The 60,948-nt window shown below is 35.5% G+C and overlaps 1 protein-coding gene across 1 annotated transcript; it reads left to right on the top strand.

Annotated features, from left to right (window-relative positions):
• Positions 1 to 12,424: 12,424 nt before the first annotated feature.
• Positions 12,425 to 34,385, top strand: LOC148939680 (uncharacterized). The gene is made up of 3 exons (XM_089106781.1): positions 12,425 to 12,523; positions 19,639 to 19,884; positions 31,785 to 34,385. Exons 1-3 carry the CDS (start codon positions 12,433 to 12,435, stop codon positions 32,051 to 32,053), a joined length of 606 nt encoding a protein of 201 aa, XP_088962907.1. The 5' UTR covers positions 12,425 to 12,432; the 3' UTR covers positions 32,054 to 34,385.
• Positions 34,386 to 60,948: the final 26,563 nt, after the last annotated feature.

The following is a 60,948-nucleotide window of genomic DNA, read 5'->3' as shown; positions in this document are numbered from 1 at the left end:
CTAGGCGCACGAGGTATATCGAGGTATTGCAACCTTTGAGGCCGCCATACTGGTAACGGTCTATGTTTTCCCGCGTGTGTTTGAGCAATTCACGCAGGATGAATGACTCGGTGACTTTTGCAAAGGTAGATGTGATTGATATCGGTCGTAACTCGTTGCAAGATTTGGGTGTTTTAGTTTTCGATATAACACGCACAAATGCGCGTTTCCAGCACGACGGGAAAGTTGACTGGGCGAAACATTCGCTGATGATGTGTCCAAGTGGCTTGGCGAGGATAAGAGAGAACTCTCGTATTAATCTTATAGGTAGCTCTTCAGGAAAAGAGCTACTGGATGGACACAACTTGTTCAGCTCATTGAAAACTTGATACTCAACTATTTCGATTTCACCTTCGTCAGGGCATATTGACAGTAGATTCTCTATTTCAGTGTTAGTTGGGGCAGGAAAGGATGTACAAATGTCAGTAAAGTAATTGTTGACGTCATTTGCACTCACGAGTGACCCATCATCGTTCAGAATACGGATACTGGATGATATTGATTTTCCAGCAATCTGCCTGACTAGACGGTGCCATTTACGGGGATCCTTTTTTATTTCAGGGTCCAAAAGGGATTTTCCGAAGGACTTTCTTGCCTCGCGACAAAGGCTAACGATTTTTTTCTTAATAATCGTAACGACGTTGCGTCACCACTTGACTGCCTTACAGAGGTTTTTTTGCGACTCAGCTGTTTTATTTTTGGAGTGATCCAGGGCTTGTCAGATTCGCTCACGACAAATTGCTTTTCCGGGAAAACTTCTAAGTATTTCTCATAGAGTAGGGACTGAAATATTTCTGCTTTCCTGTTGACATCGCTTTCGTTGTATACTTCGCTGAAGCAGTGAGTACCGACCCACATTCCGTACGTATTAATAGCAGACTTTGTGATAGGTCTCCGGAGTACTTTTACTTTCTTAAGCTTCCTGATTTCACTTTTTGCCTTCATCAGCAGAGTGTGATGGTCCGATTTGCCCAATGGCCCGTTCGAAGACACGTCTTTGTAATATGGAGCAAGGTTTGTAAGAATAAGGTCAAGGGTACTCCCGGTCACATGGGTGGGTATCTTGACCACTTGTGACATACCCAGCGTATTAGCAAGCCATTGTTTCTTTGTTTGGTTGAAGTCACCAGCTAATATGAAGCCCGGGCGGCTATACCGCTGACGTAATGTGTCTAACGTAGACTGAAGGTAGGATACCAACAGCCGTCTGTTCTTGGCGCTTTCAGGATAGTAGATACTTGCAATAATGATGCAAGAGACATCTCGTGGTAAATGTTTTGGCTTGCATAATGCCCAGATCGCTTCATGGTCAGGGTCATTGAAGTTATCTAAATATTTGCAGGGGATATCATCGCGTACATACAGGGCAACACCTCCGCCAATCCTGTCTGTTCTAGTGTTCAAGAAAACCTTGTAACCAGCCATCCTTCTACTTGTTTCGTCGAGCTGCCATGTTTCGGTAATTGCGGCGATATGGATATTATTCTGACGTAGAATGACATCTAACTCATCTACTTTATTCGTTAGTGAGCGGACATTGCTCAGAAGGAAGTTGGGAAGTTGGTGTTTACAAGAGAGAACCTGCGGCGATAATACTGGAGGACAATCAGACCCGAAATCATTGGTAGGATCATTGTTGTCAGGGATCATTGTTGTCAACTCCTCGAAAAATGGCTGGTGACGTCCTAGAGAAAGACTTTGTACCATGTGGGCTGATGTCGTAACCCAATTAGCCGTAATATCAACCCAAATGAGGTCCTATAACTAGACCAAGACAGGACCACCTGGAGAAGACTGGCAACGCTGTCAACTAGTTCCATCTACGTTGGTGATACTGATGAGCAAGACCGTTAAGTTTAGTGAGTCAAGTCTTGTGGTAGAGGAGAAGCTAACAAGCTTGGCCCAAATAATCTTCATAGAACTTGTTGAATTTACCCTTGAAAACAGTTTATTATTATTTTTTTTTTCATTTTACAGTTACAGACTACTATACTAAATCATTTTGAGTTCTTTGGAGGATTCTTCAGGAAAAATAAGAAATCGCCTCATTTTAATTAAGACGCAGATAATTTAGTGCAAAACACTTCCCGTTCAATTACTATGAGTAGGATGTATAGAACTGGCATAGAGAAGGTTTATACCTAATCTTTCTTTCTTCCTTACAAAACAAGTCTTCCTTCACATCCAAAGTGCATAGGAGAACATGAGTCTCTGACAGTGTTGCCAGTCTAAGAGAAGAGGAACTAAGATTATTCAACTGAATTTGTACTAACTTTACATGATAAGATAAGATAAGATAAGATTTATTCTTCATTAAATACACATATAATATTACATGTTATTAATCCCTCAAAGGCTCATTGGCCTGTACAAAGAGGGACGACATATGAATTACATACTCAGAGATAAAAAACAAAAGAAAATTTAAAATGATCACTTACTCACATATGAAGGAGAAGAAAAGAAAATATAGATAAAATGGAAACTATAGAAAAAATTAGAATAAATAACCTAAATTTATTAATTATATTAAATAGACTCAAAAAAAAAAAAAAAATTATATTATTATTACTATAAGCGAATCCCTATCGTCGAAACAAATTATGTGTATTGTCAGGTAGAACAAACATCATAATAGCTGTTACGATATTATTCATAACTCTTATCCAAAATATTAAAAAATCAAAACTTAAGCCATGTACAGCCCTTTTAGCTTGTATTTAAAACTATATAAATTCCAATTCAATCAGCTCTGCTTATTTCTTAGGCTAGGTAGCAAAATTGACGTTTATGGGTTAATTCAGTCATAAGGCTTTTAATTATTGGACTGTAATAAAATGGTGCGAAAGCAATAAAATTTAAACCGTCTTCATGAATGCTACTCCTTAGTGAACTATACAAGTTTCAGCAATAAATATTGATAGTCATACCTGAGGTCAGGGAGTAATAGCGCAGAGAAGACCACCATAAAACAAAACTAAACATTCAAGGGACATCAACTCCACAAAAAAAAAAAAAAAAAAAAAAAAAAAAAAAAAAAAAATTATTCAGTTTGATTCTTAACTAAATGGTCCTTAAGAATCCTCTTGAAAGTGCCAAACGAGTGGCATTTCTTTACTGAAGAAGGCAGGGAGTTCCAAACCTGATGACAAGCGATGAGCGGATTGAAATCTGACCGCACAGTGGGAGTAGGAGGAATGCATATTTTATGTGACGAACGAAGGTTATATGGAGCTGAGTCATAAATAAACTGATGAATTTTTTGAAGGGATTTTCGAACATTACCATGAAGCTGATGATAAACAAAAGAAGCACAATAAAGAATGTAGATAGACTGTATATTTAGAAGCGGTGTTGGTGAATAACAGTGGGTGTCAATAACCTGACGCCGTGTTTTATCATACATGACATAAAGCGACCGCAGTGTAGAAGGAAAAGTAGACATCCATACTATGGGTCAATAAGAGACATATGACTTGAAAAGGCAGAAAAAAAGAAGCTTCAGAATAGATCAAGTATAGGTGTGTTTGAGTTTTCGAATGACACCCAAACTCCGTGGTACCTTAACCCTAATCATGGCTATATTGTGTCTAATCGAAAGGTTCTCATCAAGCAGGATACCAAGATACCGGACCAACCGATTCTTTGGTCTACACAAGGGGCCTTGTGACACCTGAAGCTGTGTCAGTTGAGGGAAAGCTACACCAATTCGAGACAAAATAAGAAAATGTGACTTGGTAACATTCAAGGCCAAGCAATTCGCCTCAAACCATGAAACTACTCTCTCAAATATTGCCACCAGATTAGATCTGACATCACATTCCGTCCTCCCTAAAGTCCTAAAAGTGCTGTCGTCAGCAAAAGCAACGAGGCAATCTTCATTAGAAGTAGCATTGGGAAACAAAGGAACATCCGGATGACAAAGATTGCAGCATACTAGAGGACTGGTGTTCTTGACTGCTGAAACCAGATCATTGACATAAATCAGAAATAAAACAGGGCCAAGAACAAATCCCTGGGGGACACCATATTCTACTTCAGAAGGGCTCTGGAAAAGCGGATCAATTGAAATAAGTCTACCAGAAAGATATGATTCAAACCAAGAGAAAACATTTGATCTTATACTAATATGCGATAATTTCCAAAGAAGAATCTGATGAGTCAAAGAATCAAAAGCTTTACGAACATCCAAAAATAAAGCTGCCGGCACAAGACTAAAATCTATTGCCGAAGGAATGAAATTCAAGAGAGATGCGCAAGCATACTCTGTAGAGTGATTCACTCGGAATCCGAACTGTAAATCATGGAAAATTTTTTTGACATCCAAAAACTAAGAAGCCTGGATAGCATAGCCTTCTCAAAAATTTTGCTGAAAACAGATAGAAGAGAAATAGGCCTATAATTAGCAGGATCACTCCGGAACCCACCTTTATACAGTACTATAACCTTAGCTCGCTTGAGTGATTCAGGGAAAATTCCATTCACGAAAGACAGATTGACAAGCTTATTCAATGGTGACAGAATAGCAGGAAGAACGGCACGGATAACCCTTGTAGGAATTCTGTCTGGCCCTGAAGACGATGAACCTTTAAGTGCATTTACGATCCGAGCTACCTCGAACTCAGAAACAGGGTTCAAGACCATTGACTTTAAACATGGGGGTCCAAGATAGGCTCTGAAATCGTAACGAGGAGTTCTAGAGCTCACAGATGAAGCAGTCATTTTTCCTATATTAGCAAAATAAGACGTAAGCTCTAGCTGAACATTTTCCTCTCCTTGGACAATTTTACCGTCAACTATCAGCGTTGTTGGAACTGAAGGCGGAGGGGGAGTAGGTTTAAGTACAGAATTAATAATTTTCCATGTCTTCCCAACATCCTTTTCACATTCAGAAAATTTCCTGTGATAATACTGAGACTTGACCTTCCGACACAGAGAATTAAATATATTCCTATAAGTCTTGAACCGCTGATGATGAGAAGCAGATGACGAAGCCTTGTATAGTTTCCACAGATAATTTTTCCTTTTCCAGCTTTTATGGAGACCTGGAGTCATCCGCGGATTCAGCAGTACTCTCCTTTTCGAGGTATGAGGCTTTGGATTCTGGTGGCAAACTTCTAGGATACCATCTTTTACTGAATCATAAAAGAAATCAAAAGAGCGGTTAAAATCAGATTCAGAATCCAAACTATCCCAAGGCTGATCAGTCAAACGAGATTTAAGTAGGCTGATCTCACTGACACCAAAACAAAAAAATGGGAGATTAGATGGCGAAGCTTTACACTGCGATCGATTAGCAGTCCTATATCGTGAAATAGCAGTAAAATGATCAGAAATATCACTAACCATCATCGAATTACCTAAGACATCTAGTGACGAAAAAACATTATCAATAAGTAATGCATGCATCTCAGTAGCTGGGATTGGTATACAAACTGAGGGTAGAGTTCCCGCGGAAAGCATCATTGACAAAAATCTGCAGCCGAAGCAGAATTTTGATCCAGCAGGTTAAGGTTGAAATCCCCCATAAGGATTAGCTCGCAAGGATGCTATTGGACTAAGTCCAAAACCTCTTCCAGAATTTTCATAAACGAAGGAATAGATCCACTAGGGGATCTGTAAACCAAACCGACAACTAAATCCTTACACCCTGACTTAATCTCAATAAAAAGGGATTCAAAGAGTCCTTCCTCATTTCTAATTAAATCACTTAGGAAATTATATACAAGATGATCGGCAATATACAGGGCAAGGCCACCTTTCGCCATCTGTTTTCAGTTCATCCTCTCCATCCTAAATCTTTGGATATCTAAAAGCATATCCTTTTTTTGAATCCAGGAAAGTTTCACATAAACCAATAACATCCGGAGTTCCCCCACTGACGATCCATTTCAGCTCATCAAAAGAGGAACAAAGTCCCTGAATGTTTAGGTGAAGCACAGAGAAAATACCATCTTGTTTAGAAGAGGCAGAACCACTTAATTGCGAAACATAATTACTTTCAATAACTGACTTATTGTCATTATAATTACTATGTCTCCTTACAACTTAATTATTAATTTTACTTTCTGTATCTATAGTTTTGTTTTGTAACTCAACGAACCGGTCACATAACGAGTTGACATCACCCTGGTCACCAAAAGAATTAATAATTTTACATACTGCGGACGGTAGATCAGCTCTGCGACAAAACTCCCCCGAGCAAAGGTTAACGAAATAAATAAATAAATAAAATCACAATAATCATACCAATAAGTAAGATACATAAACATTTTATATTATTGAACAAATTAATAATAATAATTTCAGATAAATTTAGTAACTTTCTTAAATCATTAATCATACTACTCAGTTCCTGAAATAAAAAATAAATAACGCAAAAGCTCCACTGCATTAATGTACCATGAGACCAATACAAGTAAAATTATTTTCAAGATAACAAAGGATTAAACTCCCAAACTGACGCAATGACTTGTGAGAACAGGCATGTAACAAAAAAGAATAATTATTGAAATCCATAAATTTCATTGAAGTTAATTGGAACGAAAGTAAATCATTAGACAGATACGCACAGAGAAAAAAAATAAGCAAAAGATAAATAAAATACGCTGAATATATGAATGGCAAGATAATAAACATATCTAAAAAAAAAAAAAAAAAAAAAAAAAAAAAAAAAAAAAAAAAAAAAAAAAAAAAATCTTAAGCACCGTCGGCTAGAGTATGAATTTTTTTTTTAGTGACACTTTCACCGTTATGCCTTGCCAAAATTTGCCCACGATCAGTCCAAACATTTCTATGACCAAATCTGTCCTTAGCGGTATATAGGATCTCACGTCGCCTCTTTGTTAATGCTTCCGATAGGAAAATTTCACTTGAAGCTAACCTAGCTTTTGCTTTGAAGACTTTCTTCGCTATATCACTATTCACAAATTTAACTAAAACAGGATGGACTTTGTCATTTAGGGAGGCATCGGTTAAAGCAGGTGATATTTTGAATCTGTAGATATTCCTAATTTGGGCAACATTAATTTCAGTCAGGTTCATTTTGGTTATGAAAACTTGCAGGATTGTTGAGTGGAGGTCAGATCCGGACTGTTGCTTAACACCATGTAAAATTAGCGAATCAAGCATCACTTCTTGTTCAAATGAATCTAGTTTCATCTCAATTTTCTCTTCTTGATTTATAATTTGGTTGCGAAGAGTTTTCAGCGATTGTTCAATTTTTTCAAATTTGGGTTGATAATCAAGAGTAATCGCATCATATATTTGACAAATAATGTCGTGGGATGACTGGCGGAAGGAATTAGCATCCGAAAACCTTTCATTAACCTTCTTAATTATATTTTGCAGTAACTCTCGCTTAGTTTTTTCCAGATCAAGGTCCGTAGAAGTGATTTTATCCATCAACGAAGCACATTCTCCTGTATTAGATTCCTTAACTGTTAATGCATTAAATGTCTTTGAAAGGGATTTATAAATATCGGGTGAATTTTTCAATTCCTCAAATGCAGCCTTTACATCTGCAGTCTGTTTTGTTGAAGTTCGGCTAACGCTTGGATTATATTCTGCCAAGTTGGCTTCAACAAGTCTGTATTCGTCATGTGTCCCATAGCAAAATACCAAATATGATGGCTTTCCTTTGCTATCCTTGGACACTTTTAGTATCTTTACTGGCCAATGAGGATAATTTTTGAAGTTAGCTAACGCGATATCAAACTCTATAAATGCAGGCATTTCCTATTAAGGAGAGGACAAAAGTAAAAGCAACTTATCTTTATCTAAGTAAAGAACCTTAAGGAAAAATTTAGTTGGAAAAATGCTCCATAGATTCAACAATATATATCCAAAATAATCTATAAAATCCACTAATATCAGTCTATTTCAATACCAAATAGTTTGGCACCAAAGGTGAACACAGATCAATTAGCTTGCAGTAGGTTTACTCAAGAAAAGTCAATGGCACAATAAATTTCAACTGTGTCTTAATCCGTTTAGTTGAACAAACCAGTTCTTTATTGTTCAGAGACTATAAAATATCCGTTTTAAGCTAGGTGTTCACTGAATGAAAGCGAGTTTGCCGTGGAAAATTCCTCGTAAATTACAGGATTTATGCATGAATATGGATTTAGAGGGTTGGCGGGGTAAACTAGAGAAATAATTGTTTTCCATACTTTTATGTGTAAAAAAATGTCATTATAATGATAGTTTATCATTACATAAATGTTAGCAGGTTAAATATTATCAGGTAAAAAAAAAAAAAAATCAAAAATGGAGCCCCCCCCCACCCTTATCATTGCTATTTTCAACCACCGCGCTTGCCTCCTGTCAAGTGTGAACATATACTTTCAGGGTAGTTTCATATTTTTAGGGGGAAAAAAACCCTAAAAAAATAACATTTATTTTACCATAGACCTTAGATCCGCCTGTGCCTCCAGAGGCACCCAGGGCATCAAGAAGGAGCCGCCAATTTTCCCGCAGGTTTGCTGCTGCAAGTATGTCCTCCCACTGAGGTTGGACTGATGTGTGCAGGTTACGGGGATCTGCCTGGTACGTTCGACGTAGGGTGTTTCTGGGTCTGTCCCTGCAGCGTGGACCCGATGGCTGCCAATGGAGCGCTGCATTTCGTAGTCGGAGATTGTCCATACGTAGTACGTGGCCAGGTATCTCCATCGGCGGAATTTTATGATATATATCACAAGAGGCTGGCCACGGATGGATTGGTTTGTTATTCTCTGCTGCCAACGGATGTTGAGAATTCTTCTGAGACATGTTTTTTCGAACGCAAGTATTCTTCTCTCTTGTTCCTGGCTCAGGTGCCAGGTTTCGGCTGCGTAAAGCAGCACTGGTATAACATTGCTATTGAAGATTTTCAGCTTTAGCCGTATAGAGAAGCTTTGGGACCGCCATACCTTCCGTAATGTATTGAAGGCCTCATTGGCTTGGCCGATTCTTGTGAGCACTTCTTTTGTGGTCGATCCGGTGCTTTCTATTATGCTTCCCAAGTATTTGAAATGGACGACGTGCTCAATGAGTTGGTCTCCGCAAGTGATGCTCAGGGGTGAATCTGTGGTAGCCATGCATTTTATTTTCTCGTTATTGATTTTCAGGCCGACCTGGCCACCACATTTATTTTAAAAACCATTTTATCTTTAAATAAAGGTTATCAGATATATTATCATCATATTAAAAGGACGGCCATTTTAAAATCGTACCCCCCCCCCCCCCCAGTATTGCCATGTTGGACCAACTTGCTTGCTCACTGTCCAGTGTGGGTGTATCTACGGTGGGTATTAATTACTTTACCATCTGCATCAAATTTGAAAAACCAACTGCGTACAATGTCTTTTAATTTGATGAAAGTGATCACGTAACATTACCTTCAGATCGAACTGTGTTAAATGCCTGTAGTCACTGAAAGCTGATGAAAACAGCTCTTTCTTGAGTATTTCTAGTATTTCACGCTACGGTTGGTTCGAATTTGAGACTGATGATCTCTAATTTGAAACAAATGGTTCAAATTTCAGATAGATGACAAAATTAGCGATACTAGGGGGCTACGCAAGTGAACCTAGTGGACCACATTCGCATCCTTGGCAGAGGAAATATAAGCTCTAAGAAATAGCTCTGGATTAGTTTTGTTGGTATCGTTTGACTGTACACTATTGGGAATTATTGTTCTAAGGCGGGTGAAATCAATCATGTACTGGGTGATTGTGCATTTGAGAAGAGAACATAAGCAATACGAAATTTTAATGAAAATTCATTGGCATCAGGACGAAATTCAGTAGGTAAAGAGGCCGAAAGTCATTCAGCCGAAGAAGAAATACGTGAAAAGTAAATCTACTTGACTAATCTCTTCTTTGGTAGTTTCCTTTAAAAAAAGAAATAATAATTTCATTTTATATCTTATAATTGCTCCGAAGGTAAAATTTTAAGCTACATTTCTTTTAAATGTATCTTAAGTTGTGACGTTTTGTAATTTTGAACCTAAAAAGTGCATGTAACGCCTAGGAATCAAACAGTTCGTGGTAATGAACTGTAAGTAAGGAACGAAGCGGCTCAATTGTAACCGAAACTTTAAGGAACAGAGTTATTGTAATAGTAGGTACGTCAAAAGAATTAATTTTTTATGCTTGTTTAAAATATGTAAAATTCATCAAATTTAATGGTACCCATCAAAAGTTACGAGCTTGAGAAAACTTGCTCAATTTTTAAAAACGGGAGGAAGCACCCCAAAAAATCAAGTAATCTTAATAAATATCTCTCCATCAGATTCAACTTACCAGAGAACCCAACTGTAGAGGTTTCAAGCTCCTATGTACAAAAATGTGGAATTTTGCATTTTTTTTTGCCAGAAGAAATTTCACGGATGCGTGTTAATTTTTTTTCTCAGGGGTGATCATTTCGAACCAGTGATCGTAGAATATCGGGAAAGGGCTCATTTAATCAGAAATCAAAAGTTCTAGCGCCCCTTTCAAGTGACCAAAAATATTGGAGGGCTCCCCTCTCACGCTCATTTTTTCCCCAAAGTCACTCGATCAAAATTTTGAAATAATCATTTTGTTCAGCAAAGTCGAAAAATGTAATAATTATATCTTTGAGGATGACTTAATCCACCACAGTCCCCGGGGGAAGGGATGCAAGGTATGAACTTTGCCCATTGTTTACGTATAGTATTTGTTATTGGGAAGTATATGGACGTTTTCAAGGGGGATTTGTCTGGTGGGGGGGCTATGTGGGAGGTTCATTCCATGGGGGGGGATTTCCCAGCATTATTTAAAAAACGACCTGGAATTGAATAAAAAAAAAACAATTTTTTTCAACTGAAAGTAAGGAGCAACATTAAAATTTAAAACGAACAGAAATTGTTACGCATATGAGGGGGGTCACCCCTTCGTCAATACCTCCCTCTTTACGCTAAAGTTTTTTTTTTAGTACTTTTAAAAAAGCTATTTATTCTAGTGAAACAGCCTTTGAGATTCGGGAGTCATTCTTAAAGAATTAGGACAACATTGGATCTTTAACGTAAAGAGTGAGGTATTGAGAGGGGGCAACCCCCCTTGTATACATAATAAAATCTTTTCTTTTTAAGTTGTAATGTTGTTCCTTACTTTCAGTTAAAAAAAACTTGTCTTTTTTATTTAATTTTCAATAGACAGCAGTTAAAAATTGAGTGCAAATCAATAGAGGGAGCAGTATCGCCAGGGAGGATCAAATACACTTATGCTTAACATTACTAAATTACTAGAGATGGTAACCCTACTTAACAACCTTAAGCTTGTTTTTCATGTGGCTTTTTATGGACAAAACGCCAAAAATTAGCAAATAAATCATGGTGTTTTGAAAAAGCAGTTTTCCTCCACTTCATTTGTTGAGTAAATTACCGCTATGTCCGTAAAACTCCAAATGAAAAAGAGCCTTATTTCAGAGCCTGAAGATTATTTAGTTGACTTTCTGGGTTGTCTGTTTTCATTGTTTTAGCTATGATGCTTGATCTAGATCGGTCCTAACAGTTATTCGGTTCATGGTTGGTATTTTACTTTTGCATTTCGGATGCTTTTTCACTTTGAACCACCCCAGTCAAGCTATCACAATCACTAGCACTTATCGTTTCTAATCTCCCTTAAGTATGATTTCTCTAAAATGTTATGTCTGTAACAATTCTCTTTTTTTCTTCTTTTTTAATTAAACATCTACAGAAAGCGTTGAAACCTAATATTATTGGTATATATTTTTCGCCTTTCATTTTTTCTTCCGTTTTTTTTTGTTTTGTTTGTCCCTCGGCCTTTTCTCTCGTATTGGTGAGGGTCTTCTGAAAAGATGCTAGCACCAGCCGACTAAAACCAAAACACTTGCGGTGCATATTCAAGGTCTACTTATGGTGCACGATGAATTTTCGTCAACTCTGTTGTATTGATGGGTAATGTATGAAAAATTACTCGTTTTCGGTTTCATGGTTCAGAACAAAATACGCAAGATAGTATTTTGTCTTCAACACTTCGCAGCCTATGCAGCTTACCTAGCAGCTTGGTTTTCCTCAAATCATTTTAGCATATATACTATTTTGGTTTTGGATCGCGCGGAAAAGACGCAGGAGTTAATTAGAAATCTTAATTAGAAAAAAATACTCGGGACAATCTTTTACCTCACCTAATAGCTTGTTTTCCTCAAATCTTTTTAGCACATATTCTGTGTCGGTTTTTAATCGCGCAGAAAAGAGGCGAGAGTTAATTAGAAATCTTGTATGAAGGTTACTTCTTGTCAGGAAGTTTGGACGACCTTCTGTTTTGTTTTACCGGAAGGGTGGAAAGCAGAGCAAATATTTATTTTTTGTTTTACCTTTGACTTAAGTTAAACTAAATTTCTTGGTAGACTTTAACTTTAGTACTGTATATGTGGGCAAGAATGGTTGTCATCTCTTGGACCTTTATTTCTTTTATTCTGACTCTTGGTGAATGTCTTGTCCCTACCAATTTTACTCAAGGTATGTCTAGTTTAAAATGTGTATTCCAGATGAGGACGAAAATATACATCTTCACTTTTCGCTTTTCAGAGAAAATATGGCTCAATAGCAGGGGTGAATCTCCAGCATTTTTATTGGGGGGGGGGGAGGGAGTCGGGGTCCATATCCGAATAGTCGAAGGGCATGGGATATATAATAATTTTTTCTTCACATTATTGGGGGGGGGAACTGCCCCCCTTGCCACCCCCAAACGATGCCCCTGCTCAATAGTCATCTCAGTTTGTGGTTTAAATTCAAGTTACATACGTTTATGTAGCCCCTAATCTTATTTTTTACCTTTTTTTTTATTTAACTCCTTTCAAAACCGAGCAATGGATATATGTGTATGTACGTATGCGCGTAGGTGCCTGAGCTTGACGCAGACTGATTCAGGGAATTTGTGTAATGAATAAATGAGAGTCTTGGCCTCAGCATTCTAGTCATTGCTTTTAAACATCACTTACAACACCACCACTTTCTTCTTGATATGCTGCTAGTTTCGGCTTTTGCTGGGGATCATTGTGTCTATGACCTTCTATTACCTGTTTACAAGGAAAAGTTGGGCGATCCCCTCAAAAATTGATCTGAAGAGTCTGCCTTCTCAAAAAACTACCTTGAAAATAATTAACTAAAACTTGGTATTTGGCATTTCAAATCCTGAACTTGGAAAACAGAAAACTGTGATACTTCTTTTAAGATTTGGCAGTGTATACCGAAGGACGTATCTTTTGAAAAGCTAGGGGTAATTCGGGAAATAAACCGTATCCGATGCCTTCTGTCGCCTACTGTTCTTAGGTCTTGTTGTCAGGGACCTAACAAGACCTAAGCTCTGTGTAGCTGATCAGAGACAAACGACATGGCAGTAGGGTAAATAATCGCTTTTCGGAAAGTACTGCATTTTTATGTATAGCCAAACATATGACAATCTAAAGCAGAGGAATAGAAAAAGAAAGACCCATCTCTCCGTGCTTTAGACTCTAATGCTAATGTACACTGTGGCACAATTGTCATCCCTGGTATTTTCAATAAATTAAATCTGTATTTAATCCTACGATGCCGCCAAATAATTTACTGCCCACGTCGAAATGAATTGCCATAAATCGTAGCACTGTCCGAACTATAGTCACTTCATTTTTACTTATGCTACTTTAAAACCAATTTCAGCCCCAGTCGAAGTGGTCATACTAATGTCTTTAATATGGTCATACCCAGGATTATATTATTTACTCTACTCAAAGTACTTTTATTTTCTTTGTGTGTACTTCTCCTTTTTGAAGGCCTAGAAAAGTCATCATGTCAACTTTTAAACAGAAAGTTTTTTTTTGTTAATGGTTTGCCTAGAAGCTGATTTTTTTTCAAAATTAAATTAAAAAAGCTATTTTTTCAACTGAAAGTAAGAAGCAGCATTAAAACCTTAAAAACGACCATAAATTATTATGTATATGAGTTTGGTTGCCACTTCCTGAACCCTCGCTCTTTACACTAAATTTTACATTTTTGTCACAATTTATAAGAGATATTGCTCAAACACAAGGGCCTTTGAATTTGAATGATAAGTATTTAAAAGAAAAACTTCATGAATTTAGCGTAAAGAACAAGGGTTGGGAACGGGCAGCCCCTCTCAAATACGGAATAATTTCTGTTAGTTTTAAGTTTTATGTTGCTCTTTACTTTCAGTTGAAAACAATTAGTTTTGAACGTTTTTAATTCATGCTATGAAATCCCTCCCGTGTAAAAATATCCCCTGGAAAATTCCTCCCAGAAACGTTCTCTCTAATGGACCCCTCCCTCGCGAAAATGAATCCCCCTACAAAAAAAGTCATATTTCTAAACAACATAATATTTGTGAATAGTGTACAAACTGCGTAACTTAAAGCCCTTTCCTCAGAGATTGAAAGGAGGAGTTTTTTGTATCCCCGAAGACATAGTTGTTGAACCTTTCAAATATGCTAAATCAAATGGCTATATCAAAATTTCATCCAACTTTTTGGTCTTTGAATGTGTCCCATGAGCATCTCAAGAATGTTTCATTTTTAGGTAAAATATGGATCTTGAAATCTTAAAACTAGAAGTTATTTTCTTACTAGTTATATGATTGACGAAAAGACGCTTTGTAATGTCTTCCAAAGCGGCCAGTTAGCATGAACTATAAAGAAAACGAAAAAATCCATATAAAGCATTCATATAAGATGGCTTATGTGAAAGCACGAAACTCATATAAACATGTAAATCCCTTACTTTGGAGAAAATCCTTTACTGACGACATCCCGGGCAAAACATAGATGCTAAAAAAACGAGAAAAATCACTGCTTTGGTGAAAAGTAACATTTTTATATGCAGTTTGGATATTTTGCATTTTAAGTTATAAATTGTGTCCCTTTTTTGTCCCAGATTTATGAAATGTATCGCTTTTCTGCCCTTTTATGTCATTGTCAAGGAGGCACACTTGTGCCTCTATAAAGAGGCGACCCACCGCAATGTTAAGCGATTTCCGGTCCTAGCGGTTGCAGAGAGACAGAAGTGATCGCATTTTGTAGCCCAATCTCCAACTAAGAAACGTGCAAAATTTCACCCCCCTCCGACTCTATCTTCATGGGTAAAAGTGGGCAGGAAGTTTCGACCCTCCGACCACAGCCCCCCTTTAACGTTGTCCGATTGGGCTGAAATTTAGAGGTTAAGCTTTCCTAGGGCCCGGGAGCTTATCCTCAATCCTTAAAACGTACAGGGATTAGAAGGTGCAAACCCCCCGCTTTCGCAGCCTTTAAATAAAAAAAAAGTTTTAAACTGAAAGTAAGGAGCGACATTAAAACTTAAAACGAACAGAAATTATTCCGTATAGGAAAGGGGCTGTGCCCTCCTCAACGCCTCGCTCTTTACGCTAAAGTTTTTATTGTTTTAAAAAAAGAGTTGTGAGAAAGTCAAAATTTAGCGTAAAGAGCGAGGCGTTGAGGAGGGCGCAGCCCCTTTCATATACGGAATAATTTCTGTTCGTTTTAAGTTTTAATGTCGCTCTTTACTTTCAGTTAAATTTTTTTATTTATTTAAAGGCTGCGAAAGCGGGGGGTTTGGGGGGCGGCAGCCCCCAACTGCGCCTCCTAATCCCTGTACGTTTTAAGGTTCGAACTTGTGACTCAGCCTCTTTAACTCTTTAGATAACGTAGTTTTTTTCAAATAATCTAGTATAGGGAGATGCGTCATAAACTGTTTCCAGTTGCTATCTCTGAGTAGTACGAATAGTTGATTTTCTGTCATAGATAATATCTAACTTAATTTATTTTCTATAAACTAGAAACATGCTAATGGGAGGGGGGGGGGGAATGAGAGATAATGGGTCAACTTTTGATTAAATTAACAATAGTTGTCTATACATTTTTTATGTGTCTGAAATCTTTCTTTATGCTAATAGATATATTTTAAACGATTTTTAAACCGATATATTTTAAACAGTTACTAGCGGAAGCAAAATAACTGGAACGAAATTACAACATAAAATAACAAATGTTGTAAAAGAATTCAGCAGATCAAACGTCCGATTACTGACGATTATATTGACGAAAAGTTGTCAATAACAGTCATTTAGTTTTTGAAGATAATTTGATATCAGGCACGTACAGAGTGAGAGCCGGTGTTAACCCTATTCCCCCCCCCCCAAAAAAAACCACGGAAAATATACCCGCGTAAAATACCCCCCCACCTCCCAGAAAATACCCCGCCCTGTCGACCCCCCCCCACGAAAATTTCCCTCCGGATAATCCCCCTAGATAATTGCGGATGTTCATTAGAAAGGAAATTGAAAGTTCTGCTCATCTGTTTATGTCAGAGGCAATCCTATAGCATTGCCTATAGTAAAGAGCCTTTACGGTTCAATGCATTATTTTTTTTTTCTGAGAGACGCTTTATATGGAAGAGTTGGTCTGATAAACTTTGGAGGGGACTCGTTTGGTTGTAAATTAAAAGTTTTAGTTCCCTTTTTAAGAGTCTAAAGTGATTGGAGAGCAACAAACCATCCTCCACACTGTTATTTCCTCAAACGCATCCATTCAATTTTTTGAGAAAGCCATTTTATTCAAAATAGTCCACAAAGGTCAAATAACCATCGCTTCAAGTTTGAGAACACCCCTTCCAACCCCTGGGTAAGGGCAGGAATTTAGTCAGGTTTTCAACCAATTGCTACACGAATGAGTTGTTACCGACTACAGTGTATGTAAAAAATTCTAAAAAAATTTTGACAAAAAATCCAACTTTAGCATAAAGAGTAAAGTTTTGAGGAGAGGGTAGCCCCTCATATATAGAATACTTTCTGTTTGTTTTAAGGTTTAATGTTGCTTCTTACTTTCCGTTTAAAAAAATTGTTATTTTAATTTATTGTTTTTCAAATCATGTCCATACGTAACAAGATATGAAGTGGGCTACCAGACCAATAGGCATACGGTTTATTGCTGTGAAGGTGTATGTAGCCTACTGATAATTCTATGTTGGTTGGTAGCTTTCCGCTCTTTCAGTTTTCTGCTTGATAACTCAAATATTGCATTGTAATTATTGGGCTGTAATTACCCACCATGGGTCATTACTTCCTCTGCAACTGGAAGCTGCAGAGGAAGTAATGTCAATTTTAATTGATAGTAACTTGGCTCTCTTTGTGGCTAAATCGCGAATTTTAGGGATTTTGAACCTCTAAAATGCGGTTCTCTGATTGTTTTGTTGTTAGGGAGGGAGGTAGATGACTCGAAGGGTGCGTTTTAATGCAAAAAAAAAATCCCAACTCTCATTGAGCTTTCATATAAATATAGAATTAGTTCTAAGAGAGAGACGAAGGAAGGGCGGATTTAGAAATTGATATATAATCCCCAGGGCCATATCAAGGCTTTTGTTTGGGGGGAGGTATTTTTTCGAGGAGGGGGGGTATAAAAAAGTATCATAATGTGTTTTATGCATTTTTGTTACGTTTTTACCAGTCAGACAAATGTTCCCTCCCCTCATAGAGCCTTCAGGTAAGTACAGAATTAGTTCTAAGGAAGGATCGGGGGGGGGGAGAGTGGGAGGTAGGAATCGATATTTAATCCTTCTTGATTTCTGGTCTATGCTGTTATTATGAAAGTAAAGAGTAATATTAAACCCCAAAATGAGCAGAATTTATTCCGTATAGGAGGGAGACTGTCCCTTCTTCATCCCCAACTCCACCTCATGGTCGCAAACACTTCGGGGGATGCTCGTTCAATCAGAAATTAAAAGTTCTAGTCCTTTTTTATAAGTCGAAAGTTATTGGAGGCAGTGGAGACGGACCAGCCTATGTTTTAAAACTATTTTTGATATCTCGTCCTTCTGTTACCCCTTAGGGAATCTGATCGACATTTTTAGATACCTATTAAGTACTGTCTCTTTGACTCCTCAAGTTTGTGTTTGGGGAAATTTTCCTCAGGGGGGAATTATTGAGGTTAATTTTCAGTGGCGGGTATTTTCCGTGGAAATTTTTCCAGGGGAGAGGGAGAATTTTCTGCAGGTGGAGTATGTTTTGGGGATATTTTCCATGGGTAGGGGTACATTCTTGGGGGGGGGGAGAGGGGGGGTAATTAGTCAAAAATGTTTGGAGACCGGCCAGGCTATGTTTTAAAACTATTTTTGATATCTCGTCCTTCTGTTACCCTTAGGGTATCTGATCGACATTTTTAGATACCTATTTTGTAATGCCTCTTTGACTCCTCAATTTTGCGTTTGGGAAGATTTTCCACGGAGGGAATTATTGGTGTTAATTTTCAGTGGGAGGTATTTTCCGTGGGGAATTTTCCGGGGGGGTATTTTCCAGGGGAAATTTTCTACAGGTGAAGTATGTTCTCGGGGATATTTTTTGGGGAAGAGTACATTCTGGGGGGAGGGGGTAAACACTTCAAACCTATAAAGCAAGAGGAAGAGGTTTCAGGAGGCTTCAAACCCATGCCTTAGCCCTTCATAAGTGCGATGCTTTTGTGATCATTCTGCAATTAGTATGCAGGGCCGGTGTTTTAATCTGAGCTTTCATTTGCAACTTCGGTTCCAAATCCGGTTATAAGATATAGGTAGGTAGGGCATGGAAGATAGGGGTTCTAAGGCTTTGGTTGTAGCTTATGTAGAAGAGCAGTATTTGAGCCATAATTCAGGGGGAAAATCCCCGTATCCCTATGCATTGTCGGTTTCACTAAACATTAGTTTAGCTCATTTTGGTCCTGAAACAGGAAGGAAAAAGTTTATTACAACAGGAAGGAATAAAACAGGAAGGAAAAATAAAAAATTTTATTAGAAGGAAATTGGAATTTTGTGATAGTGAGGACAGAATGAAGCTACTGACAGATTTTCATGGAGAAGGAATGTATGCAGTGATCTTTGCCTTAGGTGGTGGGAGTTGTTGTTTGGTAGCAGTCTAATAGTATTAGCTTAACCTTAATTCAAACATATGTTCTACAAGCAAGACCACATGTAGGATTTTTTTCGGGGAAGAGCTATTTATTTTCGAGAAGATTAGGGGGGGGGGGGGTTAAACGCATCAAAATAGCTTTATATGCATTTTTGTTACGTTTTTACGAGTCAAACATTTCTTGTAAGGGGGGGGGGTCTAAACTTATAACTCGATCCCCCTGGATATGGTCTTGTCTACAGAAATATATAGTATTGCCTTCCTATTTTCCTGCATATGCCTGTGAAATACGATATAAACGAATTCTTAGGTTTTTCCTTTCCAAAGTTCTTGGTTGGGCCCTTTAGCTATGAAATTTATGCTAGGATTCAGTGATGGACTGTTACGAATTAACCTTTAGCAAACAGCACAATTGGATAACATCGCCTGTTTTTTTTTATTGGTTATTATTTTCCTTTTGTAAAATTCAATATTTTACTATGAAGTTTTTCTTACGGTTGAAAAAAGTTTGGAAGAATAGGATATTAAGATGGGTGCAGGGGAAATAATTTATTTTAATTTTTGTCTCATAAGAAAAACTGTTTTGAGCGAATCTTCAAAAATATAAGTTGGTTGGTATAATAGAAAATTGTGATAATACTCTATTTTTCTCAGAAAAAAAATCTTTAGCCTGAATTTGTTTCATATTTTTCACTTTTTTTCATTATAGGTGAGCCTAGTCAAATCTTATCATCAGTTGGCTCTGCTCCAAGAAACCCTGCTGCTAATGCAGCAGGGGAATCGTCCGCCAGATTTTTCTTCAAGAAGAAGCACAAGAACAGTTATGATCAAGGTGGATATGGCTATTCAGCCTCAGGCTATTCTTGGATATCTTATTGCCCTATATGTCCTATGAACTATGCTCATGCATGTTGTCAAGCCGGTTATAGTCGGTGTTGCTACAATCGGCCCATATGTAAGTCGTCTCTATGTCGATTTTATTTGCCTGTCAGTTTCTTTGTCTTTTTGTCTGTCTGTTTGTCTAGCTCTCTGTCTCTCTGTCTCTGTCTCTCTGTCTCTCTCTCTCTCTCTCTCTGTCTCTCTGTCTCTCTCTCTCTCTTTCTCTCTCTCTGTCTCTCTCTCTCTCTCTCTCTCTCTCTCTCTCTCTCTCTCTCTCTCTCTCACTCTCTCTCTCTCTCTCTCTCTCTCTCTCTCTATCTATCTATCTATCTATGTATCTATCCATCTATCTATCTATCTGTCTATCTATCTATCTATCTATCTATTTATCTATCTATCTATCTATCTATCTATCTATCTATCTATCTATCCATCTATCCATCTATCTATCTATCTCTCTGCATGATTGCCGTCAAATGCAAAAATAAATCACTCCCTCGCTTAGAAAAAAATACCAAAAGACAAATTGTTTGCGAAAAACTTTACTATACCGAATACTTCCATATCTATCAAGCAGTGAAAGATACATTGGTATTTACGTCTAGTAACTGAGAGCCAATTGCACTTGATCAATCTAACATTTCCCCCGTCATTATCTAAGCTTCATGTAGTAAAGTTCATTAGAATGGAACGCTCATTTTTACCTGAAACTACAAATGACAAGATTTAAAAAAGGTAGAATTTACTTTTAGTCATGCATGTACGATCAAACAGTTCGTGGTAACGAACTGTAAGTAAGGAGCGGCACGGCTCAATAGTAACTGAAACTCTAAAAAACAAAATTTTGATATCAATAGATACATCCAAAGAATTGACTTGTTATGTTGATTCCAGATATTTAAAATTCATTAAGTTTAGTGTTACGCATCAAAAGCTTTTTTAGAAAAAATTACCAAAAGACAAATTGATTGCGAAAAAGTTTACTGCCTGGGCTTGGCAAACACATAGACAGAGAACGGAATGGTTTTCATTTCCGTTCACTGCCGTGTCAAGAGATTCCCCGAGTCTTGACACTCTTGTCGATTCATCCTAATTTCCGCTACCCATACGTTTTTCAACAAAACGAGTTTGTTTTTAAAGTAAAGAACTCCATTAAACCAAAACGAACAAAAATAGAATCGAATAATCTACCAGAATATAACTACCACAAAGAACAGAATACTACTTATATTACTTATATTAGGGGATTACCCTAATAATTATATTAGGGGATTACCCTAATATTACTTATATTAGGGGAGATGCCCTCTCCTCAATGCCTCGATCTTTACGCTAAAGTTTGACTTTTTGTCCCAATTCTTTAAGATTGACTCCTGTTACACACGAACCTTTTAATTAGAATTAATTAAAAAACTTTGTCAACAAAATAAGTTTTAAAAAAAAGTAAAGAATTCCATTAAACCAAATTGAACAAAAATAGAATCAAATAATCTACCAAGAATATAACTAGCGCAAATCAATATCAATAAATAAATGAAACCCAAAACAAACATAAATTAAAATAAATAACACAGTCAAACTCAAAACGAGTAGAAATTAATATGAGTAGGGCTCTAAACCCCAAGCTTTCTAAAAGCCAGAATATAATTTGTACTTTACAAAAAAAAATCAAATGGATTTACTTAAAAAAATATGCATTGTCAGTTTAATATACATATGATTATATTTTTCCTTAAATTATTAATTTATTTTTTATTTCTTAAAGTTAGAAAAGTGAAAATCATTTAAAAGAATCTTTTTCAGTAAAGTACAAATTATATTCTGGCTTTTAGAAAGCATAGGGTTTTAGAATCCTACTCATAATAATTTCTGCTCGTTTTGAGTTCAACTCTGTTATTTATTTTAGTTTCTGTTTGTTTTGGGTTTCATTTATTTATTAATACTGATTTGTGGTAGTTATATTCTGGTAGTTTATTCGATTATATTTTTGTTCGTTTTGGTTTAATGGAGTTCTTTACTTTAAAAACAAACTCGTTTTGTTGAAAAAAAAACCTTAAATACCTCCTTGGCATAGCTTACAACCTTTGCCCCTAATTTATGGGGTTTGTTTCAACCCCAAAGCCCTTGTTATATGATATTTAGACTATTTTGAATAGAATGGCTATCTCAAAATTTCTATTAGATACTTTTCGGGACAATACGACGCATGTCTGTGGGGGAGGGGTTTCTGCCCTCCGATCACTTTGACTCCCTCCCCCAAATTTTGTTTGGCCCAATCCCCCCCCCTTCCACTTTTTTATATATATTTTTTAAGTTCAATTTTTTTGAATTTTTCAATATGTAATGGTGTTGCTCAAATTGTATTGTTTCACGAAATAAGTAAATGCTTTATTCAAAATACTGATTATTTTGCTCGAAATTTTATGTTGCTTGAAATAAAATGTGGAAATATGCAATGTTGTTACTCAAATTGTATTGTTTCACGAAATAATTTCATGGAAAAATTCATGAAACAATACAATTTCATGAAACAATACAAATTGAGCAACACCACTGCATATTTTCTGATTTTATTTCAAGCAATATAAAATTTTGAATAAAATATTTGGTATTTTGAATAAAGCATTTACTTATTTCATGAAACAATACAATTTGAGCAACACCATTGCATATTTCCACATTTTATTTCAAGCAACATACTATTTCGAATAAAATTTATGGTATTTTGAATAAAGTATTTGCTTATTTCATCAAACAATAAAATTTAAGCAACACAGTTACATATTGTAAAGTTCAAAAAGATTAAACTTAAAAAGAAGTATATAGAAATGGGGGGTGGGCCAAAAAAATTTGGGGGAAGGGCATTGGGGCCCTTGAAGGTTGGGGTCCTTGGAGGTTGGGGTCCTTGCTGGTTGAGATATGGATGTCCAAGGGCTGTCGTATTATTGCTTAAGATATATAAGACTTTATTAATTACTTAATACTAAACAACACTCTATATTGTAAATTATATTAGTCCAATTTGAAATCTAATAGAGTCTGAATTATAGATAAGTATAACCAAGAAATATAATTCTTATATTTGCGAGCTCACCGTTATCATTGTATATGCGAAAAAACCTTTTAATCAAATCAAAGATCATTTAAGTCAAATATCTGAAGCTTTCAAGCTTTCGGAAGCGAATCACCTGTACTTCAATCAATCGTCTTTAAAAAGACCTATGGAAAAATTCTAGCGACGGTGGAATTCCTGTCCCTGATATAAGTATGACTTCATTAATTCGCTTACTAATATGAAGGTTAAATTCCTGTCTCACCTCTCTATTGAAGAATAAATTATGCTCTGGTTTTCTAATTATATTGAAATCGTTATCTAATAATACCGAATTGCTCAAATATTAATAAAATAAAAGTTCAAAATAGGGATAAAATCCTTTTTAATAGACAGTGTATACAAAATTCACAAAAAATACCAGATATTTCGGTCACATATACAGTGACCGTCATCAGTAGTAAAACTAAACTAAAACAATTTAAAACAAAAGTTTATATACGAAATCAAATAAAACTACATATTGTTTAAATCTCTAATTATTTTCAAAGTAAAGGCGGAAGCTAGCCTCTTTGACCTTCTTGGATTCGGTTCATTAGCGTTCAATGATATAACACTTGTAGTTGACAGAGGTCAACTACATTGGGTGAATTGAACTTTACTCTGTCAGATTTTAATAAATTATCATAGATAGAGTCCAGCCCATATTCACCTGTATCCCGATTCAAAGCAATATTCTTGAATAAGATTTTCTTTATTTCAAGAGTTTCACGAAAATTTTACTTTAAACCCCGATCCCTAGAAATCAAAGAGACATTCTTGAACAAAATAAAATGGTCTGGAAAATTAAAAATATGTTCTGAAAGAGCTGAAGTAAAATCTTCAGACTTAGAATCTTGCTTTAAAGCCAAAGAAATAGAATTTTATGTTGCAATAATCTCATTTCCAAAGTCTGGTTAGTATGTCCCACATATGAGCTTCCGCAAGTACATGGGATCTGATAAACCCCACTTTGTTGCCCCAATGAAGTTAGATCCTTCCCAGAATTTAGAAAACTACCCAAAGTATTATTACTCTTTAAAGCTACCCTTAGACCATTGCTTTGTAAAATTCTTTTGAAGTTTTTCACTTAACCCAGGTACATATGATAAGGAACAAAAAAAGCATCCTTCTCCCGAGCTGTCTCCAAGACTTCCTTAGAAATCTCTAGAAACCTTTTTGTTCTTTTTGAAAAAGTCTGGTTAATTAACCATTCTGGATACATGTTGCTTATTAATATTTTCCTTAGAAAAGACAACTCCTCCTTAAAAAATTATGGAGAGCATATACGAAAGATCTGCTCAGTTAAAGAAATGATCAAACCAATTTTTACTTGGTGAGCGTGACCGGAACTATAAGACAAAAATCTATTGTTACTTGTCGGTTTTCTTTAAATTCTGAAATCCAGACTATTTTGATTTTTAAAAAGAAGAACATCAAGAAAAGGAAGTTTCCCATTCTCTTCCAATTCAACAGTAAACTTTAAATCCCCCCCCCCCAAGTTTAAGTTTTTATTTTGTTCGAGAATTTCTCTTTGATTTCTAGGGATCGGGGTTTAAAGCCAAATTTTCGTGAAACTCTTGAAATAAAGAAAATCTTATTCAAGAATATTGCTTTGAATCGGGATACAGGTGAATATGGGATGAACTCTATCTATGATAATTTATTAAAATCTGACAGAGTAAAATTCAATTCACCCAATGTAGCTGACCTTTGTCCAAATGTTATATCATTGAACGCTAATGAACCGAATCCAAGAAGGTCAAAGAGGCTAGCGTCTGTCTTTGATTTGAAGAGAATTTGAGAAATAAATAATAGGCTATGTAGTTTTATTTGTTTTCGTTTATACACTTTTATTTCAAACTGTTCTTGTTTAGTTTTATCCCAGATGACGGTTACTGCACTTGTGAGAAAAATACCTAGTATTTCTTGTGAGTTTTCTATACACTGTCTATTAAAAAGGATTTTATACATATTTTGAACTTTTATTTTATCGTCATGGAAAGGCAGTGTGGTCTCCGAAATTATCTACGTCAAATAGTAATAACACATTTCAGTGGCTCTAGCAATACTTTAGGCACGTTCAAGCATTAGCATTGATGGACTGACATAATCCATGAGTACAGGAATATGATCCAAAATAGATGGCGAAACGTTAGGGAAGGAATACCACTTGTTGCCAGTTACAGAGACTCGAAAATTGAAAATATTGAGAAATCGGCTAATTTCCATAAAGATTTTTCTAAGCTCTTTCTCGGCCCCTTTTAATATAATACATTTAAAATTCCCGCTTTAAAGTCACTTAATGTACATTTCCTATAAATATGTATATATTCTATTGGTCCAATTTGAAATCAAATAAAAAAGGGTTAACCTAAGTTTTTCTGACATGTATCGTAAAAATTCTAAATCAACTTCTATAAAATTTAAATTCTAAGATTAGATTTTATCTCGTGCTTTCATATAATATGAATAACATTGAAAATCCATCATTATATCGGTTCTGGTTGCTATGAGTGGTTGTTAGGGCCTCATGGATATTGTATAAACAGGTGACGCCTCTAGTATGCAGGTTAAATTCATGTCTGTATTACAATATCATGGTCGATTTAGAGAATGTATTGATCTTACGGTTGGTCTTACGGGCGGAATAAGTGATTCTCTGGCAGGTTTACAGAATATATTGGTCTTACAAATGGAGTATTGGGGTAATTTAATGCCTTAAGTTGTTAGTCTAGTATAGATTGGTGTGGAGGGTGGAATGCAATATAAATTGTGTAAGTTCCGGACTGAAATAAGGCTATATCTTCTGTATAAATGGTTTTGATGCCGGTCTTGATGGTGGAGTTGTAGAGTTATCATTACTAGTTTGCATTATTTCATCTATAAAAATGAAAGAATATTGATTTCTCTTTGTTTTTACGCTACAGTCAATCTAATACACAAGCACACACCTTTTTGTGAACACTCTCTTCCGGTTTCCGATAGTCAGGCAAAAAAAATTATCTATTTATCAAGTATTACCAACTGAAAATAAAAAGTTAACAATATAAAAATTTGGATTCCTGATGGCCCGGAATTAAAACAAAAGCCAAGTACCCACGGTGAATTTTGTCAGTTTGAATATTTTAAGCAATGAGCTATATGGTCACAATGTATTATTATTATTATATTTTTTTTCATTTCTGACGAAAGCACTTAGTATACAAGAAACTTCTACAGAAAACAGAGTTGCTACAGAAACTTCGGAAGGAGCTCATTAGATTAGAAATTGAAAATTATAGTGCCCTTTTTAAGAATCCAAAGTGTTTGAAGGCCAGCAGCCTCCCTCGTCATTTTCCCAAACAAATCCAATCACAATTTTGAGGTTGCTGTTTTGTTCAATATGGTTGAAAGATCCAGTAGATATGCTTTGAGGGTGCGAACACCCCTTTGCAAGCTCTCGGGGTGCCAACACCCCCTCTTTATAGCCTACTTGTTGCTCATTATTAATATATAAGGCTTTTACGCAAGGGGTGGCTGTATCAATTTTAGTGGGTGCTCATTGGATTGGAAGTCAGAAGTTCTAGTGCCCTTTATATGAGTCATAAGTGATTAGAGGGCAAATAACCACCATCTCTCGTCCTCTTTTCTTCAAGTGTCGCCAATCCGATTGAAATTTGGAGATGGCCATTTTTTAAAAAAATAATCCAAAGATCGTATAAGAAGACCTTCATGGTTGACACAACCCCCCAGAGCCTTGGGGTAAGGATTGTATCTTATGCCTCGGGGGCACATAAGATTTCTATGAAAATGTTGGTTGTTTGAACTTTAGAAAAGGCTCATTTGATTGAAAGTTCCAGTTCCCTTTTAATAATAAAAAGTAACAGCAGGGCAACTAGCCCCCCTCACAAAGCCCTCTCTTCTCCAAACACTTTTCATTGAAATCGTGAGATAGCCATTTTGTTCAAAATATTCCAAAGAACATTCAACAATCCAGAAATAGGTTCAGCAGATATAAATTCCTATGATAATTAGACTCACAACGACCAGAAATCATAGGCAGCGCATTAGCACTGCTGAAGTAAAGAAAGACGTGGGCACAATGTATTATTCATTAAACTTTTTTACTTGTTTTTTTTTTTACCAAAACACTTTTTTTGAGCTCATTCGATTGTAAATTGAAAGTTCTAGTGCTTTTTTAAGAGTAAACAAGGATTAAAATCTGGCTTTCTGGAACGTCACTTGACTCCTGAATTGTGCCTTATGACATACGTAGGAAGTACTCTGATGGGCAGACAGAAGGCTACCAAAGGAAGTGAAAATGCTGACCCTACCTGGCAAGAGGAATTCCCATTGGAATATAGCCCTTAGGCTCCTACATGTATTTTTTTTTACTGTTTACATGTTGTTAGGAGTTTAGTGATTTGACACTAATTCAATCTGTATGGATGTATTAAAGGATTTTTTTTTAATGATGCTTTTTTGGGTGCTCAAGGGACATGTTCATGGACCATAAGGTTGGGAACCCTGCGAGGTGGTAACATAGTGCACATTAAATTTTCAAAAATTGGTGCATTTTCTTAGAAAGAAGGGGAATCGTTCGTTCGGCACATTTTCACTTTTATGGCGGCGCAATTTAAAACTTGACGTCTGGCAACACAGCATAAAACCCCCGTTAATTGACATAGAGGGATTTATCAAAAACTAGTGGACAGTTGAGATTACTATGTGGGTCGAACCCATCAAAATTTAGAAAACACCTGCAACGCAATAAAGATGATTTACTAAAGACTTTGAATTCAAATAGTGTTCATAAAAGCTATTTTTTTTTCGATGAAAAAATTCTTTTCTCTGCTAATAAGAAATCATTCACAAGGATTTGAGAAGTTGTACATGAAGAAATAGTAATGTAACTGAAGCTAAATAACCCTATTTTTTAAAAATTGTATTTGGGAAAGAATTCACTCGATGCTTTTTACACAAATCTGATTAAAATTGACCTATAAAATTATGTTAAAAAAACAATAGACAATGCCGAGGAACCCGTTGATAAAAGATCTTTTAGGCTAGGTGCCAAAAAAGCAAGATTATAATAAAAAAAATGTTCTTAATTTGTACATGAATGAATTGTCTCGTTATATATGGTTTTCCATTGTAGTTTAAAATATGGTTTTCCATTGTCTCGTTATATATGGTTTTCCATTGTAGTTTAAAAAATACTACTTTATTGTTAATTAAGTTTTATTTATAAAATTAGTTTGCTGAGGACGTTCTTAATTTGTTCTTAATTTGTACATGAATGAATTGTCTCGTTATATATGGTTTTCCATTGTAGTTTAAAATATGGTTTTCCATTATAGTTTTCCATTGTCTCGTTATATATGGTTTTCCATTGTAGTTTAAAATATGGTTTTCCATTGTAGTTTTCCATTGTCTCGTTATATATGGTTTTCCATTGTAGTTTAAAAAATACTACTTTATTGTTAATTATGTTCTATTTATAAAAGTTGTTTGCTGAGGACGTTCTTGGCCTAAATATTTTTAAGGTTCGAACAAATTTCAGTGTCTTAGGTAAATTCTCTGCTGTTTAATTGTCGTTTTTTTTTATAATGGAAAGGCACTGCGGTCTTTATAGTTATTAAATAAAAAAAAGAGTTTTTTCAACTGAAAGTAAGGAGCAACATTAAAACCTAAAACGAACAGTACTTTTGAAAAAAGCTTCTTATAGTTCCGATTAAACGACCCTTATGTTTCAGGAGGTGTTCTTAAAGAATTGGGACACAGTTCAAACTTTAGAGTAAAAAGCGAGGTGTTGAGGAGGAGGTAACCCGCTTTATATGCGTAATAATTTCTGTTCGTTTTAAGTTTTAATGTTGCTCTTTATTTTCAGTTGAAAAAACTTGTATTTTTTAACTTAATTTCTGATCGTTTTTTAAATATTGCTCGTTAATCTGGTGCCCCCTTCATGGAAAATTCCCTTCCCCATAAAAATTCCTCCATGGGAAGAACCTCCCACGTAACCCCTCCCCCAAACAGAAGAAAATCCCCCTGAAAACGTCTGTATACTTCCCAATAACCAATACTATATTCAAGCAATGGGCAAAGTTCATAACTTTCAGCCCTTCTCCGGGGACTGTGGGGGATCAAGTCATCCTCAAGGACTAAGTTATTAGATTTTTCGACTATGCTTAATAAGATGGCTATCTCAAAATTTTGATCAGGTTACTTGGGGGGAAAATGAACATGGGAGAGGGCCTAATTGACCTCCATTTTTTTGGTCCCTTAAAAAGGGAACTGGAACTTTTAATTTCCGTTCGAATGAGCTCTCATACGATATTCTAGGACCACTGGGTCAATACGACCACCCCTGGGAAAAAAAAACCCAACAAACTAACACACATCCGTGAATTTTCTTTAGACAAAAAATACAAAATTCCACATTTTTTTAGATATGAGCTTGAAACCTCTACAGTACGATTCTCTGATACGCTGAAGCTGATGGTATTTTCATTAAAATTCTATAACTTTTAGGGGGGTTTCCTCTTTTTTCCGAAAATAAGGCAAATTTCTCAGGCTCGTGACTTTTGATGGGTAAGACTAAACTTGATGAAACTTATATATTTGAAATTAGCATAAAGATCCAATTCTTTTGATGTATCTATCGGTATCAAAATTTCGTTTTTTAGAGCTTCGGTCACTATTGAGCCGGGTCGCTTCTTACTTACAGTTCGTTACCACGAACTGTTTTATACTACATGTACGTATTTATACGTGTAGTATCTACCACAGTTGATAACCCTAACCGGAAACAAATATTTATTCTTAGGCTATAGAAAAAGTTCAGTCCTTCCATTAGAATTATATTTGTTGTTATTCAGAAGCAAAAAACAAATAATAAAAGTTATAAATAGCTTTTTTTCATCTTGTCAGACGTGGTATTCTGCCCTCTTTTAAATTAAATATATGTTTGTGATACTTTTCTTTTTAAATGGGCTATTTACATAAACTTCTGCAATTTTTCTTTGGACTATAGACCTTGCGTCTCCACTGAAGGTATTTTATTTTCTGAAGCTTTGCAATCGCTTTAATCAGAATTGTGACAGTGAAACTTTAGTTTAATGCTATTTGGGGCCGTCGTGGCGTTGGAGGATAGTGCCATCACAACAACTGGTTGATCTCTGTCTACTGTTGTGACTTTGATTCGAAACTATATATCAAGTCTTGCAATTGAAATGCCCTTCTCCCAACGGTCTGCAATCACTTTTAACTTTTTTAAACGTATCTTTAATTTCTTAATTTTCAATTTTGTATTGGAAGGTTATTAATGTTTCAAGTATTTCTTTTACATATGCTTTCATAGCTTCAGTTTTTTCATCACATTTTTTTCCTTTTTTAATTATGGGATATATAAATGTTAATTTGGGTTCGTTTTGACGTAAACATTAATTTGGCTTAAATCGCTCGTGATGCAAATTTATCTAGAAAATGAACTATTGCTACATGTATCTTATGTCTCTTAGACCTGCTAATATTTACCCGCATAGGGCATGAGCAGCGTAAATGAAAGGAAATTTTTAAGGGCGGGGGCGTATACTATCAGAAACTTTGGTTTTCGCCAAGGTTTAAATAGTAATACTTCCAATTTTTCTAGATTATATATTTATGTATGCCCTGTTGTTTCTGCATGGGGATAAGGCACTCTGTAAAGACTAAGACAATGGTATAACACAGAATCAGTAGAGGAATTAATGCTCTCCTGGACTTGGATTATGCTGACGATTCAAGTATCCGAGTTGACAAAGTTAGCAAAACGAAAGAATTTTTAGAGGTTTTGAGATTTCCGGGTGCAAGAATAGATTTGAAAATTAATGTTAAGAAGACTAAGTTGTTAAAAATAGGAGCAACTGAAGGTGAAGAGGTGATGTTGGGCAACGAGAAGACTGATCAAGTGGGCAGCTTCACTTTCCTAAGTAGTATTATTAGTTCGACGGTGGGTGCAGTGAAGATGTTAGAAGTAGAATAGCCAAGGCCAAGGGTGTGTTTTCACTATTTAATAAAGTTTTGAAGAATTGGAAGATAAGTGTGCGAAGAAAAAGATTGGAATGTAGAAAGCTTCGGTGAGGACAGTGATCAAGCATTGTTCTAAATTTTGGGTTCTCTGAAAGACGGAGGAGGATTGACTAGATATTTTTCAGAGAAATTGCCTAGGGATTATTTTGGTACCCAACTGACTGACTGCCATTCAGACAGTAATCTGCACGAAAAATGAGGGTATAATGCCACATTAGAGGGCTATAATGAGAGTTGTGCTGGCCCGCTTTCTAGGGCTATAATTCGAGAAAAGTTGTGTTGGCTTGAATCCTTGGACAAGGATTCTGCAAATGAAGGATGACAGATTGCCAGGAATAATCCTTGTTGGCCAACCGTCTTGAATCAAACGAAAAGTAGGTATTCACCAAATTGGGTGGGAGAATGACGTAAGGAAAGATTTAAGGGAGATGGGAACTTGTTGGGTGGGTGTAAAGAAGGAGATTTTAAAAGATTCAGTTGAAGTCAGAACGAGCGTAGCTATGTTTGCCTCAGGCTGCTTGGTGCTACAAGGAGCTATTATTGTTAATAGTAGAATATTTTTTCATGATTCAGAATCTTGGGTTGTTTATATGCCCATTTTAATAGATAAAGTTCCTGAGTCGTAATATTTATTGGTGTTAGTATGTAATTTTCACTATTAAACAAAGGGACCTTCTTTAATATTATTTTTCTTTATGGCGTTGTACTATTTTTGTAAGTTATTTTATATACTTTTTAATAGTTTTGCTACAACCTGATGTTTTAAAGCCTGGCTACAAAATTATCAAAAAACCTGTCAGTTGCTAGAACTTATAAATAATTTGTATTTTCAGTGAACCCGCCCAAGCCTGGTGTATGTCCACCAACCCCGATTCCACTCACGATGCCTGAGAACTATGATGCTACTTATTATCCACGCAACAAACCTTTAAAAAGAGAGTTGGCGTTTTCTTTTGGTGGAAATTATAACTTTGGCTACTCTCGGCCCTGCAATTATGACCAGGAATGTCCTGGGACGGAAAAATGCTGCAACTTTTCGTGTACCTATATAGAAAACTCAGTTTATCCCATCTCCCCTTATCCTGTTCGATCGTTTGGATAGTGCATCAACTATTCTACGTGACTGCTAATGACTTCCTGTTTTTAAATACGTTTGATTTTGTTTCTTTCTGATATATCTCTGTATTTTTTGAAAAAAAAATAATATTGTTACTTTATGTACTTTGTTAGTGCCTTTACTTTGAAGTGAATATCCAACGTGAAAACAGCATAGGGATAGGATATATAAACAACGCTAATAAAACAAAGATAAAAACTAAAATAATATAAAAACAAATAAAATCTAAAACCTAGAAATCAAAGCAACCAAAATCAGTATCTATTGCTGTCGCAACTGCGACTATAGGTAACAGAGGCTAACAGAGTTGCTTCGATAAGAGCACCAAAGCAACTTGATAAAATAAAGTAAAAGGAACATGAAGTTGATTATTCTGTTGCGAAATAATCCTATTGTTTTCTTCTATTGCTGCAATTCTTCTAGGTCTTGTATTTAATCTCGTCCCCTGGTGATTTTGTAAAACCCATTAACTACGACCCTTAATAATACTACTATTACTTTTAAGGGTATTAAGGGAAATACTACCCTTAATACCCCATTAACTACTAGTTCACTTTTAAGAAGAATGTTATAAATTGGGTCAATATTCAAATTACTTGAATCTCTATTTGTTGATAAATTAGGGAGAATATGTTTTTATTTCAATAGCCTGTTCTTTTTTTGTCATGGCTGTCATGGCTTTGTCAGTAGCCTGTTCTTTTTTTTGTCATGACAATTTTCAGGGCCATTCATTCATTTTCTAGAATTTCATTTTTGAGTGATTGAGTCGAAGGTGGTACCGAAGTCCAGAAATATTAGAATCAGGGGCAATTTATACCTTTTAAATTACTGGATAATGATGCAGAGTGCAAAAATATTGTTAGTGGTGAGTCCTGTAACTCCTAGGGCTACCCATTTTACAACCACTTTTGCTGCTACTTCTTTTACTGCAACTATTACAACTACTGTTGAACCAAATCAAAATAGGTGATGTGCATCCAGGTTGTCAAGATGTCCAGGCAGGAATAGGGTATGATGCAGATTTAAAATGAAAGTTTGTGTCGCTATAAAACTAAATCAAAAGACAACTATGCGTATGCAAGTTGTCAATAAGACGTCTTAGCAAAATCTCAAGAACGGCAGGGGGTATTAAGTTGAAACTTTCAGGTCTGCTACTATTAATACTTTTGCTCTTAAAAATGAATTTAGGCTGTTATTAAAAGCTACTAGCTACTACCACTGTTATTAAAAGTAAAAGAAAAACCCTCCTCAAAAGAATTCATGCAGGGGAACCATCTGATATTTGCTCAGTGGACACCAAAGAGGAACTATTGGCATGTGCTACAGGGTGTCCAGAAAAGCCCCCATCGAAAAATATCCCAAGGTTTTTCGAATATATCAATCATTCATCCAAAATTCTCTTTCTTTGCAGTTTTGTTTGCTTCTCCCTAACGCAAAGTAAAGTAACGTATCATCATATCTTTTCTTATTCTATCCTATTTGGAGAATTTTATCCTTCACACTATCGTACTTGGAGCAGTCAACAACGAAATTTACTCTGTAAGATGGCGTTATAGAGCACTTTAAAATATTCTAGTGTGGAAAGTTTTGGAGCATGCCTAGAAACCAAGCTTAGCCGCCATCATCAATCTGTGTAATCACAAATGCTTGTTTACTTTCAGGAACAAAAAGCTTTCACCCTATACAACAGTTTGTGGTAAAGAACTGTAAGTAAGGAACGACCTTGCCCAAAAGTAAAGCAAAATTGTAAAAACAGGGGTTTGATCAGAATTTATAAAAAAAAAGATTGACTTTTTGTGCTGATACCAAATATATAAAACTGATTAAGCTTAATGCTACCCATCAAAATCTAAGAGCTTGAGAAAATGTGCCTTATTTTTTAAAACAGGGGAAAACACCCCCAAAAATTCTAATGATCTTAATGAAAGTTACATCATTAGAATCGGCATATCAAAGAACCTATGTGTATAGGTTTCAAGCTCCTTTCCTCAAATAAATGTTAGGTTGTGTTTTTTTTTTTTTTCCAAATGACAAATAACAAATGCTTGCATATTTGTTTGTTTTTCCCAGGAGATATCGTATAGAAAGATCAAATATCGGCAGATGGATTATTCGAACGGGAATTACAAGTTCTAAGTGTCCTTTTAATGTGACCAAAAGTATTAGTGGGCAACTAGCCCCTCCCGTGCCTTTTTTTTACCAAAAATATTAAATCCCAATTCCCGAGTCCGGTGTTTGGTCAAATACACTAGAAATTTCCAATAATTATGCCTATGACTCACCGAAGCCCTTGGGGAAAAGGCTTTAAATTGTTCGATTTGCCTAGATATCCTGTAGTGCAATTTACGAGAATTCGTCGGGAGGGATTTCTGTGGTGAAGGGGGTTTTTCACAGGGATTATGTTTCGTGGGGACACAAGTTTCCGGGAATTTTTCAGGGGAAACTTTTACACGGAGGGAGTTTTCTGGACTCCTTTTATGGAATCCTTTTTATTTGACATAATTTTTCTTTGGCAGCTCATTTTAAATGTAGAAAGAATATTTTTGGGGAATTGGATGAGGTAAATTTTCAGTGGGGAGGGAATTGTCTTCAGGATTTTTCTTCCAAAGGGAGAGGGGGTATTTCGTGCAGGAAGAATTCTCCGTGGAGGTATTTTCTGCAGAAGAAACCTTTCCATGGGTTGGAGAATTTATTTGGGGGGGCGGGGGGCTCTGGCATTGTTTAAAAAAGGATCAGAAACTAAATGGAAAACAAATTTATTCTAATGAAAGTACGCGAATTTCCAAGGAACATCGCCCATGGGAATTTTCTTTGGGATATAGTAAGAAAGAAACGAATTTTCCAGGGGTGAAAAGGATTTTTTGCATTTTTCTCATATATTTCTAGATCGATTACTAGAAATTTGATGTCACCTGCTCCTTAAGTAATGCTCTTACAGAATATTACCAGATAATACTGCGGCTTGCTGCTAGCGTATTTTTTAGTAATAAAGGCAAGAGGGACATGAGACTCTTAAATTGTATAAATGTTTACATATTCAAGATTCCCTTGGAGCATGGAATCTAAAAAGACAAGACAAGACACAGAATTAACACGACAAACGAAAAAACATGAAAAGACCTATAAAGGATAAAAAACGCTACAAAATCATGAAAACACAGAAAAAGCAGTTAAAAACACCACAAACGAAAAAACAAAAACGTGAAAAAATCTCTTTTCCGTTTGCCGAGTTTTAAGTGCTTTTTCTGTGATTTCATGATTTTATATCGTTTTTTATCAATAAACCTTGTATTTACAATGGTCTGTGTCTTTTTAGATTCCATATTCCAGGGAAATCTTCAATATGTAAACATTTACACAATTTAAGCTTCTTGTAGCCCCTCTCGCCTTTATTACTAAAAAATACGTTAGCAGCAAGCAGCAATATAATCGGCTAATACTCTTTAAAAGCATTACTTAATGAGCAGGTTAAAGCAAATTTCTAGTAATCGATTTCCCCCCTCTACATATCAATTATTGCAGCCGTAGAAAACACGCAATCGTCATTCTAGCATGCGCGAAAATGGGGGCTCTCCTTGCGTGCAATGGTTATTTCCTAGAATGTATTAGCCGAAGCATAATATTAGAAATACATTGGTGGTCCAGGTGTCTAGGGCACTGCTCCAATAAATGAAAATGGTCCTTTAGAGTCCTAATGGGGACATAAATCATTAGAATATAACGGTACCCCTGAGAAAAAGAAAACATATTGAAAGAAAAATAAAGTTTAATAAATTATTATAAAAGTATTAGTAAAAAGTATGTCTAGAAACATCTCGAAGACAAAGGTTTTGAAACTTCTTGATAAAACGTCTTGGAAAAAATGTCGCAACAAAATTCCCCTGCTCGGCGTTAGTAGAAATGACCCTAAAGGTCCGACGCCCACACCATATATGGGCATAGAGTCCCTAGGGGAAATGGATTTCTGAGAAATTGATTGCGTAATCAAAGTGTGTCAATGACCTCTTTTTCCAAGGTCGATTTGTTGTTGTTGTTTTGGCCAAGTGCATGTTCGAGGCGAATGTTATGATCCGGAAATAGGAAACAGTATTTGTTGTTGTTGTTTTGGTCAAGCGCATGCTAGGAGCGAATGTTAAGAGTTTCTAGGAATAGGGAACAATCTTTGTTGTTCTTTTTTTGGTCGAGTGCACGCTCGAGGATTATTTTAAGAGTTTCCAGGAATAGGAAGAAATAGGTGGTTTTCTTTTTTTGGCCAAGCGTATACGTGGATAAACTTTTATGAGTTTCAATAAACAGGGACAAGTTTTATTTGTTGTTTATTTTGTCGAGTGCATGCTAGAGGCGAATGTTAAGAGTTTCCAGGAATAGGAAGCAGTTATTTGTTGTTGTTGTTTTGGTCAAGTGTATGCTAGGAGCGAATGTTATGACCCAGAAATAGGAAACAGTATTTGTTGTTGTTGTTTTGCCCAAGTGCACGCTCGAGGCTAATGTTATGATCTAGAAATAGGAAACAATATTTGTTGTTGTTGTTTTGGCCAAGTGCATGCTAGGAGCAAATGTTAAGAGTTTAAAGGAACAGGAAACAGTTAGATCACGTGTGACAGATGATGTCATGGTTGATTGATTTGACACGAAAGGGGAATTAATTTGTTGTTTCTAAGGGGAATTATTGATTCACGAAAGGGGAATTCATTTATTGTTTCCAAGGAGAATTGTTTCCGGAAGTTTATTAATGTATGACAGGTGATGTCAAGGTTAATTGTTTCCGGCGAATGTTTTGATCTTAGAACCTAACCTTAACGCGGGAAAGGGTTTCCCAGTAATTTCAAATGTGACAGCGCAGGGATGCCAAAAACAAAAGGAACGCGCAGAAATTACGTTTAGGGGATTATTTGGCCGAAACCGTTTTAGACATTTTAGGGAATTATTTCGGCGAAACAGTTAGAGACATTTTAAAAGATGATTTTAGAAGATGTTTTAGAAGAGGTTTTGAGTGTGGTCGTTATAATACACAAGTTCCATTTGAACAGTGTCGTGAGGTCCCTACCCCAACCCCAAAGGGCCCCGATCCCCCTACCCCAACCCCAAAGGGCCCCGATCCCCCTACCCCAACCCCGAAGGAAGCCCCCAGTCTCCAAAGGTCCCCCAGGCCCCCCAAAGGGCCCCGGCGCCCCAAAGGCCCCTGAGCCCCTATTTTTTAATATTTTTTGAAGGCTATATTATATCTTTTCAGAACAAGTTCCTTTTTTAATGTCATTCCTTAACCCATTTTTAAAAGTTGAAGTACCAATCCTTTCACCACAACTTTACTATAAGGCTTTTTTGGATACCTCAACACCAAGAAATACCTTTCAAAAGACATTTCAGAGCAACTTCCTTTCTTAATGTTCCCTTCTAAACCCATTTTCCAACTTGAAGTACCTGTCCTTTTCACCCACAACTATACTTTACAGCTTTTTAGATACCTTAACACCAAGAAATACCTTTCAAAAGGCATTTCAGAGCAAGTTCCTTTCTTAATGTCATTCCTTAACCCATTTTTACAAGTTGAAGTACCCATCTTTTTCACCCACAACTATACTTTACAGCTTTTTGGATACCTCAACATCAAGCAATACCTTTCAAAAGGCATTTCAGAGCAACTTCTTTTCTTAATGTCCCTTCTAAACCCATTTTCCAACTTGAAGCATCCATCCTTTTCACCCATAATTATACTTTACAGCTTTTTTGGATATCTCAACACCAAGAAATACCTTTCAAAAGTCATTTCAGAGCAAGTTCCTTTGTTAATGTCCCTTCTAAACCCATTTTACAAATTGAAGTACCCATCCTTTTCACCCACAACTTAGTTATAGGTAAGAGTTTGAAGTTTTACCTTAGAGACTTAGCTTAGAGTTTTAGTTTGGTTTAGTTTTAGTTAAAAGTTTAGAGTTTTTTATCTTAGTCTTAGCTTAGAGTTGTTGTTAGAGTTCTAGTTTAGCTTAGTTTTAGTTAAGAGTTTAGAGTTTTTAGCTTAGAGTCTTAGCTTAGAATTTTATTAAGATTTCCATTTTAGTTCAGTTTAGTTAAAGTTCAGAATTTATAGTTTCATCTTAGAGTCATAGCTTAGAATTTTAATTAAAGTTGTAGTTTGGTTAAGTTGTAGTTAAAAGTTTCGAGTTTTAGCTTAGAGTCTTAGCTTAGAGTTTTTGTTAGAGTTCTAGTTTAGTTTAGTTTTAGTTAAGAGTTTAGAGTTTTACCTTAGAGTCTTAGCTTAGAGTTTTAGTTGAAGTTGAAGTCTAGTTTAGTTACAGTTAAGAATTTAGAGTTTTAGCTTAGAGTCATACCTTAGAGTTTTACTTAAAGTTTTAGTTTGGCTAAGTTTTAGTTAAGAGTTTCGAGCTTTAGCTTAGAGTCTTAGCTTATAGTTTTTTTTGTTAGAGTTCTAGTTTAGTTTAATTTTAGTTAAGAGTTTGATGTTTTACCTTTGAGTTTCAGTTAGAGTTCTAGTTTAGTTTTAGTTAAGAGTTTTGTGTTTTAACTGAGAGACATAGCTTAGAGTTCTAGTTTAGTTTAGTTTTAGTTATTATTTTAGAGTTTTACCGTAGAGTTGTAGTTCAGAGTTATTGTTAGAGTCTTAGTTTACTTTAGTTTTAGTTAATAGTTTAAAGTTTTTAGCTTAGAGTCTTTGTTTAGAGTTTTTGTTAGAGTTCTAGTTTAGTCTAGAGTTTTAGCTTAGACTTAGAGTTTTAATTAGAGTTCTAGTTTAGTTTAGTTTTAGTTAAGAGCTTAGAGTTTTAGCTTAGAGTCTTCGAGTTTTTGTTAGAGTTCTAGTTTGGTTTAGTTTTAGTTAAGAGTTTAGAGTTTTAGCTTAGAGTTTTTGTTAGAGTTCTAGTTTAGTTTAGTTATAGTTAAGAGTTTGGAATTTTACCTTAGAGACTTAGCTTAGAGTTTTAGTTTAGTTTAGTTTTACTTAAGAGTTTAGTGTTTTAGCTTAGAGTCTCAGCTTAGAGTTTTAGTTTAGTTCAGTTTTAGTTAAGAGTTTAGTGTTTTTAGCTTAGAGTCTTAGTTTAGTGTTTTGTTGAAGTTCTAGTTTAGTTTAGTTTTAGTTTAGAGTTTTAGCTTAGACTTAGAGTTTTAATTAGAGTTCTAGTTTAGTTTAGTTTTAGTTAAGAGTTTAGAGTTTTTAGCTTAGAGTCTTAGCTTAGTTTTATTTAGAGTTCTAGTTTAATTTAGATTTAGTTAAGAGTTTAGAGTTTTACCTTAGAGACTTAGCTTAGAGTTTTAGTTAGAGTTAAAGTTTAGTTTTACAGTTAAGAGTTTAGAGTTTTAGTTAGAGTTTTACTTAAAGTTATAGTTTGGTTAAGTTTTAGTTAAAAGTTTCGAGTTTTAACTGAGTCTTAGCTTAGAGTTTTTGTTAGAGTTCTAGTTTAGTTTAGTTTTAGTTAAGAGTTTAGAGTTTTACCTTAGAGTCTTAGCTTAGAGTTTTTGTTAGAGTTCTAGTTTAGTTTAATTTTAGTTAAGAATTTTGACTTTTCAACAAAACGAGTTTTTTTTAAAGTAAAGAACTCCATTAAACCAAAACGAACAAAAATAGAATCGAATAATCTACCAGAATATAACTACCACAAAGAACAGAATATTACTTATATTACTTATATTAGGGGATTACCCTAATAATTATATTATGGGATTACCCTAATATTACTTATATTAGGGGAGATGCCCTCTCCTCAATGCCTCGCTCTTTACGCTAAAGTTTGACTTTTTGTCCCAATTCTTTAAGAACGACTCCTGTTACACACGGATCTTTTAATTAGAATTGATTAAAAAACTTTGTCAACAAAATAAGTTTTAAAAAAAAGTAAAGAACTCCATTAAACCAAAATGAACAAAAATAGAATCAAATAATCTACCAAGAATATAACTAGCGCAAATCAATATCAATAAATAAATGAAACCCAAAACAAACATAAATTAAAATAAATAACACAGTCAAACTCAAAACGAGTAGAAATTAATATGAGTAGGGCTCTAAACCCCAAGCTTTCTAAAAGCCAGAATATAATTTGTACTTTACTGAAAAAAAAAAATCAAATGGATTTACTGAAAAAAATCTGCATTGTCAGTTTAATATACATATGCTGATATTTTTCCTTAAATTCTTAATTGATTTTTTATTTCTTAAAGTTAGAAAAGTGAAAATCATTTAAAAGAATCTTTTTCAGTAAAGTACAAATTATATTCTGGCTTTTAGAAAGCATAGGGTTTTAGAATCCTACTCATAATAATTTCTGCTCGTTTTGAGTTTAACTCTGTTGTTTATTTTAGTTTCTGTTTGTTTAATGTTTTGGGTTTCATTTATTTATTAATACTGATTTGTGGTAGTTATATTCTGGTAGATTATTCGATTCAATTTTTGTTCGTTTTGGTTTAATGGAGTTCTTTACTTAAAAAAAAAACTCGTTTTGTTGAAAAAGTTTATTTTAAATTAATTTCTGTTCATTTTATATTGACAGAGTCTTTTTCGGGGAGAAAGACTGAGCCTCTTCTAAAGTTAAACAACCGTCCCTTCCATAAAAACCTTAAATACCTCCTTGGCATAGCTTACAACCCTTGCCCCTAATTTATGGGGTTTGCTTCAACCCCAAAGCCCTTGTTATATGATATTTAGACTATTTTGAATAGAATGGTTATCTCAAAATTTCTATTAGATACTTTTCGGGACAATACGACGCATGTCTGTGGGGGAGGGGTTTCTGCCCTTCGATCACTTTGACTCCCTCCTCCAAATTTTTTTTGGCCCACCCCCCCTTCCACTTTTTTATATATATTTTTTAAGTTTAATTCTTTGAATTTTACAATATGTAATGGTGTTGCTTAAATTGTATTGTTTCATGAAATAAGTAAATGCTTTATTCAAAATACTGATTATTTTGCTCGAAATTTTATGTTGCTTGAAATAAAATGTGGAGATATGCAATGTTGTTACTCAAATTGTATTGTTTCACGAAATAATTTCATGAAAAAATTCATCAAACAATACAATTTCATGAAACAATACAAATTGAGCAACACCACTGCATATTTTCTCATTTTATTTCAAGCAATATAAAATTTTGAATAAAATATTTGGTATTTTTAATAAAGCATTTACTTATTTCATGAAACAATACAATTTGAGCCACACAATTGCATATTTCCACATTTTACTTCAAGCAACATACTATTTCGAATAAAATTTATGGTATTTTGAATAAAGTATTTGCTTATTTCATCAAACAATACAAGTTAAGCAACACAGTTACATATTGTAAAGTTCAAAAAGATTAAATTTAAAAAGAAGTAGATAGAAATGGGGGGTGGGCCAAAAAAATTCGGGGGAAGGGCATTGGGGCCCTTGGAGGTTGGGGTCCTTGGAGGTTGGGGTCCTTGCTGGTTGAGATATGGATGTCCAAGGGCTGTCGTATTATTGCTTAAGATATATAAGACTTTATTAATTACTTAATACTAAACAACACTCTATATTGTAAATTATATTAGTCCAATTTGAAATCTAATAGAGTCTGAATTATAGATAAGTATAACCAAGAAATATAATTCTTATATTTGCGAGTTCACCATTATCGTTGTATATGCAAACACACCTTTTAATCAAATCAAAGATCATTTAAGTCAAATATCTGAAGCTTTCAAGCTTTCGGAAGCGAATCACCTGTACTTCAATCAATCGTCTTTAAAAAGACCTATGGAAAAATTCCAGTGATGGTTGAATTCCTGTCCCAGAAATGAGTATGAATTTATTAATTCGCTTACTAATATGAAGGTTAAATTCCTGTCTCACCTCTCTATTGAAGAATAAATTATGCTCTGATGTTCTGATTGTTTTGAAGTCGTTATCTAATAATATCGAATTGCTCCAAAGAGGAACTATTGGCATGTGCTACAGGGTGTCCAGAAAAGCCCCCATCGAAAAATATCCCAAGGTTTTTCGAATATATCAATCATTCATCCAAAATTCTCTTTCTTTGCAGTTTTGTTTGCTTCTCCCTAACGCAAAGTAAAGTAACGTATCATCATATCTTTTCTTATTCTATCCTATTTGGAGAATTTTATCCTTCACACTATCCTACTTGGAGCAGTCAACAACGAAATTTACTCTGTAAGATGGCGTTATAGAGCACTTTAAAATATTCTAGTGTGGAAAGTTTTGGAGCATGCCTAGAAACCAAGCTTAGCCGCCATCATCAATCTGTGTAATCACAAATGCTTGTTTACTTTCAGGAACAAAAAGCTTTCACCCTATACAACAGTTTGTGGTAAAGAACTGTAAGTAAGGAACGACCTTGCCCAAAAGTAAAGCAAAATTGTAAAAACAGGGGTTTGATCAGAATTTATAAAAAAAAAGATTGACTTTTTGTGCTGATACCAAATATATAAAACTGATTAAGCTTAATGCTACCCATCAAAATCTAAGAGCTTGAGAAAATGTGCCTTATTTTTTAAAACAGGGAAAACACCCCCAAAAATTCTAATGATCTTAATGAAAGTTACATCATTAGAATCGGCATATCAAAGAACCTATGTGTATAGGTTTCAAGCTCCTTTCCTCAAATAAATGTTAGGTTGTGTTTTTTTTTTTTTGCCAAATGACAAATAACAAATGCTTGCATATTTGTTTGTTTTTCCCAGGAGATATCGTATAGAAAGATCAAATATCGGCAGATGGATTATTCGAACGGGAATTACAAGTTCTAAGTGTCCTTTTAATGTGACCACAAGGATTAGTGGGAAACTAGCCCCTCCCGTGCCCCTTTTTACCAGAAATATTAAATCCCAATTCCCGAGTCCAGTGTTTGGTCAAATACACTAGAAATTTCCAATAATTATGCCTATGACTCACCGAAGCCCTTGGGGAAAAGGCTTTAAATTGTTCGATTTGCCTAGATATCCTGTTGTGCAATATACGAGAATTCGTCAGGAGGAATTTCCGTGGTGAAGGGGGTTTTTCACAGTGATTATGTTTCGTGGGGACACAAGTTTCCGGGAATTTTTCAGGGGAAATTTTTACACGGAGGGAGTTTTCTGGACTCCTTTTATGGAATCCTTTTTATTTTTCTTTGGCAGCTCATTTTAAATGTAGAAAGAATATTCTTGGGGAATTGGACGAGGTAAATTTTCAGTGGGGAGGGAATTGTCTTCAGGATTTTTCTTCCAAAGGGAGAGGGGGTATTTCGTGCAGGAAGAATTCTCCGTGGAGGTATTTTCTGCAGAAGAAGCCTTTCCTTGGGTTGGAGAATTTTTTTGGGGGGGAGGGGGCTCTGGCATTGTTTAAAAAAGGATCAGAAACTAAATGGAAAACAAATTTATTCTAATGAAAGTACGCGAATTTTCCAAGGAACATCGCCCATGGGAATTTTCTTTGGGATATAGTAAGAAAGAAGGGAATTTTTCAGGGGTGAAAAGGATTTTTTGCATTTTTTCTCATATATTACTAGATCGATTACTAGAAATTTGCTTTCACCTGCTCATTAAGTAATGCTTTTAGAGAGTATTACCAGATTATATTGCGGCTTGCTGCTAACGTATTTTTTAGTAATAAAGGCGAGAAGGGCTACAAGACGCTTAAATTGTGTAAATGTTTACACATTGAAGATTCCCTTGGAGCATGGAATCTAAAAAGACAAGACAAGACACAGAATTAACACGACAAACGAAAAAACATGAAAAGACCTATAAAGGATAAAAAACGCTGCAAAATCATGAAAACAAAGAAAAAGTAGTTAAAAACACAACAAACGAAAAAACAAAAACGTGCAAAAACCTCTTTTCCGTTTGCCGAGTTTTAAGTGCTTTTTCTGTGATTTCATGATTTTATATCGTTTTTTATCAATAAACTTTTTATTACAATGGTCTGTGTCTTTTTAGATTCCATATTCCAGGGAAATCTTCAATACGTAAACATTTACACAATTTAAGCTTCTTGTAGCCCTTCTCGCCTTTATTACTAAAAAACACGCTAACAGCAAGCCGCAATATTATCTGGTAATACTCATTAGAAGTATTACTTAATGACCAGGTTATAGCAAATTTCTAGAAATCGATTTCCCCCTCTGCATGTCAATTATTGCAGCCGTAGAAACACACAATTTTTATTCTAGCAAGCGCCAAAAAGGGGGCTCTCCTTGCGTGCAAAGGTTATTTCCTAAAATGTATTTGCCGGAGCATAATATTAGAAATACATTGCTGGTCCAGGTTTCAAGGGCACTGTTTCATTAAATGGAAATGGCCTTTCGAGTCCTAATGGGGACAAAAAATCATTAGAATATAAGGGTCTAGTTACCGAACTAGTTACCGGCTTAAATTTCCTATCTTTAGTGTTATGAAATCATAAAATTTACTTCAAGTAGATGGCTCTGCTATTCAGTAGCTATTTTCATGACACAAATAAAGTATACAAATGCAGCTGTGTAACTAATGCCCAACTCATCGACAGGGGATTGTTATAAAATCATAAAATTTACTTCAAGCAGATGGCTCTGCTATTCAGTAGCTATTTTCATGACACAAATAAGGTATACAAATGTAACTGTGTAACTAATAACCAACTCATCAACAGGGGATTGTTATGAAATAATAAAATTTACTTCAAGCAGATGGCTCTGCTATTCAGTAGCTATTTTCATGACATAAATAAAGTATACGAATGCAGCTGTGTAACTAATGCCCAACTCATCAGGGGATACATAATTAGTATTTTTGGGACTGACCCTGCAAAACCCGGACTCCCTGACCCGTATTTTTACCCCCCTCACCTTCTGTAATCGATTTTATGGGGCGGAGGGCATGTAACCCTAAGATCACCCCCAAGGCTTGAGCAACACTGCAGTCACATCTGCAGACTCACATCAGCACTGCAGACTCCAAGCTAAATTGAACAATTGCTTCATAATAATCCCCTTAAGTCAAAACAGAACTAGTTACCGGCTTAAATTTCCTATCTTTAGTGTTGTGAAGTCATAAAATTTACTTCAAGCAGATGGCTCTGCTATTCAGTAGCTATATTCACGACACATATAAAGTATACAAATGCAGCTGTGTAACTAATGCCCAACTCAACAGGGGATACATAATTAATATTTTTGGGACTGACCCTTTAAAACCCAGACTCCCTGACCCGTATTTTTACCTCCTCACCTTTTGCAATCAATTTTATGGGGCGGAGGGCATGTAACCCTAAGATCACCCCCAAGGCATGAGAAACACTGCAGTCACACCTGCTGATAATAAAAATAAAAAGTTTGTTATGGTATTTTTTTATTTTTATTTTGACTCTCTCTCTCTCTCTCTTATATATATATATATATATATATATATATATATATATATATATATATATATATATATATATATATATATATATATATAAATGGAAAATAAAAATGTATTGCGCTGCCATTACGCACCCCATGTATGCGCTGCCATTACGTAACACTCACGTGTGCGCTGTCATTACGTAATAACCTAACCTTCACACACAAAAAATCATTAGAAAATCATTAGAATATAATATATTAGAATAAAAAATCGAGACAAAAAATCATTAGAATATAAGGGTCCCCCTGAGAAAAAAAAACGTATTGAAAGAAAAATAAAGTTTAAAAAATTATTATAAAAGTATTAGTAAAAAGTATGTCTAGAAACATCTCGAAGAGAAAGGTTTTGAAACTTCTTGATAAAACGTCTTGTAAAAAATGTCGCAACAAAATTCCCCTGCTCGGCGTTGTCATTATGTAACACCCACATGTGCGTTGTCCTCAGTTAAAATCGGGGATCCTCCATGGGCTCTGAAGAAACAGGTCACGTTAGAATGCGTAATCCGTAAACATTCCCCATACCGTAAGAACTAAAGAAAAAATCGCCTTGAAAGAAAAAAACGCTTTGAAAGAAAAAAAACGCCTTAAATGTCTCGAAGAAAAAACAGCGTCTTAAAAGGAAATGAAATCACACAAAGTATTATGTAACCGCCCCATGTATGCGCTGCCATTACGTAACACTCACGTGTGCGCTGTCATTACGTAAAACCCGCGTATACACCGTCATTAAGTTATTCCCGATAAATCTGCTAAGTCACATAAGGTTACGTCATGTCAAATAAATCTATCATGTCACGCGTGAGCCTCAACTATAATTACGTAAGTAAACATTCCCTATTATATAACACCTACTGACCATTTAAAACTAGGGCTCCCGTAAGAAACCATAATATGCACAGGTGTGTCTGTTTAAAACAGGGCACCGTTTGTATTGCGTGGGTGTGTCTTCCCAAATGTGAACATTCCCTAACACCTATAGACAATTAAAAACAGGGCTGTGTTTCAAATCCGAGGTTGTGTCTTCCCAAATGTAAACATTTGCTATGACGTAACATCTGTTGATTGTCCCGGAAGGACAGGGGTGTTTGTTCCCAAATGTTAGCATTTCCCTGTAATATAACAGCTGTTGGATGTCGTGGAATGAAAGGGGTGTGTCTTCCCAAATATAAACGTTCCATAACACCTGCTGACCACTTAAAACAGGGCTGTGTCTAAAATCTGGGGGTGTTTCTTCCCAAATGTAAACATTTCCCTGTGACGTAACACCTTATGGCTGTCGTGGAATGACAGGGTTTGTCTTCCCAAAGGTAAACATTTCCCTGTGACGTAACACCTGCTTGCTGTCGTGGACTGACGGGAGTGTGTCTTTCCAGATGTTATCATTTCCCTGTGACGTAACACCTGCTGGCTGTCGTGGAATGACGGGGTAGGGATGCTGAGGTGTTAAGGATAATTGTCTCGGGGTAAATTTTCTCCGGGATTGAATTGTTTAAAGGGTATTATCTTGGGGAAGGTGGATTTTCTTGTGGATTGGAACTATATTTTCCTGGCATTATTTAAAAAAAGATTAGAAATCAAATACAAAAAAACAAGTTTTTTCAACTGAAACTAAGGAGCAGCATTCAAACTTAAAACGAACACAAATTTTTATGCATATGATTGGGTTAAACCCTCCTCAACACTTAGCTCTTTATGCTAAAGTTGAAATTTTGTCCTAATTCCTTAACAAAGACTCCTGAAACACAAGGGTCGTTTAATATGAACAATAAGAAGCTTTTTTAAAAGTGCTAAGAAACTTTAGCGTGGACAGTGAGGTGTTGAGGAGAGAGCAGGCCCCCTCATGCACGTAATAATTCCCATTCGTTTTAATTTTTAATGTTGCTCCTTACTTTCAGTTGAAAAAAACTTGTTTTATTCCATTTAATTAATTCAAAGAATAAGCTTTTTGCGGTGATTTCAAATATATTTTTGAGTTCGAAATTAAAAATTAAAAGTTATCAAACAGTACAATGTAACGAACTGTAATTAAGGAGGGACGTGCCTTGATAGTAACCAAAATTCTTAGAAATGAAATTTTGATAACAATAGAAACATCAAAAGAATTGAATTTTTAAGCTTGTTCAGAATATACAAAGTCCATTGAGTTTAATGTTACCCATTAAAGGTTACAAGCCTGAGGAAAACTGTTGAATTTTTGAAAAAGGACGAAAACACCCTCAAAACATCAAACAACCCTAATGGAAATCACACACTCAGATTTAGCTTATTAAGAACCCTTCTGTAGAGGGTTCGAGCTCTCATATACAAAAATGTAGAATTTTATATTTTTTGCCAAAAAGAAGGCCATGGATAAGTGTTTTTTTTTTTTTTTTTTTTTTTTTTTTTTTTTCCAGGGGTGTTCGTATCAAATCAGTGGTCTTAAATGACTGGGAGAGGGATCATTTGATGAGAAATTAAAAGTTTTATTGCCCTTTTTAAGTGGCCAAAAAAATAGGAGAGCAACTTGCTCCCCTCCCACATCTTTTTCCCCAACAAGTTGTATGATCAAAATTTTGAGATAGCCATTTTGTTTAGTATAGTTGAAAGGTACGATAACTAGGTCATTGGAGATGAAATGATCCCCAACAACCACCGGAGGAAGGGCCAACAGTTATGAAATATGTCAATTGTCTACATATAGTATTTGTTACAGGGAAGCTTACCAACTTTATTCAAGGAAGGGGAGAGAAATATTTTCTGGGGATGGATTTTCCACGGTGAGAATTTCTCATTAGGCTGAAAGTTTCCGGGGTTGAACTTAACAGGGAAAATTTTACACGGGGCCAATTTTCCGGAATTCGCAAACGAAATTCGTTTTATTTGTCTTGCATTTTTGTTCGTGACCTCATTTTACATGAGAAGATGCTTTGGGAGAACTTTTTGGGGGAAACTTTCCGCAAAATTGGGATTATTTGGGGGGACTTTTACATAGTGGGGGTATTTCCACCGAGAATCCATCTTCATTGGGAATTATCACCATGAGAAATTCTCCATGGGGAAACTTTCAACGAGAGAAACTTTCAATTGGGGGAGGGGGCTATTTCAAAAAAACATTTTCCAAAAAAGTCTATCTTCAAATGAAAGTATGCTAAGGAATATTTTTCAGGGGGAATCATTAGCAAGAAACCTTCTGGGGAGAATTCACAGCGAGGATAGAATTGTCCGGGGATGACTTCCCAGTGGAAAATTTTAAATGGGAGGAATTTTTCCGGGGGAATTTTCCATTGATTTTCCACAGAAAAAACAGTTTTTTTATACTGAAAGGAAGGAGCAACATTAAAACTTGAGAAGAAATTACTCTGTATATTAGGGAAGCTGCCACCTCCTCAATACCTCCCTCTTTACGTTAAAAAGTTCTGCAATTTGTCTCAACTCCTTAACAACGATCCCTGAAACACAAAAGCGGTGTAATTTAAATCAGAAGCTCTTTTAAAAATTGTTAAAACCTTCAATCTCTCTTTTTTACACTATGAACCCCAAAGTGATGGGACATAAAGTGCGTGAGGCATAGCCAGGGGCAACTCAGAGTAGAAAGTTCACGTTTACTATAACTATACTTTGGCGCACCACAAACTGTGCTGTAAATGCCCAAAAATGAGTTGGTGAGATTGGACATAGTATCTAAACTAAAATGTGTGCTTTTTCAGGGGCGGAAAAGAGCCTCACTGAATATTGAAAGAATTCCAACTTCAAAAAAAGAAGTCCAACTTTCAAAAATTGTGTTTGAACACGATCATGCCGGCAGCAGGGTTTATCAATAATAATAATAATAATATATTGCGAAAACAGGCTTGCGCCTCTATCTTCAAAAATTTAAATAATCAAAAACTTTATCACTATAGTGATTGTCAATCTTGTTATTAAATTCATTGACTGAATCTGAGTTAACAGTGTGTGATGGTAGTGCGTTCCACTCGGAGACAATGCGGTTGCTGAATGCCCGTCTATCAACATCTGTTCTGAAACGTTCTTCAGTTAGCTTAAACTCGTTACCTCTCAGGTTATTATTCTTGAATGTTATTATCTCTTCTGGAGGGATGTTGTCGTAGTATCTGTTGCATATTTTGTATACTTCAATAAGATCTCCTCTCAAAGATAAGATGTCGAGATCAAGACGACAGACGATGGCAGAAGTAATTTATTAAGAGAGAAAAGGTTCACCGACCCTCAATATCTTACCAATAGCCTACAGTAAAGCGGAATTTATTTATTAGATAACTGTAGAGGGGCCACGTGTGTCGTAGACATAAACAGGAGTGTGACGTTTTTTCGAAACAGGATAGAGAGCTCATGCTTAATAAAACGTACTAAGCATGTAATTCTATTTTTCTTTTACCATATTGTTATGTGTATCAGCTTATATTGTGCTGTACTATTTCCTCTCAAAAGAGGTTTTGCATTTCAGATTTCGTCTGTATCAGACCCATTTTAGATTCTAAATAAAGTTGCTAAAACGAAATTGGTAAAATATCTCACTAAACAGCATACAAAAAACTTACAATTAAAACCATATTGATTGAGATACTACTACTACTACTACTAACAACTCACCGCAGCACCAAGTCGCCTGAGGCCAACACAGCTACGCAGGTTCCTCCTCCATCCCAATCTATTCAAAGCCTCCCTTTTTACGCCTTCCCAGGAGGTTTCCATTTCACTTAAATCTTTCTTTATGACATCTTCCCACCCCAGTTGAGGACGACCTGCTTTCCGTTTAGCCCTAGACGGTTGACCGAAAAGGACAATCTTCAGCAATCTTTCATCTTTCATCCACACAACGTTCCCTAGCCACCTCCACCTCTCTTACATTATAGCCCTAGAGAGCGGTATTGAACCTCATTTTTCGTAAAGCCTATTGTTTGAAATACGGTGAATCAGCCGGGTACCTAGAACAATCCGTAAGCAATTTCTCTGGAAAACAACTAGCAAATCTTTATCTGCTTTCCGGAGCGCCCATGCTTCAGAGCCATATTTGACCACTGTCATCACCATAGCTTCTAATATTCTAATCTTAGGAAAAAAAGCATGGAAACTTGGGCTCTTTTCCACAAAAAAAACTTTTTAGATTTCCTGACAATTCGGGAAGCGTCGGATGATTTAAGATAAGATATTTATTTCAAAAAAAAATCTATCACAAGCCCACAAAGAGCTTGTGATAGATTTTTTAAATTTGGACATTGGAGTCAACAAATCATATGGTTTCACAGAACTGGCAAAAATGCTAAAAACAACAACGAAAAAGAAAAATTATAACAAATAATCATTTATGAGTCAATATTTTAACTGTAAAAAGTCAATTAAAAACTTAAAAATATAAAATCTAGTCAAACTAAACTTAAACAAATAAAAGTCAGAAAAAAAAATAAAAGCGACATTTTAACAAAGGGGTGAAATAAGCAAACAAATACAAAAAAAGAATGAGATATAAATATATATATATAATAATTAAAAGGGACACTAAAAAGTGTCAATGATTTAACGGCATAAAGTAGTAAAAAAGTTAAGAAGATAAAAACCGGTCAAAAAAAGGGGGGAGGGAACAAAAATAAGTGAATGAACAACAAAAAGACAAATAAATATAAAATATATAACAATTCAAAGGGAAACTAAAAAAAGAGTGGGGGGTGGCAAAACAAGCAGATAAGGGCAAGAACCTGGGCAGCACCATCAGCCAATAAAAAAAGAGAGAGAAAGGGAAAAACTAGTGGAATATTTATTCTTATTTTATGTGATGAAGGAGACAAAAGTGTTTTCATATCTGGAAGTAACGCAGCGAATGGAAGACAAAAAAGGCATGGGCTCAGAAACAGCTTGAGGCAGCCCTAATCTGGATGGGGAGTGTCGCTTGGGGAAAACAATTCCCGTCCGAGGGTTTGTTATTGGATTGATTGCTCTCAACCACGCAATACACTCTCGGCCGAAGGAAGTGAATCAGGGGATCGGTACCTGCGTAACGCTGACCATTGGTCATCATGCAAAAAAGTTTTTTTTACGTTGCAATTCATTAGAATAATCATTGAGGCAGGATTATTCCTTCGTAAGGGGCAAAAGAAATGAATCTCCATTCTTATTTTTTTTTTAATTGAGGGCTGCTATCAAGTTGATTGCGGTAGTTCAAAAGGTGTTAAGTGATGATTTGCACTAAACTTCAATTTATGGTCTAAGTTGTTCAAATAACGAACTGAATTGAATGATTACATACGCTCTCTCGAGTTTTGGGATTTTTAAACTTTTCGTACTTTCGTACTTCTCATCTTTTCTTCCAAACAGAAACAAGTAGTAGATTCAGATTTTTTCTAAAAAAAATTGTTTTTTCTGCTGTATGAAAAAAAAAATCCTTTTTACAAACAAATCTTTATTTATAAAAGGTAAAAAACACAAAATGTAGTTTTTTCCGCATTTCAGAAATATGCCTTCTGAATCACCCGAGTCAAAAGAGCCGAGGACAAGGGCAAGATCTAATTTATAAGTTTAAAATTATCTTAGAGCAATTTTTTTTCGTACACTAGCGATACCTAATGCAATTATATGTAAAACAAACAAATTGAATAAATAAATGACAAATTCTATTAAATGTGTACAAGTCAAACATGACTCCAAGCTAAATTGAGTAATTGCTTCATAACAATCCCCTTAAGTCAAAACAGAACTAGTTACCGGCTTAAATTTCCTATCTTTAGTGTTATGAAATCATAAAATTTACTTCAAGTAGATGGCTCTGCTATTCAGTAGCTATTTTCATGACACAAATAAAGTATACAAATGCAGCTGTGTAACTAATGCCCAACTCATCAACAGGGGATTGTTATGAAATCATAAAATTTACTTCAAGCAGATGGCTCTGCTATTCAGTAGCTATTTTCATGACACAAATAAAGTATACAAATGCAGCTGTGTAACTAATGCCCAACTCATCAACAGGGGATTGTTATGAAATAAAAAAATTTACTTCAAGCAGATGGCTTTGCTATTCAGTAGCTATTTTCATGACGCAAATAAAGTATACAAATGCAGCTGTGTAACTAATGCCCAACTCATCAACAGGGGATTGTTATGAAATCATAAAATTTACTTCAAGTAGATGGCTCTGCTATTCAGTAGCTATTTTCATGACATAAATAAAGTATACAAATGCAGCTGTGTAACTAATGCCCAACTCATCAGGGGATACATAATTAGTATTTTTGCGACTGACCCTGCAAAACCCGGACTCCCTGACCCGTATTTTTACCCCCTCACCTTCTGTAATCGATTTTATGGGGCGGAGGGCATGTAACCCTAAGATCACCCCCAAGGATTGAGCAACACTGCAGTCACATCTGCAGACTCACATCAGCACTGCAGACTGCAAGCTAAATTGAATAATTGCTTCATAATAATCCCCTTAAGTCAAAACAGAACATGTTACCGGCTTAAATTTCCTATCTTTAGTGTTGTGAAGTCAAAAAATTTACTTCAAGCAGATGGCTCTGCTATTCAGTAGCTATATTCATGACACATATAAAGTATACAAATGCAGCTGTGTAACTAATGCCCAACTCAACAGGGGATAAATAATTAACATTTTTGTGACTGACCCTGTAAAACCCAGACTCCCTGACCCGTATTTTTACCCCCTCATCTTTTGCAATCAATTTTATGGGGCGGAGGGCATGTAACACTAAGATCACCCCCAAGGCATGAGCAACACTGCAGTCACATCTGCTGATAATAAAAATAAAAAGTTTGTTATGGTATTTTTTTTAATTAATTTTGACTCTCTCTCTGTATATATATATATATATATATATATATATATATATATATATATATATATATATATATATATATATATATATGTGTGTGTGTGTGTGTGTGTGTGTGTGTGTGTGTGTGTGTGTGTGTGTGTGTGTGTGTGTGTGTGTGTGTGTGTGTGTGTGTGTGTGTGTGTGTGTGTGTGTGTGTGTGTGTGTGTGTGTGTGTGTGTGTGTGTGTGTGTGTGTGTGTGTGTGTGTGTGTGTGTGTGTGTGTGTGTGTGTGTGTGTGTGTGTGTGTGTGTGTGTGTGTGTGTGTGTGTGTGTGTGTGTGTGTGTGTGTGTGTGTGTGTGTGTGTGTGTGTGTGTGTGTGTGTGTGTGTGTGTGTGTGTGTGTGTGTGTGTGTGTATATATATATATATATATATATATATATATATATATATATATAAGCTGGTTTGTCTTCCATCCCTCTTCATATGAATTATTTTGATGGACTTTGTCTTAAGGAGCACAGGAAAGGCAATGAGAGACCACGGAATCAAACAGGAAGGAAAAAATCTCCTGGACTTAGATTATGCTAATGATTTAAGCATCCTAGATGAAAGTTTGAGCAAAATGAATGATCTTTTAGATGTTTTGCGAGTTCAGGGTGCTAGGATAGGTTTGCAATTTAATGTTAAGAAGACTAAATCACTAAGGCTAGGGATAAGTGAAGATCAAAAGGTGACATTGGGTAGCGAAAAGATTGATCAGGTGGGCAGCTTCACTAGCCTAAGCAGTACTATTAGTAAAGATGGTGGGAGCAGTGAAGACGTAAAAAGTGGAATAGCCAAGGCTCAGGGTGTTCTTTCACAGTTAAAAAATGTTTGGAGGAATAGGAAGATAAGTCTGAAACCTAGATTGGAATATTAGAAGCTATATTGATGACAGTGGTCAAATATGGCTCTGAAGCATGGGCGCTCCGAAAAGCAGATAAAGATTTGCTAGATGTTTTCCAGAGAAATTGCTTACGGATTGTTCTAGGTACCCGGCTGATTCACCGTATTTTAAACAATAGGCTTTACGAAAAATGAGGTTCAATTTCTAGGGCTATAATGTAAGACAGGTTGAGGTGGCTAAGGCACGTTGTGCGGATGAAGGATGACAGATTTCCAAAGATTGTCCTTTTTGGTCAACCGTCTAGGGCTAAACGGAAAGCAGGTCATCCTCGTCTGGGGTGGGAGAATGTCATAAAGAAAGATTTAAGTGAAATGGAAACCACCTGGGAGGGTGTAAAAAGGGAGGCTTTGAATAGATGGGGATGGAGGAAGGAGCCTGCGTAACTCTGTTGGGCTCAGGTAGCTTGGTGCTGCGGTGAGCTGTTAGTAGTAGTAGTAGTATCTCAATCAATATGTTTTAATTGTAAGTTTTTTGTATGCTGTTTAGTGAGATATTTTACCAATTTCGTTTTAGCAACTTTATTTATAATCTAAAATGGGTCTTATACAGACAAAATCTGAAATGCAAAACCTCTTTTGAGAGGAAATAGTACAGCACAATACTAGCTGATAGACATAGCAATATGGTAAAAGAAAAATAGAATTACAAGATTAGTACGTTTTATTAAGCATGAGGTTTCTATCCTGTTTTCAAAAAACGTCACACTCCTGTTTATGTCTACGACACACGTGGCCCCTGTACAGTTATCTAAGAAATAAATCCCGCTTCACTGTAGGCTATTGGTAAGATATTGAGGGTAGGTTAACCTTTTCTCTCTTAATAAATTTCTTCTGCCATCGTCTGTCGTCTTGATCTCGACATCTTATCTTGATACACCATGCTGCCGGCATGATCGTCTTCAAACATAGTTTTTGAAAGTTGGACTTCTTTTTTTGAGGTTGGAATTTTTTCAATGTTCAGTGAGGCTCTTTTCCGCCCCTGAAAAAGCACACATTTTAGTTTAGATACTATGTCCAATCTCACCAACTCATTTTTGGGCATTTACAGCACAATTGGTGTTGCACCAAAGTATAGTTATAGTAAACGTAAACTTTCTACTCTGAGTTGCCCCTGGCTGTGCCTCACGCACTTTGCGTCACATCACTTTGGGGTTCATAGTCTAAAAAAGAGAGATGAAGGTTTTAAAAGAGCTTCTGATTTAAATTACATTGCTTTTGTGTTTCAGGGATCGTTGTTAAAGAATTGAGACAAATGGCAGAACTTTAACGTAAAAAGGAAGGTATTGAGGAGGGGGCAGCTTCCCTAATATACAGAGTAATTTCTTGTCAAATTTTAATGTTGCTCCTTCCTTTTCGTGTAAAAAAACTGTTTTTTTCTGTGAAATATCTATGGAAAATTCCCCCGCAAAAAATTCCTCCCATTTAAAATTTTTACACTGGGAAGTCATCCCCGGACAATTCTATCCTCGCTGTGAATTCTCCCAAGAAGATTTCTTGCTAACGATTCCCCCTGAAAAATATTCCTTAGCATACTTTCATTTGAAGATAGACTTTTCTGGAAAATGTTTTTTGGACATAGGCCCCTCCCCCAATTGAAAGTTTCTCCCGTAGAAAGTTTCCCCATGGAGAAGTTCTCATGGTGATAATTCCCAATGAAGATGAATTCTCGGGTGAAATTCCCCTACTATGTAAAATTCCCCCCAGATAATCCCAATTTGGCGGAAAGTTTCCCCCAAAAAGTTCTCCCAAAGCATCTTCTCATGTAAAATGGAGTCACGAACAAGAATGCAAGACAAATAAAACAAATTTCGTTTGCGAATTCCGGAAAATTGACCCCGTGTAAAATTTCTCCTGTTAAGTTCATCACCGGAAACTTTCAGCCTAATGAATAATTCTCACTGTGGAAAATCCATCCCCAGAAAATATTTCTCTCCCCTCCCTTGAATAAAGTTGGTATGCTTCCCTGTAAAAAATACTATATGTAAACAATTGATATTCAAACCTGCCAAGCAATGCCATATCCAGGGGGGGGGAGGTACAAGTAATTCCAATTTTTTGCTGAATTTTTCTGAATGTTCTTTGTATTTGCTCTAGTTAAATCTTGTGTTTTATTATGTTTGTCTTTTTACTGCATTTTTCACATTTTATTTAATATTTTCCTTCTTTTCGCACTAAGCTCGGCTGAGTTGAGATTCTGACCGAAGTATTTGCATCATTTACCAGTTTTCACTCGCTGAATTTTATTCTCTGTATAATTGTTCAACTTTTTTCTTACGCCAAGTTTAGTCACTGTAGTCTTAAAGCTTATTTAATTTTATGGGTACTAACTGTCTATGTTCTTTTTTGTGCCAAAAGAATAAATGAGTTTTTACTTTTATTGGCGTTGAAATTTCAAAATGTCAGTCAGCTAGACACTTCAAAGTGTTTGATTGCCCGATTTGGTTTAAGAGGTCGTACTACAATATTAAAAACGAGCATATGTTTGCAGGAAATAAATCTAAACAGCATGCGCTTACCAGGGAAAATGTCAGATTTCTTTCTGTTACGACAGGAATTTTCGCTGTTACGACAGGAATTTTATCGACGATAACAAATTTTTCATTTTCTGGTGTGGAAGTCATGTGGTCCTGGAATTGTGGAGCTCTTACCAATAAGAAAAGCTACGCTTGGGAACTCTGTGTCATGTATTTTCAAGCATTCTTATCGCAGGAAAATCTTTTTGAAGAATTGCTAATCTTGTGGTAAATGTAAGAAACTGAGACGAACTAGTCCCTTGAGCAAACCAAAAAAACCCTATACAAAAAAAAGGACACTCGTATAAAATAAAACAATGTTTTAATATAAATCTTATAGGCCTATGGTGATTCAATTTATGAACTTATTTAATACTTTTTAGAGTGCATGAATGAACTTGGTAGTGGAAACTAGTAAGAATCTGGCCTCAATTCTTTATTCCATCTCTGTTGTTTATTTTTTATTCTATTCTACATTCCATTGTTCTATATTTGTTCGATATTCTTTCTTTGTTCTACCAAAAAGAATGGGAAACCCATAGGACTTTGACTTTTGGCGACTGAAGATGGGAAAAAAGGGATTAAAAACAGCTAGCGACAATAAGATTGTAGCGTTGGGTGACTTCATTAGGAAAGTGGAGAGTGTTAAATAGAATTCATAAATTAATTAGCCAGTCTTAAATGTTTATGAGAAAAAGCTGGTATTTTTATATAGATGATAGTAAATCAACTTTAATAATTTTCAGAAATTACTTTAAGTCAAAATCCAAGTCTGCACAAAGTAAGCCACAAAGAATCTTGACAAGTTAAATAGGTTAGTTGTCATCCGTCGGATTTTAAAGTTCCTAAAATGACAAGTATGCAGCATTTTTTAGTTAAAAAATTACAAAAGGCTAGTTGGCGTTGATAATTTTTCTTTCGACACGAATGCCAATTTCCACTCTTATAAGTTTCTCGTAATGTTCGGGCTGTTACAATATGAAGAAGATGAAAAATCTATTTAATAATGAACATGAAACGACCTTCTTATTTTGAAAAGTATAAACAGCCAATTGTGAAGGGATATTTTCCTGGACACTCACCCTTGACGTTGTTTATAACAAAAGTTCTATGTTTTAGTCAGTGGCGCCCACGAGATACACCGATATAGCTTATTTAAAAAAAAAGAAAAAATACCTATTGATGATTTCGATTCTCTTTGAATTTTTTAGATTTTTAAGGAAGATAGGGGACCCTCAAAGAATTTACCCTTCTACGTTTTCCCACAATTCAAAGTCAGATCACCATAGATTCAGGAAAGGCATAGAATTTTATAATTTCTTTCTAAAAACACGATCAAAGGAACTTTTTTCAAAATATAGTGGGGGGAGTTATTTGTGCTGTCTTGGAATTATTTCATGAACCAACAAAAAAAGATATTTGAAAGTAATTGGGTGAGGATAATCTCCTCCCGCCCCTAGGATCTCCTGAAAAAGTATAACTTCCAAGAAAAGCATTTCATGAAAATTTTGTCTAATAAAACAGAACTATAGGGACTCTGAATAAAATTAAGATTTAAGAATAGTAGAACACAGGCAAAAGGTCTCTTTTACTATCTTTGCAGAGTTATAGTTTGTTTTAACCTTTTTTGGAACTTTGTAATTTGAAACTTGTGTAACCTCTGACAAAACTATAGAAGAAAGTAGAAACAATTTCAATAAGTGTCTTGAAGAAAGATTCTTAAAACGTTTTTGAATCCTGGATTTTTTTTAAGCCCCCCCCCCCCAAGGTAAATTTTTCTGGACTAAGTTAAAAATTTGTGTTTGGATTCCGTTTTGTACATGGCACTTTTCTCAAGCTAGGCGCTATGTAGGTAAGCATTCTTTTTAACTTATTTGCTATAGGAAAAACTTTGCAGTATTTTTTCGTGGGAACTCTTGAAGTGCTACGGATTTAAAAGCAATTACTGAAAAGACTGTAAGAAGCCTAATGTAAATAATGATTATCTACATATTCAAAAAGCAATCATTAAGAATAGTGTAGTAATCATTTTACCATATATATTTTCTAAATGTTCCTGCTGTCTTAAAAACTTGCTGAAGAAGGATAGAAATAACTCCTTTGTTAAGAGAAATTAAATTGATAAATTAAAGTCCAAGATTCATCATTTCTGTCAGACATAACAAATGTTGCATATGGCATTATTGCAATGGCAAGAAATGGCTAACAGATTATTTTTAAACTGCTCCCAGAGAGAAAATCTGACAAACCACCCTGGTAATACAGGTCAGGAGAATCAAAGCACGATTGAACTTCAATTCCCAAGTTTATCCTTCGTTTGAAAATAGCTTAGTTAATGATTTTAAGGAATTGCCTTAGCAGTATATAAATGACAGGTGTAATTTTTAGGTTTTAAAAAATAGTATGGGTAACTTACAAGAATGGAAACTGGCCCAAGTGGGGTCAAAAAAAGTTCAGCGCCATCTAGCGTTTGGTGACACTCGGTATTCGATAAGTGTAATAAGAATAATTAATTTAATTTGTATAGTTGGTTATACTATTGTAGTAATGGTTTGGTCTCATTTTCTGACAGAAAATGATTACAGATCATGTAAAATGTAAAGTATCACCAAACAGTGGATGGTGTTGATACTTTTTTGCCAACAATAGTGCCGTTTTCCCCTCTTATAAGTTACCCATACTCTTTTGGCTTGACAGATGCAATTTATTTCTTTAACTTAAGCAACTCTGAAATATGTGATGCTGTACTTGAAAAACATACAAGTTTAATAGTATTTTAAGTTCATTCCAGTTCAAAAGGGAACCTTTTCCGGTGGATCCAGCCAGAAATTGGTTCTGCACCTTGATTACCTCCGTAAAATTGAAGTAAGTAATTAACCAATTCAACAAGAGATCGATTCGTTGGTGTTTACTGTTTACAATACATCTTTGCTCAATGAAGATCGTTTTCTTAAAAAACTATTTAGATTTTCCTAACTTAAATTCGTCCCTTTCATTCTAGCAAATTGGGGCCCATTTTCTGGGAAGTTGATTGGAGGAGGGGATTTTTTTTCATAATTTAGGTGTATATTTTAACTAAATAATAGTTAGAAAATTTTGCCTTCTCTTGTGTTTATGGTCACCTTAAAAAAAAAGAATGAAAACTTTAAATTTTGAGCCAAAAGGATATTTGAGCTGCTAGGAAATTTAGTAAGTTAAATAATGGAGTAGATTTTGAAAGCTATTCATCTGAAATTCAGCCCTACAAGAAATTTTTGTATAACTGCTCTATGGGCTCTTCTGAATGAAGAACTACTATTGCAAAACAATAAAACCATTAAATTCCATTTTTGGGAGACACCTGACGGTTTATAAGTGGCCACAAAGTTCCTGTATTGTTTTAAAATCATTTTTCTGTGGATCGGCAGCGCAGAGGTGGAGTGCATCTGATACTTTGACGATAAATCCCAGTAGTTCATTTTTTTAAGAAAAAAATTCACTCGGTAATAATTTATTGCGCCCCCTGGAATTGTGCACTCCTTGGCCCGGGCCAAGCTGGCCTATTGACAAATACTGGTCTGTTTCTGGCCAAACTCTCCAGTTGGAGATAAATGGTCAGGCTTGCATCAAAAGAATTGCATAGGGAATGCATCAAAAGAAATAGCTTTTTATGCTGATTTCAAATATTAAAATTTGTAAAGTTTAAGGTCACTCATCAAAAAGTACAAGTCTAAGAAAATTTGCCTTTTTTTAAAAAACAGGGAGGAGAAATGCTCAAAAAAGCAAGTGATCTTGATAAAAAATGTCATTATTCGATCGTAGTATTTTGACAGCCTGGATGTACTTAAACCATTTTGATTTACTTTAACTATAGCAGCAGTAGCTAAAGTTGTAGCAATATGAATAGCCCTGAAAGTCTGAGCTTACTGCTCTAAAGATATTGCCGATACAACGCGTTGCTAACCTGAATAAACTGTGTTTTAATCCTATTGTACATCCCAATCAATATAATTGGAAAGCTTCAACTAAATATTGTAAAATATTGTAAAAGTCATTAGTATTTAAGCAGATCCCCTAGTTGCTTGGGGGGGGGACTGTATCCCCCTCCAGACAATACTTTACTCTCCCCCCATCCTGATGTTTGGAAGCCATCTGAAACAATGTATGAAAGAAGAAAATGCACGTGAAAATGACACTTCTTACCGCCAAGTCAAAAATTTTCGTTGCCTCGCGGCTTAAAACAACTTCTTAAGATTAATTATTTCCTACCAATTTGTGTGAGAGACAAATCAAAAGGAAAATTCATGGTCCAAGGGTAC

Source organism: Artemia sp. Qi Xiang Cuo, chromosome 21 (genome assembly GCF_049724085.1).
Source record: "Artemia sp. Qi Xiang Cuo chromosome 21, ASM4972408v1, whole genome shotgun sequence".
Classification (NCBI taxonomy): Eukaryota; Metazoa; Arthropoda; class Branchiopoda; order Anostraca; family Artemiidae; genus Artemia; species Artemia sp. Qi Xiang Cuo.
This window is presented reverse-complemented; position numbering and strand designations above follow the sequence as displayed.

Bases quoted from the DNA above. Each gene is read 5' to 3' on its own strand.
- LOC148939680 (XM_089106781.1), top strand. From the start codon at position 12,433: ATGTGGGCAAGAATGGTTGTCATCTCTTGGACCTTTATTTCTTTTATT. The intron at 12,524-19,638 runs GTATGTCTAGTT...TTTTCATTATAG, and splicing joins CCCTACCAATTTTACTCAAG to GTGAGCCTAGTCAAATCTTA. The intron at 19,885-31,784 runs GTAAGTCGTCTC...TTGTATTTTCAG, and splicing joins TTGCTACAATCGGCCCATAT to TGAACCCGCCCAAGCCTGGT.